The 72,089-nt window shown below is 42.7% G+C and overlaps 1 pseudogene; it reads left to right on the top strand.

Moving 5' to 3' along the window:
* Positions 1-58,940: 58,940 nt before the first annotated feature.
* LOC149250863 (homogentisate 1,2-dioxygenase pseudogene) lies at positions 58,941-59,585 on the top strand (annotated as a pseudogene).
* The last annotated feature ends 12,504 nt before the right edge of the window (positions 59,586-72,089 follow it).

Here is a 72,089-nt window from a genome sequence, read left to right as displayed (position 1 = left end):
AGGTCTAACCCCACCTCTCCTAGTAGTAGCTCTAGTTCTTGGGGCTATGATTCTTTCAGGATTATTCTCCGGAGTTTCGAAACCAGTTGATTCAAGAGTCACCATAAGAGGATCTATCTTGTTGTTAGAGGAATTTTCCTTTTCAAATAATATAAATGCTAATGAGAAGGTAGACTCACTTCCTCTCTGGAAACAGTGCCAAAACTGTTGCCGCAAAATATTATAGGCCTTGGAGAGGAGCACCCTGCAAGGCTAACACTAAACCAAGTGACAACAATGGGATAATGGCCCATTGTAGCAACAATCAAAACCCACTGCTCTTTACAAAATGGGAGGAGTACTGGTATGAGAAAAAGTCACCTAATGGATGTTCAAGGGTCAAAGTACAAGGTGCTTTGAGTAGACCTTCTAAGAGAATGGCATAATTAGGTTCAAGGCTCCACTAGGACACAATTCGCTTTCTTGATAGAGACCTATTTGATGAGGCACAAGACCTAGGGTTTGATTGATGAGTTGGGTGTCGATGTAACTAAAGACTAAGGCCAGGATAAAAGATTTTCCAACAATGTATGCTAGCAAGTCCAAGGCTCGCATAATATTCCTAATGGAAAATAATAGTGACAAACAAAGCATACAATGGTACATGCAATACACAAAACCACACAAAATTAAACATCCAAAAATGCACCAGAAAATTGCACCAGCTAAGCCATTTTATTATAAATCAATAGGGGTACATCTAAGCATGAATTGAGTACACCTGCGCTTTCCCAAGGCAAGCTAAACAAGTCCCAGGTGGAAACGATGAGTGCCCGGATGTTGTAGCTTCAATCCCTCTGAGTTCAACACTGGCCCTAACAAAACTACATTGCTAGCCGAAGTAGAACTGTTGTTTAACCCACTTCCGATGCTCAGAAAAATATGGGAAATTAACCCCAGACTCTTCTTAAATAACCCATCGAAACTCAGGAAGGGTTTGGCCTGGTTCAGACCCCCGAAATGATGAATGTTCCCCTTAGATTTCTCCTTAAATTCCCCTAACAAATCAACTCCCAAATTACCAGTCCAACCTCCACACTAAACAACCTCCACCAAGGACTGTGAAGGGCTTAGTCAAGACACCTCTACCCTACCTAGAAGGAAGAAATTCAGCCTAAAGTATGGCCTCTCAAATGACCCAACAAGACCCCTACAAAAATGTTGCCAATCCACCTTAGTGATGACACCTCAAAGCTTGGAAAGACAGTTGTAATGTCACTCACTTTCGCCAGGAAAGCGTAGCCCTTTTTAGCGCCCTCACTGCTCCAAATAGCCATGAATCAGCCTAGAAAACCACCTCCGGAATAACTCCACCACACAACAATAACTCTCCTAGGATGGCACTCAGAGTCCACCAAAGAAGAGTTGAGATTTCTCCCTGGACACCTCTTATACTAAACAACACTTGCAGACTTGGATCAACAACTCAAGGGTGCTAAGTGAGTGAGTTTGTCTAAGTGTCAAAAAGTCCTCGAATAATGTATGCCTCTCTTATTTATACTTGAGCTCCCTTCTCTTCATGTGTGTCCCATGCATCGACCCACTTGTGCCTTTCTCCAAAAGTGCGAGTTTGTCCAAGGAAGCGTATTTCCTACTTAGGTGGCCACCACAATCCATGTGGTATTCAATTTTACTTATTTCCCCTATGTGGGGCCCAATCCTTAGCCAAAATTGAGAGTGGGGCCCTCCAACCCACTTTTCCAAGGTTAACAATCCAAAATATCAAAATGGAGAAAAATTGTATTTTCACTTAGAAATATTTGCTAAGTGGGGATATCACAGTCCTCCCTACCTAAATGTTGCTTTTCCCAAAGCAACTACAAAGATGGTTGTCAGAGTACTTGCTCACCCTCCCAAGTGGCATCCTCATTAGGCAAATTCGTCTAGCTGACCAAAAATTCTTTGATGACCCTATTCTGTAATCGCCTCTCCTTGGTGTCCAAAATACCCTTAGGCTCCAAGGCTAAGTGTCCCTCATCATCCAAGGGTGGCAACTCTAAATCTGTTGTCACCTACTGTTCCGGTGTCTTTTTTAGATAAGATACATGGAATATGTTATGGACCTTTCTCCCTGGAGGTAGCTCCGACACATACGCTACCTCTCCAGCCCGCCTAGTGACCCAATATGACCCATAAAAATGGGGCTTAATCTTCTCAACCCCCTTTTACTAGAGCGTGGATTTTTTGTACAACTGGAGTCTCAGAAAGACCAAATCTCCAACCTTGAATTGCCTCTCTACTCGACCCCTATCGGTGTACAGTTTCTGTTGGTTTTGAACAGTCTGCAAGTTATCCTTAACCCGGAGAATATCCTGACTCTCATGTATCCAATCCTTGGCCCTAGGGCCCATGCTGTCTCCAAAAAAACACATCAGCAAAAGTTAGTGCATGATAACCTTACAAGGCTAAGAATGGAGGCATACCTATGGACATGTGGTAGGTCATGTTGTAGCAGTACTCGCCCAAGTGCAACCACTGTATCCATGCACATTGCTAGCCCATCACATAGTTATGTAGATAGCCTTCTAGCCACTTTTTCACTATCTCTGTCTATTTATCGGTCTGGGGATGATAACTAGTGCTTGGATTAAGCTCAGTACCCACAAGCCATAATAACTCCTGCCAAATACCTCCATAAATATGATGTCCTGGTCACTGACAATGGTCTTTGGAAGATCATGTAGTCGGGATACCTCTCTGAAGAATAGCTCGGCTACTTGTGAGGCTAAGGAACAAGCGAAAATGGCAAAGTGGGAAAACTTGGTCATTTTTTCGACCAACACATGATGCAATCTTTCCCTGTACTATAGGAAACCTCATGATGAAATCCATCAAAATACTCTACCACTTCCCCTCGGGGATTGGAAGAGGCTGCAATAGCCCAGCAATGTGTGTTTGTTCACCCTTGTTGCTCTGGCATGTGTCACACTCCCGAACATGCCTCGAAACATCATCCTTGAGGCCCTTCCATGAGAAGCACTCCCTTATACTGGTATATGCCTTGGTGAACCCCTGGTGTCCCACCAATGGTGAGTCAAGGGCGACCTGCATAATCTTCTCCCTCAGTTGGGAGTTGGCCACCAAATAGATCCGGCCCTTGTAGTAGATCACTTCGTTCATCACCCTGTATTCATCATCTAGAACTGTGCCATCAAGGGTATCATATGCATGGTGATCCTTGGAGTACTCCACTGGCAACTGTGCCATCTAGTATAGGGCAATGCTCATAAGTGACAGGGTAGCCAACCTCCTAGACAATGCATCTGCCACCATGTTCTGTCGGCCCTTGAAATACTCAATGTCAAATTCATACACCTAGATCTTGCTTACCCATTTTTGTTGCATCTCCTACAACTGTTTCTGCTCTAGGAAAAATTTGAGGCTATTGTGATCGGTCTTCACCTAGAACCTGTTGCCCACCATGTATTGTCTAAACTTGGAAAATGCATGCATGATGGCTAACATCTCTCGAAAGCAATCAGGTGTCCCTCGTGCATCAAGACCGCCCCTATGCCCTCACCAAAGGTATCTCACTCAAGCACAAAACGCAATGTGAAATCGAGAACTGCCAACATAGGACAGCTGCTCATCACCTATTTGAGGTGCTCAAAGGCCTCCTACACCACGTCTGTCCACTCAAACACACCCTGCTTTGTCAGATCAGTGAGGGGTGTTGCAACTTGTGAGAACCCCTTCACGAACTCCTTGTAATAGGTGCAAATAGCCAAGAATATCCACAGCTTCGTCACACTCCTGGGTGTAGGCCAGTTCAAAATGGGCCTCATCTTCTCCTAGTGCACCGACACCCAATGTCCTCCAGTGATATGCCCCAAGTAGAAAATCTCTGTTGGCAAAACTCGCACTTGGAAAACTTCGCGTAGAACTATTATCCCTCCAAAATCTTGAACACCTACTCCAGATGTTGCAGGTGCTCCACCCATGTCCTACTATAGATCAAAATGTCATAAAAAAATACAAGGACATAGTGCCTCAACTACCTAAGGAACACATGGTTCATATAGGACTGGAATGTAGCTGGTGCATTGGTTAGCCCAAAGGGCATCCCCAGAAACTCGAAATGCCCATAGTGGTAACGAAAGGGCGTCTTAGGAATGTCCTGATCACGCACCCTGATCTAGCAGTACGCAGAAAGAAGATCTATCTTAGAGAAGTACTTGGCTCCTCTAAGTTCATCCATCAACTCATCAATCTGGGATATGGGGTACCGATTCTTCAATGTATTCTTGTTCAATGATCGATAGTCAATGTGTTAGTGTCAGTGTCTTCACACTGCCATCAGTGATCAAAATTTACTCTTTGAATCTCATGGTAGGAGTCCCATACTGCTGAGTCATTCCATTAGGTCATGGATTCACTAATGGGAGAGTTTACATCCAGATTTTCTCCTCATACTTTGTACTTGCTGATCCTCTTTCATATTTCAGTCTTGGTTCATGATTTACTCTGCAGTTTATCTTATTAGGTCTTAGGGTTTGGTGTCTTTAGGTTTTAGGGTTTTATCATGGTCAAAGTTGGTTATTTCATGCCAATAATGATTAGCAAGGATATGAGGAAACTAATAATCATCGTTAAAATCATAATTTATCAGTTGAGAAGCTGAATGTAGTTCTCACCTCAAAACTTTTTTTGAGGTGAAAACAGAGTATTATGTTTTTATCTTTCATCATGATGTAATTTTATTGTTTCTATATGTAATATTTGTTCCCAAGCTCCTCCTAAAACTTGTGATGCTACCAAGTACTTGCCACTGCAAAAATCAAGTGATTTTGAGCATCAGTTCATTTGCCAAGCAAAAGGAAACAAGCATGAAAAATAGAGCATTGTAAAAGACAAATAGACATTATAAAAGTGGGTTTTCACAAACAAAAATCAAAAGGTGAAATTATATAAACCCATCTTCCTATTTTTCATCCCATTGTGTCATTATTGAAGAATTGAAGAGCCAAGAAGAGAGCAAAGGTCGATTTTCAAGCGTTTTTGAACAAAAAGAGAAAAAGTGTTGCGTTTTAGGAGTTTTGAAGCGGCGTTGCACTTCTGAGGGGTGGCGCTACGCTTCTAGCCAATTTCCGCAGTGTAAAAATACACAGGTGTTGCACTTTCAGGCCGATGCTGCGCTCTTGTAGGTGGCGTTGCGCTTTGTCCAGCAGAGCCCCAAATCACCACAAAACACCAATTCCACCTCAAATTTGCCAATTTTACCTCTCTTGCAAGTAAGTATATCAAAATCTCATGTGGTGTAGGGTTTTTACATCAAGTTTTTGTGATTTTCACTCTTAAAATCAAAACCCTAATTTCTAAGGCAAAACCCTAGTTTCCCTACAAATTGTCTCATGAATTGAAATCCTCACTCTACTATTGTTTTCTTACTCTGTCCACTTTTTATTTCTCCCTACACTCCACTCACATTCTCCCTAAACCCGACTCCCACATCCATTCTCCCTGAACCATATTCTCACACTCTCCCCAAACCCCCTCATCCATACACTCTGCCCATTCCATCCTCCACATCAATTATCCATAACTAGCCATATATAACCATATTGTTCACAACCAAAGGAAAACAATGGAAAGAGACAATGACTATAAGTATGAAGAAGAGACACTCAGTGACAGCTCCATGGAGAGACATAGACAACAGAGGAAGCCCCATAAAGGAGGAAAAATCATCAGAGAGGAGCCCACTAGCTTGAAAGAATTACAAGCCTGCCCACTTGCAATTTCTTGTTTAAGGCATCAAGCATATTTTGAATTTTGTGAATTGGTGGAGAGAGTTTAGTTTCACCACAAGTTGGCCAGAATTTTTGTGACTCATTTGCATAAAAATGAGGTGACACTTTCCGGAATAACCTTCACAATATCATCAGCTATCATTTCAGAGGCCATTAGAATTCCTAATGTGGGTGAAAACTGGTACAAGGGTCAGGACCTTGGTGAGAGTTACTATGAGCCTTATATCAAGGTTAAATACATAAATCAAATGAAGAGGTTATTCCCCTTTAAGTTTTTGGAAAACAGGTATGTGCCTTTGATGAGGATTATTATCAAGTACTTCACTTGTGAAGGTAGGTTCTCCCAGTTGTATGCCTATCATATTAGACTCCTCATGCATTTCACTAGAGTAAAGATGTTGAATCTCCCTTACTTCATGTTTAGAAACATTGAGAAAATGGCACATATTGTACAGAGGAAATCATACCCTCAGCAGTTGAACAACATATACCATTACTCTTTGATTAAAATCATTATTCTACACCAGCTTAGCCTTCTTAACATTCCATGGGAGACTTTCATTGCTCATGAGATGTTCAAAGGTCCACAGATCCCTTCACCAGTGCATCAAGAATAAGGTGGGCCTTCTAGCCATGGAGAAACAAGGGAAGAGGCCAAGGAAACCAAAACTGTTGAGGTGCCGGTGTATTTAACATATCAGAGAGGCACAAGGAGACTTTTTGCAACCGCTAGGCAAGTGCTTGCTCCACAAGGTGTGGAAGGGGCCTTGCCTTCGTCATTAGTCCACAGGCAAATGTTTGCTCCACAAGGTGTGGAAGGGGCTTTGCCTTTGTCATCGACAAAACAGGTACAGGTTGAGGAGTTGAGCAAAGGCAAGGAAAAAGTGTAGGGGAAAGATCTTGGTGATGAGGAGGAAAGAGATTTTGATCTCATTGAGCATGAGGAGCCACAACGGTACTTTACTCATCATGGAGTAGAAATCATTGACTTGGAAGCTCAGGATGAAGAAATTGTCAAGGACATAATCATTCAAGAGAGGGAATCTCAAATACAAGCTTTGGCGGACAATTTGGAGAGAGCCAAGTTCATCATCAAATATCTAGAACAGGAAAACAAATAATTAAGTGACAAGCAAGTCCTCATGGAGCTGCAAATTATTAAAGCAAACAGGCAAATGGCCAAAGAGGCTCATGTCAAGTTTACTCCTATTGAGCAAGAGATTGAAAATGATAGGGAAACATGGCTTGAGAGGGTCAACATACATCTTGAAGGGCTGATTGAGAAGGCCAACAGGGATAAGAAAATGCTCCACCACATGGCCTACCATTACATGACCCGCAACAAAATCTGTAACATGAGGATCAGGAAGCTTAAAGCTAGGTTGAGGAAGGCTTTAAAGAGCAAAAAGGAGCAAGATAAGTTGAAAATATTAGCTGAAGCCTCACTAGCCCATCAAAGCAGCTGATGGTGGTGTCCCATGCCAAATTTGGGCAAGTTTTGAAGATTTTTTGCATTTTTCAAATTTTGAAATTTTCAACACAAGAAACTGGCCTAGGTGCTGCGCTTTTCCCTAGAGAATCAGATGGACAAAAGGTTTGCATATTTGGATTCAGGAGGATGAGAACATGCACTCTGGAATTTTTCAAAAGTTTTGAGGCAAATCTGGGTCACTAAAAGGTCCAAAAACTACCAAAAAATGACCTTTCTGCCTCATTTTGGACACACATAAGCAATCTTGGGAGATTCAATTTTTGAGGGGCCAATGACCTCCAAATTCAAAAATTCAAGTTTTTCCAAAAACTAGACTTGAAGACCTTTCCAATGAGCTATCTTGGGCTCAATTTGGTTAAGGGGAAGGCCTCCAAAAGTAGGTGGAAAGTGGCGCTATGCTTTTGACCAGTGGCGCTGCGCTTTTGACCAATTTGCCTAGAAAATCAAAATTTTGCCTGTTTTCACTGTGAATTCACTTTCTCTCTCCTCATGGATGATTTTACTGATGTAATTGATGACATGGCATGTAAATGTAATGGTAAAATAGTCTTAGAAGGTAGATTCATTAGTTAGAGGTGGTTTTGAGGCTAATGAATCAGTTTCCATGCTTATAGAGGCAAGTAGTTTGATTGTCTATATTCCTGGTCCATGTTTGGAAATGGTTGTAACAACCCCTATTCTCATGGATTCGACCCCTGATGGTCAGGATGAGTGGTTTTGTTGTCTATATTATGTATTTTCTTTCTCATTTTCAAGGGTTGGATTCACTTGGATGCTTTGAATAATATTGTACATCATTGTAAGCAGTTTGGCAAGGAAATTAATAGGAGTTGCAGCTATTTTTATGGGATACCTGTGGTATGGTGCTTTTGCATAGTTTCTTCTTTTGTTATCAGTTTTCACATGTTTTATGTATGCCACAATCTTTTTCACTGCTTCTAACTAAATGATATCAAGATAGATAGGTAGAATTCATTGTTTACAGTGCTCTGCCCTGGGAAACCATTCAGTATTTTATGTTTTCTACTATTTGAGAAGGATACATGATCTTACATGCCCTCCTCAGTTCCTCACCAGTCTTAGACATCTCACTTCACTCAGTTTCAAGTGTAAAAGTCTATACCTACCTTGCCCCATAGAACACCCTGTATTCTGACCTAATTTCCAAGACCCAAATTGCCTAGCTCCATCTGATCCAGCACAAAAACCAACAAATTCAATCAAAAAACCCTAGAGCTACTATACCTAGCCTAAAATCCCATCTGATCCAGTCATTTTGACTGAGATCCATAAAGGAGAGAGCCCTCTCCCGACCTGGTAGGGCTAGCTACCAAGTTAAGCTTGGTTTGTGGTTATCCTAGAATTGCCTTTCTTCAGCCTGAGGTCAATCTAGGCTCTAACATAGTTGTGACCATATTAGGGAATCGAAAATCTCATTACAGCCTAGTATTACTAAGAAGTTCTGAACTTTTGGATGATAAGTTTAGAATTCTTTAGGCTGAAAATTGGAAAGTTGTAAAGAAATAAGAAAGTCTTGAGAGTCTGAACACACTGGCTTCAAGAAGATACATGAGGTCCAATCCCAATCCCGATCCTCCTCCTGTATTTGAAAATCCTATTCTCATTCCACGGATACTCAGACAAGAAAGTTCACCAAATCCTAGACTTGTTTTTAGATCTCATTCATGCCCTGCTGAGTGGTTGTTCCTTGAAGACATCCCTTTTGACAAGTATTTTGGTCTCTCTCTGTTTAGAACCACATCTGATAGTGAACTACTGGACATAGTGCCAGATCCAGAATTCACCAGAGAACTTGAAATCCAATGAGCCTGTTAGCTCTGCTACAGTTTGCAATATTTGATGGATGTACTTAGGTCAGGCAATGCTAGTTTGGGTTGCAAAGGGTTTGCAGCAGTTTGTTTTAACTCTCCCTTCCATTTTCCTTATGCTCTTTTAACCCCTTACTCCTCCATTTCCTCCCTCCCCTTTATCCCTGTTATTCCCCTTGTAAACATCGCTTAAACCCTTGTTTACCTAGCTCCCGGGCTTCTTTGTGTTCAAAACTTACTAAACCCTGTTACCCTTTATTAAAAGCCCGAAACCCTTTAAAAGCCCTGCATAAACCTTTGAAATGGCTTCTCGGCGTTTAATGTTTATAATTCTAATAAAACCCTCATAAGCCTTTTAAACTTTGTATAAACCTTATATCATTTAATCTCGCGCACATATAATTAAAAAAATACATAACCTGGCAGGCCCGTACCCGTCACATCACTCCAAAACGCATGTTCATTACCTCGACTGTCCGATCGCGCCCGCTTCATCATCCGACGATAGATGCTTCCCCCACTCCGTCAACCTACACATGCGATAACTCCCAAGGAAAGCGGTATCACACTTGTCAAATCAGACACGCGACACTCGCTAACTCATATCGCACCCTCCCTGTACGATTACCGCCATGGCCCATAAGCGGTGCGGGGAATCCGCTTTCCGCCGCCGTACCTGTTTCCCCACGCATGTTAGCCGCCCGTCGACCGTCCAATCACCCTTCCCGTGATCCGACGGCCCTCATTCATTCCGCTTCCCGCCTATTTGTACATCTCCCGCTCGTTAACGTTCACGCAGCTCCCGCTCCCGATAGCCGTCCGATCTCTCCCGCCGTGATCTAACGGCCCACATCTGTCTCCGCCCGATTTTCCTGTTAATCTCCCTTTGATCAAATCTCCGCCATCCATTTCTCTGATCTAACAACTCATGTTCAATCGCGCCTTTGTGCCTTCCATCGCCTCCTGCCAGCAGATCTCAGCTGTCCGTCTGAGCAATCCAACAGCTGGTGTTCGTTCTCAGCTCCTGGTTCATTGTTCATGCATTTTACGTGTTTTGGGTCTGTCATGTGTGTCCAAAGGAGGAAGGAGACCGCGATCTAGCAATATGTGCATTAATTCATTAGCTACCTCATTTAAAGAACAACATAGTCAATGACGAGAAAGTACTGCCTCGAGCAGTTGAATTCATTCAGCAGTTATGGACATTTATTCATGAAACATTCCACCTGTTCAAGGAGTACACCAAAGTACCAGTAAATGTCATTCTATCCATTAAAACATTCATATTGTAGCAGAAGACCCATATCTAACTGTAAATGCGGTTGGTGGTCAATTAAGACACCTCCATGCATAGCCTAGCAGAGTAATTTTGTAAACAAATTCTATATATACCCAGAAAAACGATGTAATCAGGTTGATGAGTGTTATTTTGCTATAAGGTTCAACTTCTCGAGATTGTAACTATTTTGATACCTGCAGCGTCTGGTCTTCATTTTCAGCTAATATAAGCTTCTTTTGCTGTTGATTTCTCACTTTCCACTTCTTCTTCTTCTTGTTCTAGGTTGTGCCTATTTTGCATTTATTCATGTGTTGTTAATGTTTAGCATTAGAGGGGCTGTCATCCCACCTATGTGTTAGGACTTAGCATGTATCATGGAATTTGTTTGCAGGTTTCTGTTGTTTTAATTCCATAGAGCTGTCATCCTATCTGTGTATTAGAAAATAGATTTACAAACCTTTTAACTGGTTGCAACCGGCCATCACAGGGTCCTGTGCATCTGCTGGTGTGGTCAGTGTTCTTCATTATCACCTTATCCTCAAACTGTGAGTAATTGGTGGTCTAAAGCCTTGTAGTTTGGGGGTGTTCACCCATGTCTGGGGTCAAGCACAGTAGAATTGGTTAACTGGCTTGAATATGCAGCATTTCTCCATTCATCCACGAATTTATCCAACATTTTGCTGAGTTTGTAATGTTCCTGAGCATCTCTGATATACAACCTATGAGAGTTTCTTGGGGTGATAACATTAATTGGCTCTGATGTCGGGGAGAGGAGAATCGAAGCTCAGCTTCCCTGGGAGAACGACACAGCTTCAAGCTTTGATGATAGAAAAGGCTTGAACACCGTTTTTTGTTGTAATCATCTATTTGGCGACTCCATTGGAGGAAGACCATCCTTTGGCGACTCCACATTGAAGTTATGGCTCAGTTTGTGAGACATACTAGAAGAAATCCTCAGAAATCACCAGTTGAACCAGTTCCTGAACCTGAGAGGACTGTTAAATAGAAGAAAGCATCACAGAAAGGGGCATCAGGATTAGGTAAGCCCAAGAAATCTTATTTGTCTCTGCATGAGGAGTTTTTAGTTGAAAATACACAATTTGAAGACTTAGAGCCTAATGCCGCTAGTGAACAAAAATCTGCAGAGATTACTACAGCCCCTTGTTTAGTTGGTTCCCCTTTGAATCTTAGTCCAAAGAAAGCTTCTCATTCAGTCCAAAACATCCCTTTGTCTCTGCCATCCATCACATTACTTCCTATCATACAATCTGCTAGTGTTCCTCCACATATTCCAATCATGGCAGGACAGCAAGCACCTACGAAGATAGAGAGAATTGTTGCTACTAGATACGGACCTTTGGTCTTGCCTGTCCCTTTGAATCCTATGCCTGTGGGAGAATATCAAAAATATATGCCTAAATTCACTGGCACAGATGGAGTAACAGCAGAAGAACACCTAGAAGCTTTTTACAGTTATGCTGATAATTTAGATATAAGTGAAAATGATGTGTGGATGAGAGTTTTTGTCCAAAGCCTTGATGGAGAGGCTAGGAAGTGGTTTAGAGAATTACCCCAGAGATCAATAATAGATATTGAAGCATTAGATGATGCATTTTTGAAGAAATGGAGAGATAAAAAAGACTTGTTGTAGTATCATACTGAGTTTGGTAATCTGAAGAGGGAAAATGGTCAATCTTTGCCTGATTTTAATAAAAGATTCAATCAAATGTATAGTAAGATACCAGCTGAGGTAAAGCCTACTCCTACCTCTGCCAAACTCACTTATGCCAATGCTTTTGACTCTAATTTCTGCCTGCTATTGAGAGAAAGGAGATGTGCCACGCTGGCAGACATGCAGGATGCAGCTCTAGAAGTAGAGTCTAATATCATGGCTGCAGAAAAGCTAAAAGGTCAAGCTGACAGAAGGAGGCAAAGAGGTCAAGCTTCTACTTCCTCTACATCATCTTCCGACCCCAAATTTGATAAAATGACTAAAATGATAGAGTCATTGGCTGCTAAGATATCTAAGCTAGAGGTTGAGCAGAATTCAGGAAAAACAAGGCAGCAAAACACATTTGCTCCAAGAAATCCAAATCCTTTCAGAAGAGAAAATGAGTAGTTACAAATTATGCAGAGGGGTGAAGAATCAAAAGAAGATCAGAAAGTTAAAGCTCCTTTCCAAAATGTAGTCATGGAGGAGGAACAATTTGAAGAAGATGAGGATGAAATTCACTGCATGGAAGATAAAGGCAGCGCTGCATTTTTGACATTGGCTAAGTATGAACAATCATTGTTGCAGGAACAAGACAGTCAAGAATGGGATAGAGAAGTTGTCCTACAAGCTGAACAAAAGCAGAGATATAATCTAAGATCCAATGCAAAGAATGTCAAAGAAAATTCTGCCCAAAGAGCTGTTGTCCAAACAGAACCACAGAATATCAAGCAGAGAAGACCAGCAGCTGATCCAGTCATCCTCAAAGCTCCAGTTCAAGAGGTAAAAAGTTTTGATAAGTCATCTTCTTCTTTCAGCTTTGAGTCAGAAGTTCAAAAATTGAAAATATCTGTGCCTCTGGTCGAGTTGGTGAAGAGTGAAGTATTTAGGAAGCCTATCCTTGAGGCCTTTGAGCTAGAAACCAAACAAACCTCCACTGACTCTGTTAATTTGCAAGATGACAAGCCTGCCATTGTGCTCAATCCCATGATTGAACCTGTTGATAATAATTCTCCATCTTTTTATGTCTACTTGACCATTCATGATAAAATCCTCCGCAATTGCCTGTTAGACATAGGGGCCAACCACAATCTAATGCCTAAAGCTGTTATGGAAGAGTTAGGCCTTGATATCACTAGACCCTATCATGATTTATTCTCCTTTGATTCAAGGAAGGTGAAATGCCTAGGATTAATTAAGGGCCTAGCCATTACCTTAACTCAGCTGCCCATGAAGAGTATGATGATGGATATTATGGTAGTAGATGTCCCTCCTAAGTTTGGCATGCTGCTGTCCAGAGGGTGGATTAAGAGACTAGGTGGGACATTACAGAATGATCTATCTTATGCAACTGTCCCAGTTTTTGGAGGAGAGAGCAGGAGATTGTATAGAGAAGCACAGTTGGCATATATCATTAGTGATGAGAAGAATCCTACAAATCATCCCATTTATGCAGTGGACACTGATTTTGGAGCATGTATTCTCCAAATAGAAGAATCTTAGAAGGTCGTAATGCAGATCAGGAAACCAACAATTCAGGCCGAGCAAGAGCAAGAAGGTCAGTGTTGGGAAATGTTCTTTGATGGAGCATGTTCCAGGGAGACTACAGCAGCAGGGGTAGTGCTAGTGTCTCCAGAGAAAGAAAGCATTCAGCTGTCTTTTAAGATGGTTTTTCAAGTCACAAACAACATAGCAGAATATGAAGCACTGCTGTTGGGCCTTAATTCAGCCAAAGACAGAGGAATCAAGAGTATAAAGGTATTTGGCGATGCTGATTTGATTATCGAGCAAGTAAATAAATCATTTCAAGCAAAGCACCCAAGGTTGAAAGCATACAGAGATGAGGTATGGAGAATCAGAGACTCTTTTGATTATTTCTATATTTCATACATTCCTAGAGCCCAGTATCAACTTGTTGATTCCCTTGTTGTCTCTGCTAGTCTATTTATTCCTCCCATGCCTCCCAAACTAGTTTATGAAGTCTAGATGATGTATAGACCATCATTGCCTGATAATTTCCACCATTGGAAAGTTTTTAATGATGATGATGAGATAAATAGGTTTCTTCAGGTCATTGATGAGTTCTCTGAAATGCAAATTGACCAAGATAATGATGCCTTGGAGGAAAGCCACCAGCCCTAGCTCAGAAATAAAATTGGTAAAAACAGCATTGTCCAGCTTCCTAGTAATTATATTCCTAAGGGTCTAATTCCTCTAGAAAGACTGTTTGACCAAAATGATGTCCCTTACAAAGCTGCCCAAAAAGAATACCAATTTGCAGCCTGTAAGCATGATATAGGAAGTCCAGGTCAGCCTAGGTATGTGAATTTGTCCACTCATTTGTCTGCTGATCAAAGTGTTGAGTACTGCAATTTAATGAGGCAATTTGCTGATGTGTTTGCCTGGGAGTATAGTGATCTGAAAACATATGACAAGAACATAATTCAGCATAAAATCCCTCTGGAGAAAGACATTGTTCCTTTCAAATAGAAGCTGAGACCAATAAACCCTATGCTTCTTCTACTGATTGAAAGAGAAATTAAAAAATTTATGGCTGCCATGATCATTCTTCCTCTCAGATATTCAAAGTGGGTGGCCAATTTAGTGGTCGTGAGGAAGAAGAGTGGAGAAATCAGATTGTGTGTTGATTTCAGAAATTTGAACAAATTCTCCAAGAAAGACAACTATCCTTTGCCAAAGATGGAGCACTTGTTGAAAAAGGTCTCAGGAGCTAAAGTGATGTCATTTTGTGATGGATTTTCAGGCTTTAATCAGATTGTTGTGCACCCAGATGATCAAGAAAATACTGCATTTACCACTCCTTGGGGCACTTTTATGTATGCCAAAATGCCATTTGGGTTGATGAATGCTGGAGCCACCTTTCAGAGAGCTATGGATATAGCATTTGTGGGAGACAAGGACAAATTTGTGCTTATCTACCTTGATGATATAACAGTTTACTCCAGCAACCATAAAAATCATTTGCAGCATTTGAAAAAGTGTTCTTGAAGTGCAGGAGGTTTGGAATATCAGTCAATCCCAAAAAATCTCAATTTGCTTTAAAATAAGGCAAGCTGTTAGGACATGTTGTGTCTGCTGCAGGTGTTCAGATTGATCCAAAAAGAGTGAAGGCAATACAGACTTTGTCTGTTCCTAGATCCAAGAAAGATATTCAGTCCTTTCTGGGAAAAATTAATTTTGTAAGGAGGTTTATTCCAAATTTTGCAGAATTGGTAAAGCATGTTACCTCCATGTTGAAGAAAGATGTAGAGGTAAGATGGACTGATACAGCAAGGAAATCATTTGAGTCAATTAAGAAAGCTATTATGGAGGCTCCCACATTAATCAGTCCTGACTGCAGCAAGGAGTTCCATATATTTTCTTTTGCCTCTAAAGACACCATTGAAGTTGTTTTATTGCAGGCAGATGAAGAAGGTTCAAAGCATCCAATGGCATTTTTCAGCAAGAATTTGAGGGATGCTGAACTGAGGTATGATATTATTGAAAAACAGGCATATGCTCTTATTAAGTCCTTGAAGCCCTTTAGAGTTTATATCTTGCATTCAAAAATAATTTCATATGTGCCCTCGGCTGCAATAAAATATGTCTTGACACAACCTGATGTTGATGGAAGAAGGGCAAAATGGATTGCAAAAATGATAGAATATAATATAGAGTTGAAGCCCACCAAGCTGGTAAGAGGTCAGGGTCTTGCCAAATTGTTAGCCGAGGAAAATTGCAGGTCTTTAGATATTGACTTCCTGTGTGCTATTGCAGAAAATGGTCAGACAGATAAAGAAGAGGAAGCAGCTGAACCAGACCGAAAGCAGTCAGTGGCCGAGAATCTAGCTTCATGTAATTGGTATGCTGAAATAATTAATTTCTTGCTGAAGCTAGAAATCCCTTCAGGATTTACTCAAAGTCAAGCTAGAATTTTAAAGCTTAGAGCAGCCAAATATTGTATCATTGAAATTCTACTCTACTGGAGGGATCCATATGGAATATTTTTGAGGTGTCTGGACAAAGAATAGTCAAAAGAAGTGATGCAGCAGTTTCATAACAGCATGTGTGGAGGGCACCATTATTGGAAGACTACAACCCATAAAATTCTCAAAGCTGGGTACTATTGGCCCACTTTATTTTCTGATGTATTTGTTTTTGTTAAATCTTGTGACAGGTGCCAAATATTTGAAGGAAAACAAGAGTTGAAGTCCCTGCCCTTAAAACCAATAATTGCAAAAGGGCCTTTTCAGCAGTGGGGTTTGGATTTTATTGGTGAAATCAATCCACATTCCAGTGGCCAACACAGGTGGATATTGGTAGCCACTGATTATTTCACCAAGTGGATTGAAGCAGTCCCTACCAGGAAGGCTGATCATAATGTGGTCATCAAGTTTTTGATAGAAAATATTTTCAGCAGATTTGGTTGTCTGCATAAACTAATCACAGATAATGCAGCAGTTTTCAAGGCAAAAGAGCTGGTGGAAATGTGTGATTCAATGGGTATTAAACTTGTTCATTCCACCTCATATTATCCTTAAGGAAATGGTCTAGCAGAATCCTCTAATAAAACTCTGATCGGGATAATAAAGAAGCTTTTAGAGGACAATAAAAAGAATTGGGATTCAAAGCTCACATATGCACTGTGGGCTGACAGAGTGACCATTAAAAAATCCACAGGCAATTCTCCTTTCAAGCTGGTGTATGGCACTGAGACTGTATTTCCAATTCAGCTAACTCTCCCTGTGGCAAAATTCCTTCAAGAAGAGTAGGATGAGGAAGAAGACATGGCAAAGAGAATCACTGATCTAGCAGAAATACATCAGATTAGAGAATAGCTGGTTGAAAAAGCTGCAGCACATCAAAGAAAGATCAAGGAAGCCTTTGATAAAAAGGCAAAAACAAATAATTTTCAGATTGGTGACTTGGTTTTGAAATGGGATGCATTAAAGGAGAAGAAAGGCAATCATGGGAAATTTGATGCTTTCTGGACAGGGCCTTTCATCATTTCACGGGTTCAAGGGAACAACACCTTCATACTGAAAAGTATGGGAGGAGAGACAGTTTTTGATGGCCCAATTAATGGGCGGTTTTTGAAAGCTTATGTTGTTTAAGGTCTTTGGCCTTAAAGGTTGTAAATATTTTGTTTTTATCAGTTTTTTGCAGACAAATTAGACTCCATGCCCAATGGAATACTAAGAATTTTGATTAATTTTCTTTCAGCTGGAAAGGCAATGATCTGCAGGTTCTTGAGACCTAGCAGGGAGGATCTCATCCCAAGAAGGAGTTAGTGTTAGCTCTGCTACAGTTTGCAATATTTGATGGATGTACTTAGGTCAGGCAATGCTAGTTTGGGTTGCAAAGGGTTTGCAGTAATTTGTTTTAACTCTCCGTTCCATTTGCCTTATGCTCTTTTAACCCTTACTCCTTCGTTTCCTCCTTCCCCTTTATCCCTGTTATCCCCCTTGTAAACATAGCCTAAACCCTTGTTTACCTAGCTCTTGGGCTTCTTTGTGTTCAAAACTTAATAAACCCCATTACCCCTTATTAAAAGCCTGAAACCCTTTAAAAGCCCCGCATAAAGCTTTGAAATGGCTTCTCGGTGTTTAATGTTTATAATTCTAATAAAACCCTCATAAGCCTTTTAAACTCTGTATAAACCTTATATCGTTTAATCCCGTGCACATATAATTAAAAAAAATACATAACCTAGCGGGTCTGTACCCGTCACATCACTCCAAAATGCATGTTCATTACCTCGACCGTCCGATCGCGCCCGCCTCATCATCCGACCATAGATGCTTCCCCCGCTCCGTCAACCTGCGCATGCGATAACTCCCGGGGAAAGCGGTATCACGCCTGTCAAATCAGACACGCGGCACTCGCTGACTCGTATCGCACCCTCCCTGTATGATTACCGCCATGGCCCATAAGCGGTGCGGGGAATCCGCTTTCCGTCGCCGTACCTGTTTCCCCGTGCGTTATCACCCGCGCATGTTAACCCCCCGTCAACCGTTCAATCGCCCTTCCCATGATTCGATGGCCCTCACTCATTCTGCTTCCCACCTGTTTATACATCTCCCGCTCATTAACGTTCATGCAGCTCTTACTCCCAATAACCGTCTGATCCCTCCCGCCGTGATCTGACGGCCCAAATATGTCTCTGCCCGATTTTCTTATTAAGCTCCCTTTGATCAAATCTCCGTTGTCCATTTCTCTGATCTAACGGTTCATGTTCAATCGCGCCTTTGTGCCTTCCATCGCCTCCTGTCAGCAGATCTCGGTTGTCCGTCTGAGCAATCTAATGGCTGGTGTTCGTTCTCAACTCCTGGTTCATTTTTCATGCATTTTACGTGTTTTGGGTCTGTCCTGTGTGCCCGAAGGAGGAAGGAGACTGCGATCCAGCAATCTATGCATTAATTCATTAGCTACCTCATTTAAAGAAAAACATAGTCAAGGACGAGAAAGTACTGCCTCGAGCAGTTGAATTCATTCAGAAATTATGGACATTTATTCATGAAACATTCCACCTGTTCAAGGAGTACACCAAAGTACCAGTAAATGTCATTCTGTCCATTAAAACATTCATATTGTAGCAGAAGACCCATATTTAACTGTAAATGCAGTTGGTGGTCAATTAAGACACCTCCATGCACAGCCTAGCAAAGTAATTTTGTAAACAAATTCTATATATACCCATAAAAACGATGTAATCAGGTTGATGAGTGTTATTTTGCTGTAAGGTTCAACTTCTGGAGATTGTAACTGCTGTGATACCTGTAGTGTCTGGTCTTTATTTTTAGCTAATACAAGCTTCTTTTGTTGTTGATTGCTCACTTTCCACTTCTTCTTCTTGTTGCAAGCTGTGCCTGTTTTGCATTTATTCATGTGTTGTTAATGTTTAGCATTAGAGGGGTTGTCATCCCACCTTTGTGTTAGGACTTAGCATGTATCATGGAATTTGTTTGCAGGTTTCTATTATTTTAATTCCATAGAGCTATCATCCTGTCTATGTATTAGAAAATAGATTTACAGACCTTTTAACTGCTTGCAGCCGGCCATCACAGGGTCCTGTGCATCTGCTGGTGTGTTCAGTCTTCTTCATTATCACCTTATCCTCAAACTGTGAGTAATTGGTGGTCTAAAGCCTTGTAGTCTGGGGGTGTTCACCCATGTCTGGGGTCAAGCACAGTAAAAGTAGTTATCTGGCTTGAATATGCAGCATTTCTTCATTCATCCACCAATTTATCCAACATTTTGTTGAGTTTGTAATGTTCCTGAGCATCTCCGATATACAACCTAGGAGAGTTTCTTGGGGTGATAACAGAGCCAACTTGTCAAGTAACCAAAAAATTCTGAACTCCCCTCAGTCATCCCTCACCATTGATAGACTCCCTGAACTCTCCGAAACAGCCTCAACATCTTTTACCTCGATATCATTTCCCCACACTTCTGAAAATCATCCCTCATCTTCATTCATACCTTCACTCCCTCATCAACCTATCACTACCCCTCAAACACCCATCACCTCTGTTACATCAATTCCCCTTATTGTCGCAAATCCCCCAGTTACCCCAACACCAGTTTCAAATCCACCTCCAGTCATGGCTGCCAGATATGCACCCCTCATTCTGCCTTAGAATCTGGATGATATACCCATTGATTACCAAAGTAAGATACCTCTTTTCGATGCCACTCAAAGTATTACAGCGTAGCAACATGTTGACAGGATGAATGACTTCTTTGACCTTCATGAGGTAGATGCAGAAAATGTGTCCATGAGATTATTTGTACAAAGTTTTGGAGGCGAGGTTCGAAAATGGTTCAGAGCATTACCAGTGGCCTCTATCAATACTTTACCAGTTCTACATAGACAATTCTTGGACCGGTGGGAGGTAAAGAAGAACCCACTCCAAATTCTATATGAGTATGAAAATATCAAAAGGAATGTGGGTGAAAGTGTGCAAGATTACTGTGTAAGGTTCAATGCAGTTTATAATGCTATTCTGGCTGACATTAAACCACCGATGGGGTTAGCATTGATCAAATTTCCATATGGTTTCGATGTTGATATGGCATATCAATTATGAGAAAGAGATCCTACCACACTTGAAGATATGCAGAAGAACACTGTGAGTGTAGAAGCAAATCTGCTGGCCAAAAGAGCAAGGATGAAAACTGAAAAGAAGGTGACTATAAAGGAAGAAGCATCTTCCTTAGATGTTAAGGCAGATAATTTACTTTGGAAAATTGAGAAGATGTTTGACCGGTTGATAGTTGCAGATAAGCCTGAAACAACAATCAGGAATCCAAACTTCAGAGGACAGCAGCAACCCCAATTCAAGATTAAACAAAGGGAGCAAAAGGCACAAGATCAGTCGTCACAACAGCAGTAGGTCAGAACTCCTTTGCAGCAAAACTATGTGCATGGAATAGAGGATGAAGATGATGATGATCCAGTGGTTGAGGCAAATCATTTCTTTACTGCTGATGGTTTTCCCATCTTTCTGATGGAAGATGAAGAATATTCGGAGGTCCCAGATACCCAAAGGGATGAAGACTACATACTGGCAAATGAGGCAGTTTTGGAGGATGAGTCGGATGATTATCAGCAAGGATATATGAATGCATTGATAGCACAGCAGAAGTAATATTCATTGAGAAGCAGGGATTTACCTACCAGTCCAATTCGAAAGAGAAAGGAAGCGCAACCCAAAAATGACTCCTCAAACATTCAGAGTAAAGGGAAAGAGCCTGCTGATCTGACTTCCAGCAAAGGACCATCCGCAAATAGCATTGCAAACAAGAAGAACAATCAACAAAGAGCAGCAAAAGAAAGAGCCGAAAAGAAGGACCTTCCAGTCAAAGTGGTATATAGAGTTTCAGCTTTTAGTTTAGAAAATGAGATTGCTAAATTAAAAGTTTCAATTCCTTTGACTGAGTTGATTAAGAACAGCAGCTATAAACACCAGGTGTCCAATATTTTGCATACAGATCCTTTATCTGATATGGTCAATGTAGAAGATGATCACCCTGAGCTCATTTTTGGCCCTGCCTTAGAAGGTCAGTCTGAGGATAGTGAAGTTCCTCCATTTTCTATAAGCCGTAGACTACATGAGTATGTCCTCCACAATGCCATGTTTGACTCCGGAGCTTCCCAATTTGATGCCAAAAGCCATTATGGAGAAACTGGGCCTTGACATTACTCGAAAATATCGTGACCAGTTCTCTTTTGACTCTGGTAGGGTCTGTTGTATTGGTCTTATCAAAGACTTGGTGGTATCTTTAGACCAAATCCCGGCCAAGAATGTTTTGATGGATGTGGTTGTTGCTGACATTCCACCACGGTTTGGTATGCTTCTATCCAAATCGTGGGGTGCAAAGCTTAAAGGGACTTTACAACTAGATTTCTCCTATGCTACCATTCTCATGTTTGGCCAATTGAGAAAACTATATAGGGAGAAGAAAATGAAATACATGATTACAAGCAAGGAGAAACCACTTAATCATCCAATTAATGTTGTACATATAGATTTAGAGTCATTTGTACTATATTCAGATAGTGATTTGAATGATGTTGATAGTCACTTAGTTGAAGTAGAAGATGTTTCGGAGATTTTAGAAAATTTTAGAGCAGCCCTTGATCAAGAAAGACAGAAAATTTCAAGTACTTCTGAGTAGTCTACATACCAGCAACAACAAAAAGATAGTGAACAACAAAAAAATGAAGAGATCAATCAAAGTAAGAAAGAGAAGGAAACAGAATTTCAGCATCTAGAAGAAGAGGTGGGTCTTTGGAGCATGGATTTTGATGGAGCCGTGGGTAAGGATGGTGCCGGTGTAGCGATTTGGATTCGCAGTCCTACTTTCCAGCTGAATAAATTTCCTAGTAATGTTAGAATATGTTCATACAAATTGACCTTTGACTGTTCTAACAATGAAGCCGAGTATGAAGCGTTGATTGCAGGTTTGAAAATTTTGAAAAAGTTAAATGCAAAAAGGATATCAGTCTATGGAGATTCGGAGTTGATAATCAAGCAAGTCAAGGGAGAATATCAAGCTAAACACCCGTGGATGAGAGCCTACAGAAATGCAGTTTTAGATATCTTACGAATGTTTCCAGATTATACTTTGACAACAGTACCTCGTGCTCAAAATTTTATTGCAGATTCACTCGCCACTGCTACAAGTAATTTGAAGATTCCAATGAATTCCAACAACAAGTTTGAGATCCATGTCAAACACCGCCCTGTTGTTCCGAACAATTTAAGGTATTGGCAAGTGTTTTCGAACGATAAGGAGATCAACACTTTTTTGTAGAATGAAGGAAACTACAAGGATGCTTCCATAGATGTTGACTATGATACTGATGAATCGGAAATTGAGGTGAATCAAATGGAAATATTGCAGTTGAAAGACAACATTATTCCTAAAGGTCTCATACCTTTATAAGAACTTTTCGATCAAGATGATGTAGCTAGAAAGCCGAGCTTGGTGCCTACAGACAAAGGTGTTGAGGATGTTAATCTTGGAACAGCAGATAAGCCCAAGTTGGTGAAATTGTCCAAAACATTGTCTCCCGAGGTAAAGTCTAAATATGTTAGATTGTTATCTGAATTTTCTGATGTGTTTGCCTAGGATTATTTAGATCTAAAGGTGTATGACAAAGATATAATTCAGCACACTATTCCCATCAAGCCAAATCAGAAGCCGTTCAGACAGAAGCTGAGAAGAATCAATCCCAAGTTGTTTCCTTCCATTGAAAAAGAGGTAAACAGGCTATTCAAAGCTGGTATAATTGTCCCAATCAGATTTTCTGATTGGATTTCGAATCTTGTTCCTATACGCAAGAAGATTGGGGAAATAAGATTGTGTATCAATTTCCAGAATCTCAATAAGGTATCATTGAAGGACAACTACCCACTGCCAAAGATGGATCATATCCTCCAAAGAGTGGTTGGAGCATCGCGTATGTCACTACTTGATGGATATTCAGGGTATAATCAGATCCTAGTGCATGAAGATGACCGAGATAAGATTGCATTTACCACCCCTTGGGGAACTTTTCATTATGCTAAAATGCCATTTGGTTTGAAAAATGTTGGAGCCACATTTCAGCGTGCAATGGACATTGCTTTTGCCAATGAAAAGGATGTATTTCTGGTTGTATATTTAGGTGATTTGACAGTGTTTTCAGGTTCAGATGATGGGAATCTAAACCATTTAAGGATTGTGTTTCAATGATGTAGGAAATTTGGGATATCACTCAATTTGAAGAAAAGTCTGTTCGCCATGGATGAAGGGAAGTTGCTTGGTCATATTATCTCAAAAGAAGGCATCTGCATTGCTCCTTCAAGGGTGGAGGCAATTTAGCAAACAGATTTTCCCCGAAACAAGAAAGAAATAGAAGCTTTTAATGGTAAGATGAATTTCTTACGTAAATTTGTACCCAATCTAGCTGAGCATTTAAGAGAAATTACTAATATGTTAAAGAAGGATAGCGTGGTAAAATGGATGGAGGATGCTATGAAGTCATTTAATCTGGTAAAGTATGCTTTATCTATAGCCCCGGTTTTGATTAGTCCTGATTATACACAAGATTTCATCATATTTTCATTTGCATCCGAGCATACAATTGCAGCGGTTTTAATGCAAAAGACAGATCATCTAGAGAATCCTATTGCATTTTTTAGCAGAACCATTAGAGATGTTGTTTTGTAGTACAATATAATTGAAAAACGGGCTCTTGCTCTTGTCAAAGCTTTGAAGGATTTCAGAGTGTATATTCTGCGCTCACATATCATAGCTTACGTTCCTAATGCAGCAGTCAAGGATGTGCTTATACAAACCGATCAGGAAGGAAGGCGGGGAAAATGGATTGTAGCAATGTTGGAATATGATCTGGAGATCAAGCCTACAAAGCTGATCAAAGGACAAGGCTTGGCGAGGTTAATGGCGCAATCAAATCTACATGCTTTAGATATAAATCTTATCGCAACCATGTCAGAAGATGAAGAAGAAGGCTCTCTGATTCAAGTGTTTGAAATGTTCCTTCAATCACCATGGTATTCAGATATAGTGTATGTACTTCAGCACCTCTCACCACCTTCGGGGATGACAAAAAACAAAGGCAGATCTCTCAAACTTAAAGCTGCTCTGCATTCTAAATAATGCTCTTTATTGGAAAGGTCCGGGAGGAGTATTACTTAATTGTCTTGTAGAAGATGAGGCTCAGCAGGTGATGTATGAATTTCATAAAGGTGATTGTGGTGGTCACTTTTTCTAGAAGACAATGGCAAACAAAGTGTTAAGAGCTGGTTACTATTGGTCGTCTTTATTTGCGTATATTTACAAAACAGTCACGAGTTTTCATGAATGTCACGTCTTTCAAGGGAAAAGAAAATTGTTGCCTCTTCCTCTGAAATCGGTTGAAGTCAATGCACCATTTCAACAGTGGGAACTCAATTTTATCGGGGAAATCCATCCAACATCGTCGGTGTAGCACAAATGGATCCTAACAACAATCGACTAATTTACCAAGTGGATTGAAGCAATTCCGACCAGACAAGCCATAGATACGGTAATCATCCAATTTTTAGAATCAAATATTTTATCTCGTTTCGGTTGTCCTAGTAAAATCATCATAGATAATGCAGCCGCATTCAAATCAAAGAAGATGATCGACTTTTGTAGCAAGTATAAGATTAATTTGGGTCATTCTACAACATATTACCTGCAGGGAAATGGTCTGGTTGAATCATCCAATAAGTCATTGATGAACATCATCAAGAAGATGCTGGAAACAAATAAGAAAGGTTGGCACAGAAAGTTGGTTAATGCCTCGTGGGCTGACAGAGTGAGCCAGAAGAAGTCCATAGGCATGTCTCCATTTGAATTAGTTTATTGCATTGACATAGTTTTTCCAACATCTCTTACAATCCCAGTTATGAAATTACTATAGGAGGCTGGCAATGAGGAGGATGACTTTCAGAGAAGAATCAATTAGATGATTCATTTACAGCAAACGAGGGGGGAATTTTTCCAAAACACTTTCAGATTACAGGAAAAGATCAAAAAGATCTATGACCGGAAAACAAAAACAGATAAACTCCAGCTTGAGGATGTAGTATTGTGATGGGGTGCTAGGAATGAAGATAAAGGCAAGCATGGTAAGTTTGAAAACTTATGGAAAGGACCCTATAAGATTGCTGCATATAGAGGACAAAATTCCTTTTTGCTCAAAGAGATGGATGGTCAAGATTGTCCAGGAGGGCTAATGGTAGGCTCCTGAAGCACTACTATTTATGAGGTGATGTCTGAAATCCTAATATGGTCATTTTATGTACAGTTTTCCCTTTCATTGCAATATTTCTAGGTACACAGTCATTTCAGCTTGGAGCCCGAGGTGAAGGCTATAAAGTTGAATGATTTGTGTGAGTTTGTGTGTTTAATTTAGTTTCTAGTCACAGTTTGAGTCATGAGTCAGTTTCCATTTGCATAGGGTCAGTTTTCAGTTTTTGAAGAGGTTGACTCTGTTGCCCAATGGATAAGGCTACTAAGTCTACAGTGTTCTTGGCACCTCCAAGGAGCTACCATCCCCATTGGAGAGAATGTTAGTGTCAGTGTCTTCACACTGCCATCAGTGATAAAAATTTACTCTTTTGCATCTCATGGTAGGAGTCCCATACTACTAAGTCATTCCATTAGGTCATGGATTCACTAATGGTAGAGTTTACATCTAGATTTTCTCCTCATACTTTGTACTTGTTGATCCTCTTTCATATTTCAGTCCTGGTTCATGATTTACTCTGCAGTTTATCTTATTAGGTCTTAGGGTTTGGTGTCTTTAGGTTTTAGGGTTTTATCATGGTTAAAGTCAGTTATTTCATGCCAATAATGATCAGAAAGGATATGAGGAAACTAATAATCATCGTTAAAGTAATAATTTATCAGTTGAGAAGCTGAATAAAATAGATTATTATGTTTTTTATCTTTCATCATGATGTGATTTTATTGTTTCTATATGTAATATTTGTTCCCAAGCTCCTCCTAAAACTTGTGATGCTGCCAAGTACCTGCCATTGCAAAAATCAAGTGATTTTGAGCATCAGTTCATTTGCCAAGCAAAAGAAAACAGGCATGAAAAACAGAGCATTGTAAAAGACAAATAGACATTATAAAAGTGGGTTTTCACAAACAAAAATCAAAAGGTGAAATTATATAAACCCATCTTCCTATTTTTGATCCCATTATGTCATTATTGAAGAATTGAAGAGCCAAGAAGAGAACAAAGGTCAATTTTCAAGCGTTATTGAACAAAAAGAGCAAAAGCGCTGCATTTTTGGAGTTTTGAAGTGGCGCTGCGCTTCTGAGGGGTGGCACTGCGCTTTGAAGCCGGCGCTGCGCTTCTAGCCAATTTTCACAGTGTAAAAATACATAGGCGCTATGCTTTCAGGCCAGCATTGCGCTCCTGTAGGTGGCACTGCGCTTTCAGGCCAGCGCTGCGCTCCTATAGGTGGCACTGCGCTTTCAGGCCAGCGTTGCGCTCCTATAGGTGGCACTGCGCTTTGTCCAGCAGAGCCCCAAATCACCACAAAACACCAATTCCACCTCAAATTTGCCAAGTTTACCTCTCTTGCAAGTAAGTACATCAAAATATCTTGTGGTGTAGGGTTTTTACATCAAGTTTCTGTGATTTTTCACTCTTAAAATCAAAACCCTAATTTCTAAGGCAAAACCCTAGTTTCCTTACAAATTGTCTCATGAATTGAAATCCTCACTCTACTATTGTTTTCTTACTCTATCCACTTTTTATTTCTTCCTACTCTTCACTCACATTCTCCCTAAACCCCACTCCCACATCCATTCTCCCTAAACCCTATTCTCACACTCTCCCCAAACCCCCTCATCCATACACTCTACCCATTCCATCCTCCACATAAATTATCCATAACTAGCCATATATAACCATATTGTTCACAACCAAAGGAAAACAATGGAAAGAGACAGTGACTATGAGTAGGAAGAAGAGACACTCAGTGACAACTCCATGGAGAGACATAGACAACAGAGGAAGCCCCATAAAGGAGGAAAAATCATCAGAGAGGAGCCCACTAGCTTGAGAGAATTACAAGCCTGCCCACTTCCAGTTTCTTGTTTCAGGCATCAAGCATGTTTTGAATTTTGTGAGATGGTGGAGAAAGTTCTGTTTCACCATGAGTTGGCTAGACTTTTTGTGACGCATTTGCATAACAATGAGGTGACACTTGCCGGAATAACCTTCACAATATCATCAGTTATCATTTTAGAGGCCACTAGAATTCCTAATGTGGGTGAAAAATGGTACAAGGGTCAGGACCTTGATGAGAGTTACTATGAGCCTTATATCAAGGCTAAATACAGAAATCAAATGAAGAGGTTATTCCCCTTTAAGTTTTTGGAAAATAGGTATGTGCCTTTGATGAGGATTATTATCAAGTACTTCACTTGTGAAGGTACGTTCTCCCGGTTGTATGCCTATCATATTAGACTCCTCATGTATTTCACTAGATTAAAGATGCTGAATCTCCCTTACTTCATGTTTAAAAACATTGAGAAAATGGCACATATTGTACAGAGGAAATGATACCCCCAGCAGTTGAACAGCATATACCATTACTCTTTGATTAAAATCATTGTTCTACACCAGCTTAGCCTTCTTAACATTCCATGGGAGACTTTCATTTCTCATGAGATATTCAAAGGTCCACAAATCCCTTCACCAGTGCATCAAGAAATAGGTGGACCTTCTAGCTATGGAGAAACAAGGAAAGAGGCCAAGGAAACCAAAATTGTTGAGGTGCAAGTGTATTTAACGTATCAGAGAGGCACAAGGAGATTTTTTGCAGCTGTTAGGCAATTGCTTGCTCCACAAGGTGTGGAAGGGGCCTTGCCTTTGTCATCAATCCATAAGAAAAGGTTTGCTCCACAAGGTGTGGAAGGGGCTTTGCCTTCGTCATTGACAAAACAGGTGCAGGTTGAGCAGTTGAGCAAAGGCAAGGAAAAAGTGCAGGGGAAAGATCTTGGTGATGAGGAGGAAAGAGATTTTGATCTCATTGAGCATGAGGAGCCACAACAACACTTTACTCATCATGGAGTTAACATCATTGACTTGGAAGCTCAGGATGAAGAAACTGTTAAGGACATCATCATTCAAGAGAGGGAAGCTCAAATTGGAGAGATCCAAGTTCATCATCAAATATCTAGAATAGGAAAACAAACAATTGAGTGACAAGCAAGTCCTCATGGAGCTACAAATGATTAAAGCAAACAGGCAAATGGCCAAAGAGGCTCATGTCAAGTTTACTCCTATTGAGAAAGAGATTGAAAATGATAGGGAAACATGCCCTGAGAGGGTCAACATACATCTTGAAGGGCTGATTGAGATGGCCAACAAGAATAAGAAGATGCTCCGCCACATGGCCTACCATTACATGACCCGCAACAAAATTTGTAACATGAGGACCAAGAACCATAAAGCTAGGTTGAGGAAGGTTTTAAAGAGAAAAAAGGAGCAAGATAAGTTGAAAATATTAGCTAAAGCCTCGCTAGCCCATCAAAGTAGCTTATAGTGGTGTCCCATGCCAAATTTGGGCAAGTTTTGAAGATTTTTTGCATTTTTCAAATTTTGAAATTTTCAACACAGGAAACTAGCCCAGAAGCGCAATGCCACCGGTGTTGTGCTTTTCCCTGGAGCATCAAATGGACAAAAGGTTTGCATATTTGGATTTATGAGGATGAGAACATTCACCCTAGAAATTTTCAGAAGTTTCGAATCAAATCTGGGTCACCAAAAGGTCCAAACACTACCAAAAAATACCTTTCTGCCTCATTTTGGACACACAGAAGCAGTCTTGGGAGATTTACGTTTGGAAGGGGCAAATGACCTCCAAATACAAATATTCAAGTTTTTCTAGAAACTATACTTGAATACCTTTCTAATGAGCTATATTGGGCTCAATTTTGTTAAGGGGAAGGCCTCCAAAAGCAGGTGGAAAGCGGCATTGCGCTTTTGACCAATTTGCCCATAAAATCAAAATTTCGCCTGTTTTCACTGTGACTTCACTTTCTCTCTCCTCATGGATGATTTCACTGATGTAATTGATGACATGGCATGTAGATGTAATGGAAAAATAGTCTTAGAAGGTATATTAATTAGTTAGAGGTGGTTTTGAGGCTAATGAATCAGTTTCCATGCTTATAGAGGCAAGTAGTTTGACTGTTTATATTCCTGGTCCATGTTTGGAAATGGTTGTTGATGAGCCCCAATTTTTGGTAACAATTTGGGCTCATTTGGCCTACTTACCTTGATAAACCCTTCATTTTTATCACTTATGCATCATTTCTTAGTATATTCGTGTTATTTGTAGGAAGAAGGGCAGTCATTATGCCTATGTGGTAATACATGATGATTTCAGGTTTTTTTGGCATTAAATGGAGCAAAGACCACGCAGATGAAGACAAGGAGACAACCAAGGTGGCATTGCAGGTTTATAGGGAGGTTGTCCACAGCCTTGAATGACCTTCCTCATGATCTCCACCCCAACTCCGAGCTCCAACAGCTATCACCACCGAGCTAGAAGGCAGCCAACAGATTCTACAGGAACAACAGTTTACTTTTAGTTGGACAGCCAAGCCCCACTAATTGAGGAGGCCAGCTTGGCCCTCATCATGTATAAATATTGAGGCTGTAGCTGTTGAGGCGGAAAGAATCCAACTCAAAATGACCCTAACCCACTCTAAGGGTGACAGTTCCTTAGCAACAGCTGAAAGCAAAGCTATCTAAAGTTTCTTCTTTATGACATGCAAGAGATAGAAGGGAGAGATCCACTTACCGATGTCTTGCGCAAATGGTCGATCCAATCTCCTTTTTTTACCGCTTGCTCCCAGCTCCAAGTCTTTTCACGGGTGCAGCTACACGAGATCCTGCAAATAAGACAAGAAAAGGAAACTACAAGAAGCATGCATTCATAAATGATTCAAGGATTAGCATAAATCAAAGACGCAAGTAAGACAATTCACCATTGAAACACATGCGAATAGAAGAACCTCAAATGCTTTATTAATATATGGAAGTAAGGTTCAGGCGGTGATACAACCATGAGAGGTCCAATCCAGCATCACCTTCCCGACGGAGAGAAATATCTTCTTCACCTCCCTCAAGCAATCACCCAATACTCTCAACTGCAAACCAACAACGATTCTTTGCACTGAATTCCGCCCCCCCAGATCCCATGGGATGAGATCCTTATATAGAGTTTTGGAGTGAAGATAAGTCAGCTTGATGTGTGACTTGTTGTCCTCTTCAACTCCAGCTGTTCTTCAATTGTTCACTCGGAGTTTCTACCTTCCACTTGGAGTTTTAGAAGCTCTTAACTCATCATTAGGCGAATCTTTTGATCAAGTGTCTTTTTGGAAGCTTCCTGGGCACTGGCACATTGGGAAAAAGATTCCTCCACATGTCAAAGTACGCCCAGCGCAGGTAGCCTTTGTTGCACTTGCGATGCAGCGCAGGTAGCCTTTGTTGCACTTGCTATGCAGCGCAGGTAGCCTTTGGAGCAGCTGCTTTGATCCAAAATTGACCTGTTTTTGAGTGTTTTTCAGTGGAGAACTGATTTGCAGTGCTGTGGTTTGCTGACCTTGTTCCTCTAAGGGTAAGAACAACATGTTTAGGGACTTTGGATCCCTTAGATTATTGACATTTCATGCTCTATGCTGTAAGGCACAAAAATGTCTATAACAGTTGCCCCCTAAAGTATGAGGTCGTTTATCGGGTGAAATGCTTTATTAGGAGGATCCGAAGTTCATTCAAATCGTCGGGAGGTGACCTGTAACAAAATACAATCCAATACATTATCTTTTCATACTTTCTTTTCATGATCTAGCTGATGCGGGCATTTCCCATGCTCAGCTTTATAAATACATTTGTTGTACATAAACAGACGATCGTCTGATGATAGACTGATAATTCTCTGCTTTTAATTATCATCCTTTTAGTAGGATGATCATCTGCTGCACATGTCTATGTTTTTATCTCCTGAATATATATCGCAGCTCGGATGGATGAAACTAGATCCGGGGTCTTCAAACTTGTCCGATCTTCACTCTAGTACAAGTCGATCCATGTGAGAATTTCTTGAAGTCGAACATGGAAAGACATCGCTTGATTACCAGTCAATAATGTAAACTGTTAACAAGCGCAAGAGGAATCACCGATAATGATGATGACCCTCAAGGTACTGCAGCACAATTCACGTGGTGTGAATATAGGATCTGACGTCGAACACCACGCAAAGTCTCCTGGTCGAAGGTCATTAATGTATACCTATCGCCGGGAGTGAGAAACTTGCCATTGAGGCATGCAAGCTTCAAAGTACTGAGGGGGTGTTCCTAGATCAACTTCTTGGATAATGAGCTGATGTCGACAAGAAGTGATCCGGAAAAGGAGGGCCTTAATGAATCCCACATCAGTGACACGGAATGGAGCTAGTGATGATGGTGAAAACGATCTGTGAAATATGATTCAGGGTGGCGGTCATGGAAGGATGAAAGATGATGTATGGTAGTGGATGGGGCCGGGTTGACACTTTCTGAATGACATCTCTTAAACATATAACGACACTAATGTGATGGATCGGTAGCATTACCCCATGTATGGATGGTATGGCGAGACCATGGTGAAGGGACCGGTGAATGATAATAACCCAACCCGATATTTACGGAGGCAAAAAGTGTCATGTTCAAGAGCGACTTGCTACCATTAAGCTTTGAGGTTCTTCCCAATTTTTCCCCAGTCATTTCTGACCAGTACCTCTTTGATTTTGTCAAGCTTGAGGAGGATAACATATGCTTGATCTATAACCTGCCCTTCGGGCAAGCCCATCGCTATGTTTTAACGAGCCTAGCGATAGGGAAACTCGTTCTCGTCTAAAGACGAGTTTGTCGCTATCTAATATTTTTAACGAGCCCAGCGACAAAGACAACTCGGTCCTTTTCATTTTTGGAGAGTATGAAAAGGGCACATAAAGTGGACTCCAGGGGTCCTTTTTTGTCATCTAATCCCTTAAGTCCGAAAAAGTATAAAACAATACAAAAGGGATGAATGTTCGATATCTTTATCGAGCCGAATTAGACAAGCGCTCGATCTTTTTGTGCAATAATCCCTCAGGTCCAAAAAGATTAAAATCTAGAGGAGGGATAGCTCTTCCGGTCCTTTTAACGAGCTGGAAGGCCAAAACTCGACAAACTTTTCATCTTTTACGAGTCAGTGAAAAGAGCTCAAAGAAGACTCGTATTTTGAGGAACGAGTGATAAACAGGGATAGCAGCAGATTCCAGGTACAGGTTGGAATTTTCCAATCATGGCAGTATTACAAGGATGGCTAGGTGGGATCACTCTTCGCAGCTGTTCCTCAAAATAGGTAAACAATCAAGTGGATGTGAATGATCGGCCAAATGAAAAGTGGAGGTGACGGTGCACAAACACGACCAAGGCTTTTATGGCTGATGAATTTACGGTCTCAAATGGTTATTTACCGGTTCATTTTTTCTGGATGAGCTTGAACTCTGGGGAAAGCTTGCTCACATGCTTATGTTTATTTTTTAACGAGCATGAAGTCCGCGTTAAAACTGCTCGGTTTTGCGTTTATTTTTTAACGAGCATGAAATTTTCCAAAACTGCTCGTTCTTTTGCATGCCCCCAGCATCATAATAATGCATGTCAAAGGAGGGTTCCCCCCAAGCTTCATTGCATTCAACTTGGTGGTTGGAATGAAGGTTTACCTTTGAATTTTGAAAAGGGGATTTGTTTCATTTTTTAATGAGGTTGACATAGTAAAAGAACTATCCTCGTGACTCCTTGTTTCATTTTTTTAACGAGGTTGACACGAGATAAGAACCGTCCTCGGGGCCCACTGTATTTACAGTATTTCCATTAGGGCGATGATCCATGCTGACAAAATATTTAGGAATCTTCCGAATCCGTTAGACATAGAAGATTTCATATCGTAGGTTTCCACTGTGGCTACTTCCACCAGATTACTCGCCGGCGGTGGGGCAAAAGTACCCATTAAGGCAGGGTCTTTTAGGAGACCTAGTCCGATATTTTGGAGTGATTGATTACTTTCATGGATCATTGTGCTGCTTCCCGTAACTTGAGAACTGTTGTGGAGAAATGTTTGTTGGTCGACGATTGTAATTTTTCCTTGAAAAGGAAATACAATCCTCCTGAAGTAGGTCGACACAACTGCAGCCATGGCATATATCCAAGGCCTTCCCAGTAGGATGTTGTAATCGAGGTTTCTGTCGATTAATTCAACATCAACTTCTACTGTTTTGCCCCCCAGTTCAACTTGCAAGTTATTTAAAATCCCGTATGGAGTGTATGGTCGTCCATCGAATGCTTTTAACGTCGTTGACGATTTTGACAAGGGTGGTGAGCCTAAATTTTTCCAGCAACTCATCGACATAAGACATGTAGATGCCCCCTCATCAATAATTGTTCGATGAACAGTTTTGTTGAGGGCTTTCACTTGAATAAGGAAAGCTAGTTGAGCTGGTAACTGAGGGTCATATCCTTTATGATCAAAGGCCACAAGATTGGAATCCATTGGGCCAATCCCACCTATTGCTGATAATAAAGTTTGCTCTTGGGAGGGGCAATTTTGTTGTACCTCAGGCGTCGACATAGCGGACGATGATTGAGCCAGGTCCTTTATTATATTGTAATCCTGCGTCATTTTTTCACGAGGATTAAATGTCGATTTGTGTACTACTCCCTTTGGCGACTTTATCATTGGTTTAGGAACGATGGGTCGCACAACCTTGGTCAAAGTTGTTGTTGAACTACTAGGTTGTTCATTAGCCTTGTTATTCGACAGTCGTGGATTCCTGTAATCTTTATTCCTCGTCAAAGCATTATTCTGCTGCTTTGAGGTGGACAACATAAGCACTTGGGATCGGGAAGCATTTTGATTAGCAACCAGATTTTGTCTTGGATTAGGAAACGGATCAGTCAATACTGCTGGGGTTTTTGAACTCTTGAAGAGTTTCTTAACTTCATCTATATGTGGACAATCTTTCGTCCAATGATCCTCATCGCATATATGACACCCTGACGGGGGTTTCCCTTTCCTTTTCTTTTTCTTCTTGCCCCCTGGTAGCTTCAGCTGTTTGCCCTTGTCGGTCGACATGGCATTTACTTCTGAGGCAAGAAGTTCCTCATTTGCATTTTGACTAGAAATTTTGCGTTTGCCAGTCACGCCATTACTGGCGTGAGAGTCAATATTCGATTTAGGAGGGGGAGGAATTGAAAGTTCAGGTCTGGGGGCGTCAGGTATTTTGTCGTAGAGCGTGGCAGACTGAGTATATACTAAGTCCAGATATTGAGCACGAGCAATGACCTGCTCCTCTGTTACGACTCCCCCCTTGGCCACATCTTCCGTTATAGCCGGAAGTAACGACTTTATAAACCATTCAGCTAACAGCTGATCGGGAACGTAAGTTTTCACCATCCTACGACGACGTCGCCACTCATGTATATGATCAGATATGTGAGTGGTCGTTGCCTGTTTGAAGTTGGTAAGGAGTTCTGTTCCCGTTTCATACCTTATCAGTAATTGAAAATGGGTTAAGAAAGTCGTGGCCAAGGAGCTGAAATTGTCGAAAGAGGCTCTTGGCAATTCAATGTACCATTTAGCCGCTGGACCTGTCAATGTCCTCTAGAAGAGGCGAAGTCTTATCGAATCATCGTTTAGAGTGTTCGATGAACACCACAGATGAAAAGTCATGACGTGATTCGACGAGTCTTCACCTGGATTTCCATTGAATTTAGGAATGTCCGATGGAAGTTTATGCGGAATCGCTGGCCACCAAGGGGCATAAGCAATTGGATCATTTGTCAGTCGGTTTAGATCTGGCAATTCTAGAGTTGCTACAAAGGGCAACTGTTGGTTCAGGTTAGGCGAAGCATATCCAGGATAAGATGGTATCGCCTGAGCAATGGGTCTTTGCAGACCAGCATAATGCTGACAACTTTGACAAAGTTGATGGGCATAATCATTATAGCATGGTTTCCCATTACTTACAAAGACTTGTTGCTCAGGTCCTTGATATGATTGCTGGAATGGCGGCTGTTGAGATTGAACCAGCTCTGGTTGTTGGACCATTTGCTGTTGACCAATACTGGATGATTGACCAAGATGAGGAGTCACAATACTTGTTTGAGCCTGAGTCGCTCCAGATAAGGAGGCACTACCCTGAGATTGTGATTGAGCTGCTGAGATAAGAGGTTGTTGTATTACAACAGGTAGCGCTTGTACTTGCGACGCATTCGCCATAGCAGGTGTGGTGGGAATATTCGACACAGGGTGTACTGGTTGCATTGAATGTGCAACTCCTGATCGTTGAGGCAGTATTGGTACCCAACCGCTGGATGTAATTCCAGTTTGACCTGATCCTTGTTGTAAACTCTCATATGGTTGTTCTCTAGGAGGGAACAATGAAAGAGCATACTGCCCTCCACATGGTGGAAATCCAGTACTTAAAGGGTAAATTGGCCTTTGAAGACACATTGGATCAATTTGTTGAGTTTCAACATAAGAAGTACCAGATGATAATCCGGATGAAGAAATAGGAACTAACCATATTGTCGTCCCTGATTGGACTCCGGCTTGTTGTTGACAATTTTCCGGGACAGATGGTATACCAGCGAACATCGTTGGAGTAGCAGCAGGAGGTTCTGCTGCTGCTGTGTCAGACGACACAGTCCTAGATGTCGACGGTTGTTCAGACATATCTAGTCTATCCAAAAGATTTCTTAGCGATTCTACAAGAACTTACGATGCCAAAAGACTGACTTCGAAGATCAACGCACGAATAGGAGGTGATTATGTTCCGTTTAAAATGAATTTTATTATGACGACGCTTTTAGACACAACTTGCTTTTTCACTTTTTAAGAGTCGAGAAAAAGCTAAAGATGACTCTAGTCTCCTTCGATGTATTAACGAGCCCGAAGTGACAAATGCTCGGATGGACTTTTTCAGTTATAGAGTTTGAAAAAGGCAAAAAGAAACTACTCTGGAGTTCTAGGCAGAGGGTGTGCCAAACCTTTCGCGAAACCACAGAATACGTTTTACGGTACGAGTGGTCGGTCTTCGTGAATGCTGTGTTCATTGCATCGCGATCAGTAGGGCGGCCGACACGGCTTCCTATGGATAAAGGCTTTGTTCCTATAGAGGTCCCCCAATATACGCGACGGTACGCGGGGGCACAAGTCCGTATTAGTGCTATCGTCCCTCAGGAGGAATCACCCACCTTCGTAGATATCGACAGTCACTATGTTTAATGACGTCGGTTCACGTCTCTACCTAGACCTCTACTGTGTTTCGTTATGTTTCAAAGCGTTGTTAGATAAATTCATTTCTTTTTAGGTTGATCTTGCTTAGCAGTTTGCCTTTATGGATCACCACGTGATGTATGATACAACTCCTAAATGCAGTCTAAGAATGATAAGAAAGCTTTTTCAATTCTTTCAACTTATGAAAACCTTAACTACTGAAGGAAAAGAAAGACATCATCTTTTCAAACAGATCATAGAGCACACACTGATGCACTTTTCCTAAATCGACATGCAAACTGTCAAAATGCACATGCACAATGCAAGTATTTCTTTTCTTCTCTCTTAATGTTGGTGTATGACAAAAAGAAAGCTGTTGTATAATTTCGAATTCGATTTCAAGCGTAAGCAAACAAGTTTTGTCCAATAATCAAAAGAACACCTTAAGATTCACTCGTTTCAACACAAGAAATACTGAAATTCGAACCATATAAGGAAAGCAAATGCTCAAGCAGCTATGAACAGCAATAAACTAGCTCTTAGACTCACAACGACACTTTCTCATAGGTCTAGATCCAAGAGGTCATAGCAAGACTAGTTTACTTTCGCTATGGGAAACTGTGAATGACAGCAAGAAATACAATAAGAACAATCACGGTTTCTTCATACAACTGAGGAGGAATGAAGGCAAAGAGAAGTGGTTTCAGCTGGGTATACAGGTTGAAAACAGGCTGCAAAAACAATACTGAAAACTGGGCAACAGACAGTGGGGAATCCCAGCTGCACAAGGCAAGACTAGATCAGCGCAGGTGCTGCACTGTCAATCTGCGATGCAGCGTAGGTAGCCCCTTTGGGACCTGTGTTGCAGTGCAGGTAGCCTTTGTTGCAGCTGCACTGATGAGACAACTCTCGTCTCTCTCAGATTCCGGCTCACAGTTTGCTCAAAAATCAACGGTTTTTGGCCAAATCAGAGGCTATCAGTCAAGTATACACTAGAGGATGATTAAAGGAAGATGAACACTATCACAAAGAGCTAAAAAGAGTCCTTGTGGATCAGCTCTTCACATCATAAACATGCCCAGCACTGGGCTAGAGTAGCTGCCCTCTACTTTACATTCGAAGGACTCGAATGCAGTTCGATTCGGTACTCTCTTTGTTCAAGAAATGAATAGCAAGAAACACAAGCTACCAACAAGACACGATCCCCAGTGGAGTCGCCAGTCTGTTGGGGGGGAAAGTATCCAACTCGGAATGACCCTAACCCACTCTAAGGGTGACAGTTCCTTAGCAACAACTGAAAGCAAAGCTATCTAAAGTTTCTTCTTTCTGACATGCAAGAGATAGAAGGGAGAGATCCACTTATCGATGTCTTGCGCAAATGGTCGATCCAATATCCTTTGTTTGCCTCTTGTTCCCAGCTCCAAGTCTTTTCACGGGCCCAACTACACGAGATCCTGCAAATAAGACAAGAAAAGGAAACTACAAGAAGCATGCATTCATAAATGATTCAAGGATTAGCATAAATCAAAGACGCAAGTAAGACAATTCACCATTGAAACACATGCGAATAGAAGAACCTCAAATGCTTTATTAATATATGGAAGTAAGGTTCAGGCGGTGATACAACCATGAGAGGTCCAATCCAGCATCACCTTCCCGACGGAGAGAAATCTCTTCTTCACCTCCCTCAAGCAATCACCCAATACTCTCAACTGCAAACCAACAGCGATTCTTTGCACTGAATTCCGCCCCCCCAGATCCCATGGGATGAGATCCTTATATAGAGTTTTGGAGTGAAGATAAGTCAGCTTGATGTGTGACTTGTTGTCCTCTTCAACTCCAGTTGTTCTTCAGTTCTTCACTCGGAGTTTCTACCTTCCACTTGGAGTTTTAGAAGCTCTTAACTCATCATTAGGCGAATCTTTTGATCAAGTGTCTTTTTGGAAGCTTCCTGGGCACTGGCACATTGAGAAAAAGATTCCTCCACATGTCAAAGTACGCCCAGCGCAGGTAGCCTTTGTTGCACTTGCGATGCAGCGCAGGTAGCCTTTGTTGCACTTGCTATGCAGCGCAGGTAGCCTTTGGAGCAGCTGCTTTGATCCAAAATTGACCTGTTTTTGAGTGTTTTTCAGTGGAGAACTGATTTGCAGTGCTGTGGTTTGCTGACCTTGTTCCTCTAAGGGTAAGAACAACATGTTTAGGGACTTTGGATCCCTTAGATTATTGACATTTCATGCTCTATGCTGTAAGGCACAAAAATGTCTATAACAGTAGCCTTCGAGGAGACTCTTGAACTTTTGTTGTAGATTTCGAATCACGAGTTGTAGCTCTGTTTTTGCTCTTTGTAAGCCAATTTTGGCATGTTGTTAGACTCATGATTATGATCTTTTAATAAAAGGCAGGCAGATTTGGATTCAATTCTGAGTTCTTAGAGGAGCTATAGCTCTCAGGTTAGGGCCCAACCTGAGAGCAATATACCTCCTTTTCTTTGTATTGTTACTTGTCTTTCTTTTATCATTGCATTTCTTTCCTTTACATGCACTTGGAAAACACAGTTTGCTGAGTTGACTGTTTCGGTTTGGTTATGTAGGTTAGTTTCATGAATGCAGTTGTTTCAGTAGTTCAGAATTAGCGTAGGGAGATTGAAGTTACGTTGAGTTCAAGAAAGGTTGAATGCATGCTCACTTTCACCTCTGTTTGGGGACCGGAAGTGTAGACCGTGCCAACTGCCAAAAACATTGTTTTAACATATGCATGCAAGTATTGTTGTAATGTTTTCGGTTGAAGAATTGTCCATACGATTATATCTTGAGTAATGACTCTTTGGTTCAGCATCATGCACGGTTTTCCTTCAGCTTACATTGTTGTTCTTTGATTCCTAATAAAACAGTTAGAATAGGTTGGTGAACTTTCATATTACATGCAAGATAAGGGTGATTTGTTTCATTTACACTGTGCAACACCACTTCATCGTGTTCTTATCCTTCTGAACCGTGCCTAAGCCACCTACTCATCCTCTGTTCAGCTCATTTTCCTTCCAACCCTCCTACTGTCCACGTTGCTCAATCTTTTTGACCTTCCACTACTACTACCCCCCTCTAGACCAGCCAGCTTTACACACACCTTCCCCATCTCATCTCTCTGTCCATAGGCCATCTCAAGCTCCCCTTTCATCTTACCTATCCACCCATACAGCTCCTTCACTCCTCCATCACCCAAAACTCCGACTGCAGAACATCCTGTAGAAGTTAGCAGACTTCCTGTAGAAATCCCGAGCTTCCTATAGGATCCCCTGCAGACATCCTGTAGAAGCCTGCAAACACGGTTGCCAAGCACCTGAACGTTGTGGACTTCTGTGGAATGATGTGAGGGATCCCCTGGAACCTCTCAGAGTCCTCCTGACCTTTCCCAAGCCTTCCTCCCCTTTGAACTACCCCTTCACAGTCAAGACCCAGTAAGAAGCACAATCATAATAACTCCACCCACTTGAGCAAAAATACAAAAACGTGTTCTCTTCAATGGAAGTAGCTTAAATTCATGCATCTCATCTCATTAGAAGTAATGGCATCATTTCTAGAAGTTGCATTCCCACCATTGCATCATAAGGATTAAGCTAGTCAGATTAGGGTTTACTAAGGTTTCCATGTTTGGTTGGCTTTCAGTTCATTCTTGCAAAGTAGGTTAATTTCCTTTGAGATAGCCTTCATTCATCATTTAGAAAGCTTCTTCTGAGAACATATAGAAGTTGGCTTGAGCCCTAGCGGACTTGTGCCAGTTGACCAAGTGACAGCTACGACAAGAGCTAGTACTTGTGCATACAGCACCGTCGCTTCCAAGTTTGTTACGAACTACTGGGTTGATAAAAATTAGAGAAGGAAGCTCCAGGAGTTGTAGCATTATTGCTACAATACTGGAGCCCACCATCTTTTTGGCACCGTTGCCGGGGAAGCGTCAGAGTATTAGTAATTGTTGCTTTTCTTCTATTTTCCTACTCTCGCCTTCTGCCAAGTAGTTTATTTCATTTCCATGCTGCAAAAGTAGCATAGACATTTCCTGCTTTCATAGATTAGCATTTCAATTCCGCAATTCCAATTTTGCAAGCATAGATTAGCATTTCAATTCTGCAAGCGTAGACTAGCATTTCCATTCCTGCAATTCCATTTGAGCAAAGTAGATTAGTCCTTTCTTGCTTTCATTTCAATTCTGCATTTGTATTTCAGCAAGATAGTTAGTTGTAGATCAATCTGTTTCAGTTTTGCAGGTACCAAAGAAAAAACAAAAGCAATCAAAAAGTCTTTCCATTTCATGCCTCGTAGGAATCGAGATAAAACAGGCAAGTTCCTACCCAACACCCCCACCACATCACTGAGTCACCCTTCTCTCTTCTTCGGTGACAGTGATCCAGAAGAACCTATAGGTGAACCTCCTGAGATATACGAAGATCCTATACCAGAAGAAGAATTAGAGACCATCCCATCTGAAGCTATGGCTGACAATAGAGGAGAAGATGAGAGAATAGAAGGTGCCTTCCCCATCCAAGAAACCAATGGAGACATGAAAATGAAAAACATTAGCCCCTCTGCTCTGCCTCACTTCCATGGACTGACTACTGAAGATCCTGATACCTTCCTGTTTGAGTTTTTTGTCCTTTGTAGAACCTATGACTATACTGAAGATGAGCAGAAGCTGAAACTCTTCCCTTCCACTCTTAAGGATGCAACATTACACTGGTTCATGGGCTTACCTGGGAATAGTATCACCACTTGGGCTCAGATGCAGCAAGCTTTCAATACCAAGTACCGGGACTACTGTAGGTCCAAGGAAACCAAGGGAGAAATCTTTCGGATGGCCATGGGAAATGATGAGTCCTTAGAGGATTATGAGGAGAGGTTCCAACTTAGCTATAAGCGGGCCAGGTGCACACTTGACCCTGAATCCCTCAAGTTGGTCCTGCTCCGAGGAGTCCCTGAAGACCTTTTAGATACCCTTCACATGTTAGCTGGGGGAGATATTTACCAACTGCCTTATGAGGACATCAAGACTGTGTTCAGGAACCACTCTAGGGCAGCCCGCAAACAAGGTAGAGGAAACCTTCTCTCAGCTGGTATTCCTTTCTCCAAGCATGAGTTTGCAAATCAATTAGAAGATCTTAAGAGTGAGGTGAGACAGACCATCGCCATGCAACTGGACACATTCAGGATCCAACAGAAGAAGGAAGAAGCTGAGAGGGCCTTGGCTATCTTCTGCCCTAGATGTACAAGGAGACACCCTAAGAATGAATGCCCATTGCATTCGGTCGAAGTGTGCTTCGTTTGTGAGGAGGACCATCCCACAAATCAATGCCCAACCTTGCCCGGACTTAAAGCTATGTACCAAGGGACAGAAGCTCCCACTGAACCTCTCTATTTCCTCAACCAAAGGAGGCCACAAGGACCTAGACCTTACCAGCAGGGGATGCAAGGGGCACCTCAAGCTTATTTCAGCCCCAACCAATCGACTCCTATGCCTTCCTGGGGTCCCCCTGCTCATCCTTCCTGGTCTATGCCTCCTCCATGGTCTTATCCACCTCAGTACCCTACTCAACCCACTACTCATTCATATCATTCACATGCCCAGCCACAGCTTCAGTGGAATGCACTACAGTCGGGGTGGAGGCCCCAGTACAACGCTCCTCCCACCATTTTGCCTCCACCACCAGTTCAACCTCAACCATTACCTCCTGCTCCTCCAAGGCAACCTCAAATGCCTGCTCAACCGAACCCGAACCCCAACAATAGACAAGCCCAGTAGGTATACACTGGGGAAACATCATGCCCTACCTATGATGTGGAGATCCAGGAGATCAATCTTCGATCTGGAAAGACTCTTCCGGATCGCCAAGATCCTCCCCCAAAGGACGAGGAGGAAAAACATGAAAGTGAACCAAAGGTTATTCCACCCTTTCTTGAGAGACTAACAGCCATCACACAACCCAACCCAGAGGAGGATGAGCTGCTGGGAGAGCTCAAGCAGTTGTGTGTGAAAATACCACTTCTCCAAGCCATCAAGGATGTGCCAATATACAACAAACTGGTTAAGGAAAAGTGTTTTAAACACCCAGGCAGGCGAAAGAGAGATGCTTGAACCATCAATGTCTTAGGACAACTGTCCGACCTTACGTTAGGACAAGTCATCTGCCCAAAGTACCTAGATCCTGGGAGTCCTGTAGTAGATGTCCACATCAATGGCACCATCATACCTCACACCTTGATTGATTTGGGGGCTGCCATTAATGTGATGACCAGGGATACCATGATCAAACTCAATCTTCAGGGTTCCTTGAGGAAGACCTCGACAGTCCTGCAACTAGCAGATCGCTCCACCGTGACTCTCGAAGGGATTGTGGAGGATGTCTTGGTCTCTGTCGACTCTTGGGAATACCCTGCAGACTTCTTGGTTCTGCAACCCAAGGCAAAGCTTACTGGATATCCTCTTATTTTGGGAAGGCCTTGGTTAGCCACTGCAGATGCTTGCATAAGTTGCCCTGCAGGAAACATGACCATCAAAAACGGTCCTATGTCCAAGCAGCTAGTCCTATACCCTCCTGCCCAACCCTCCTTAGAGCATGACTTACCACTGTGGTTGGAGGAAGGAGAAGAGGATGAGGTGTACTCAGTACCTTTGTGCACCCTAGATACCACTAGAAGAGACCCCCCAACCGAGGATGACTTGATTGAGACTTTGATCCAGAATCCACCTTCCAGTGCACTATCCTTAGATAAATTGGTGGAGCACGCCCAAGCCAGCACCTTAGTGGACCTTTGTGCCACCAACCCTGTCACTCCCAGAGTCAAGAATGTGGAGTTCGACCCTGAGAGAACGTTAAAGATCAGCTCCTCCCTATCTCCTTCCCAGGAAAAGGAGCTGTGTAGCCTGTCGGCTAGTCACCTAGATGCTTTTGCTTGGAGCTATAAGGAGATGAAAGGAGTCCATCCCTCGGTCTGTACCCATCACATATACATCAAAGAGGGTTGTAAACCGGTAAGGCAACCTCAGAGGAGAATGAATCCAGCCCTTAAGGACATTGTCAAGGAAGAATTGCAAAAATTGTTGGATGCCGGATTCATTTACCCCATCTCAGATAGTGAATGAGTGTCCCCTCTGGTGTTGGTTCCCAAGAAAAATGGGAAGTGGAGAATCTGTGTGGACTACCGAGAACTGAACAAAGCTACCAAGAAAGACCATTTCCCTCTACCTTTCATAGATCAAGTGTTGGATGGACTGGCAGGAAAGAAGTTCTTCTCTTTCCTGGATGGGTTTAGCAGGTAAAACCAAATCCAAATCAGCCCGAAAGACCAAGATAAGACCACCTTCACTTGTCCTTCGGGTACCTTTGCCTACCGAGTTCTTCCCTTTGGGCTATGCAATGCTCCTGCTACCTTCTAGAGAGCTGTCTTGAGCATCTTCTCGGAGTTGGTCCATGATGCGGTGGAAATCTATATGGATGACTTCACTCCTTATGGGTCCAACTTCCAGGAAGCATTGTCCAATCTGGGAAAGGTCCTGACCAAATGCATTGAGATGAACCTATCCCTTAGTCCTGAAAAATGTGAATTCCTGATGACTGAAGGGACCGTGCTGGGCCATACCATTTCTTGCCAAAGGTTACAAGTGGATCCTAACAAAATTGCTCTCATCAAGAAGGTTTCACCTCCCCAAAAGGTAAGGGATGTCCGGAGTTTCTTAGGGTTAGCAGGGTATTACCAGAGATTCATTAAAGACTTCAGCAAGCTAGCCTTGCCATTGTTTGGTCTGTTGGCAAAAGATGTGGAGTTTACATGGACTGACGATTGTCAGAGGGCTTTGAATGAATTAAAGGACAAGTTGGTGTCAGCCCCAATCTTGAGAGTTCCAAACTGGGCCCTACCTTTCCACATCCACACTGATGCCTCAAACAAAGCCATAGGGGCAGCTTTAGGACAAGTTGAACAAAAACTTCCATATGCCATTTACTTTGTTAGCAAAAACTTGTCCAAAGCCGAACTGAATTACACTGTAACCGAGAAAGAATTCTTGGTTGTGGTCCATGCACTGAACAAGTTCCGACATTATATCACTAGCTATCAAACCTTTGTACATACGGATCATGCTGCAATTAGATATTTAATGAATAAACCAGATGTGAATGCTCGTATTATTAGATGGTTACTTTTGTTGCAGCAGTTTGATTTGACCATTGTTGACAAACCAGGTAAAGAAAATGTTGTTGTTGACTTTTTATCTAGATTGGATTTGTCTGCAGATGAGGATGGAACAGTGGATGACCAGATGCCCGATGAACATCTGTTTTCTATCTCAGTACTCTCTCCATGGTTTGCTGATATAACAAACTACCTTGTTTCAACACAGTTCCCTCCGCACCTATCTTCAAGAGAGAAGAGCAGAATCATCAGAAAAAGTGCCTCATTTACTTGGATCGGGGGCAATCTGTTCAAGCTTGGCCCTGATCAGATCTTAAGGCATTGTGTAAGGGAGGAGGAAGTCTTTGATATCCTCCTCACCTGTCATGATGGGCCTTATGGAGGACATTTTGCAGCAAAGAGGACTGCCTTCAAAATCCTGCAGGCAGGCTACTATTGGCCCACACTTCATCAAGATGCTAGAATATATATCAGCCAATGTGACCGATGCCAAAGAATGGGGAAACCAACTCCAAGGGATGAGATGCCTCTCAAACCTCAAGTGACTCTTGAGCCATTTGAGAAGTGGGGTATGGATTTTGTGGGTCCAATCAACCCTCCTTCGAGGCAAAGGTCTTACATCATTGTGTGCACTGACTACCTGACAAAGTGGGCAGAGACTAAAGCAATCAAGGCAGCAACAGAAGACAAGGTGGCCGAGTTCTTAAGAGAAAACATCTTCTACAAATTTGGCTACCCAAGAGAGCTGGTCACCGATCAAGGGAGCCAGTTCACATCCAACTTGATTGAAGACCTGCTAGCTCACCACAAAATCAAGCATAGGACTTCCACCCTCTATCATCCACAGGCAAATGGGCAAGTGGAAGTCACCAACAGCGCATTGGAAGGGATTTTGACTAAGGTGGTGAGAAGCAGTAGGAAAGATTGGGCAGATCACCTGGTTGAGGCCACATGGGCTTACAACACCACCTGGAAGACCACCACCGGCTTCACACCTTATGAGATGGTCTATGGGAAGAAAGCTTTGTTGTCCATTGAGTTTGAATACAACACTTTGAGGATGGAAGCTCAGCTAGATCTAGATCTCAGCCATGCACAACAAGAAAGGTTATTGCAGCTGAATGGACTGGACGAGAACCGGATGTAGGCCCTCCTTCACTCAGAAGTGGTTCAACTTCAGAGAAAGGTGTGGCATGACCAACACCTCCATGACAAGCAATTCTAGCTGGGAGATTGGGCCTTGTTGTATGACTCCAGGTACAAAGATTTCAAGGGGAAGCTGAGAACCAGATGGCTAGGACCATATGCGGTGGAAAAATGCCATGACAATGGATCTGTTCTTATTCGAACCATTGATGAGGAAGCCATCCCCATGCTTGTCAATGGGCATCGATTGAAGATCTACAAGAAACCTCTCTCAAGACAAGAGTTCATCAAAACTATGGAGAAATCAGTGTTGGTCATAGAGAAGGGTTCTGCCTCTGCTTTGGGCATACCCTGAAAGATCTAAAAATAATAATAATAATAATAATAAATAATAAAGATCCTTGGGTGAAAACCTTTCAGAGGCTCCCAAGGCAGGTGGTAGGGGTGAAAACCTCATTGAGGTGCCCCTATTGTCTTTCAAAAAAAAAAAGATTTGAAAAAGATCCTTGAGTGAAAACCTCTCTAAGGCGCTTAAGGCAGATGGCAAGGGTGAAAACCTCATTGAGGCGCCCCTGCTATTTTTCAAAAAAAAAAAAAAAAGAGGAAAAAAGAAAAGAGAAAAGAGAAAAGAAGACAATAAGCAAAAAGATAGGGACAGCAAGTTTATAATGTGAAAATGCATGCAGGTTGCAGGTGTTCTATGAAGGAGAGGAGGTCTTTTAATGCAAAGCCAAAGATCCTTATCATGCTGCCAGGAGACCTTACCAGCAGCTCCTCCAAGAATGCTCACTTTCTCCAAGGTATGTGCACAATTTCATCATGGCTTGAGTCTTCTACAGGAAGATGCAGACTTTCTACAGGAAGGTGCATACTTTCTACAGGAAACACAAACTTTCTACAGGAAGTTCTGTATTTCTACAGGAAACTTCCTGTAGAAGTTTGGGACGGCCCATAATTCATTTTATGAGGAGATCTAACGACCAAGGGTCGGTTTGGACGCATGCAAGCTACTGTTGGCACCCTTATACACTGCTGTCACCTCTTTCTACCATCCCTGTCGACATGCAATGAAGTTACCTGCACCATCAAAGCAGATTATTGAGTTATCAAGAGAAAAGCAATTTTTGAGATGGAAAAACGCTGAGATGTCATACCATATCCATCCCAGCCATCCATGAGCTCTGTGAGCGTGATCGTGGGGCCATTTCCTTTGTCGTGCAGCATGCACCCGAGGAGGAAAAAACTATTACAGGACATCCTGTAGGAGTCCCGTAACAGTTAAGCCCGCTAGAGTGCACACCATTCACAGCGCTTGCCATATACAATGAAAACACGGGCGCATGCAGCCGAAGCATCAAATCCATCGTCAGCGGCCTGTGAATATGAACCTCCGGGCCTGTGCAAATCCTCCAGCAGCAAATAAATTCACTCATCATCGTCCAAGAACCGAAAAATCGTGTTGTGGCCGCACAGGTAAGTGTCTCGACCCTTTCTTCCGTCGAATTGCATGAATTTTACTTTGAAAATGTTTGCAAGTGTGAAGTGAATGGGTTGAGCGGTTGTATGGCCATTCGAATGGCCACATCGATCAGTTAATGGTCTAGTCGTATGTTTGGGTGGCGGTCGTGGCAAAAGAAACGGGCAGTACACACATGAGAGCAATCCCATCGAAAAAGACGAGTTTAACAGAAGAGACGACGGCGGATATGCGGGGAATGATGCGGCAGTAAGGGAACTCGCAGGCAAATGATGGGATGACGTCGTCCAACGGTCCGGCAGGGACAACTCACCCCCGTGCCACGAATTCCGCCGATTCAAATCTAATCGGCTAGATTGCCACCCCATGCATTTATCATTCACCGTTTGAGACTCGAGTGATCATCTGGATCCCTCTGCAGCTCGATACTCCGAGTCTTTGGCCATCAGAACGCCTATGAAGCAACACCAAGAGCGCAGACCCACTGCAGTATCCCCCGGAAATCGCGCGCTGCTCCTACAGGAAAGCTGTTTCTACAAGAAGTCGGGTTCCTCACGTCAAAAGGTGGCGGATTAAAAAGGTAAGCCTGAACTCCCCATGCAATTGGTTTTTGAGGGTGGCAGAATCGTCGTCTACAGTCTGGTCGTAGAAAATTGTTGCAATTGTTGTCTGTCATGCATGAACTGTCATCCTATAGGATGTCAGTGTAATTAGCTGTGTTAAAGGTTCTTAGGGGATAAGCTTTGTGAATTATGTGCATGACAGAGGCGTAATCCTACGCTCTGTCCCAGTAGACCAAATTTCTTCCGCATTTGCCACCTCCAGCTAACGCAGCAGTTTTTCGCCATGTCGGGTGGGTTCATCAGAAGGGAACCCACTGATTCAACGAAGTTAAGAGAAAATCCTGAGGTGGTGGAGCTCTTCACACGAGCACAATGGATATCCTTCTGTGACAAATTGCAGGGCTATGACGACGAAGTGGCAGAAGAGTTTTTGCAAGCTCTGAGGCCGAAATCTAAAACGTTGTCCACCGTTAACTTCAGCGGTTTAAGCCTAAAACTCACCCCACAATTCATCAGCCGAGTTACGGAGCTCCAAATGGGATTACCATGGGATAAAGAAGAAAGGAAATTGGGCCAACAAGCTAAGAAAGAATTCTTTCCACCAGAGGAGGAATTCTCAGAAGACAAAAATGGGGTTCGTAGAACCAGTTTACTGCCACCGTGGAATGAAGTTAGCCTGCAAATTATGAAGTACATCACCTGCGAAGGTCGTTTTAGCATTGTATACGGGTATCATTTTTAGTTACTCACTGAATTACGGCACTAGATGGATCTACCTGTAGAAAACAAACTCAGTCTCCCTTACTTTCTACTACAGTCTCTGATTGAGTGTGCAACCAAGTTGAAAGAAGGCACACCAGACTAGGTAGCCCACCATGGACTGATCAAACTCCTCGTGGAGGATGCGCTCCACACATACAAGGTTCCTCTCTCATGGGAAACCTTCAGAAATTTGACAAAGGACGGGGACATAAAGATGCTAACCGAAGAGCTCGGTTCATCTAGCAGTGAGGAGAAAGAGTCAGTGCCCGCAGTGAAGAAAGAAAAGGCCAAAAGACCCCGACCACAGAGGAAAAGAAAAAGCAAGAGAAGAAACAAGAGAAAAAGGGTGACAAGGAGAAAGATGACACACCCATCTTGACAGCAAGAGAGAAAAGGTTGCAAGGCAGAGTGGACAAGTCTGAGAAGGTCCACATCAGCAAAAGTGCCTCGACAGCGACCGCAACCAAGTTAAAAAGCAAACCTCATGCAGCAAAGCAAACCAAGGCGGTGACACCTATTTCTACAGGAAAGCCGAAACCGGCTTCTACAGGAAGCCCGAAATTAACTGAAAAAGGGTCTTCTATAGGAAGCCCGAAATTGACTAAAACAGGGTCTTCTACAGGAAGCCCCGAAAAAGTGAAACCCAAGGAGAAGAAAGCTGACATTCGTGAAAAGGAGGCAGCGGCTGTGCTGGCCGCCCTCAGCACACCTCCTAAGCCAAAGGAGAAGAGAAAGAGGGAGACCCCTCTATATTTTAAAGCTCGAAGAAGTGTGAGAATAAAGACGGGCAAGCCACAGCCTCCGTCCAGCACCCCGATCATCATTGAAGATGCCCCCACTTCGCCCAAGGAAAGGTCCCCCTCGAGGATATCAGTCACCTATGAGAGGGGAAGCCCGAAGAAAACTACGTGGCAAGGAAAGTTAGACCAATTGACTGAAAAATCTTGGCTACAGGATGCTAAAAATGCTCTACAGGAAACCTTAGCCAGGTTTAAAGAAACTAAGAGAATGGAAGGAGAAGCACCCTTATCACCACCAAGGGAGGGTGAAGTAGAGCCACCAAAGGAAGTGGAGAAAGAGCATGTACCAGAGCCCAGCCCTCAGCCAAGTCTGAGTTCCTATTACAACTTTTTAGAGGCTGGCAAGATTATACCTCAGAAATTTTCTGTGCCACTGTTTTTTGCATTAGAGGAAGAAAGAGTTCGTACACACACGTGGATGAAAATAGCCAAGTCAAAGGGTGTGGCAGACATAGGTCCCTTACAGGAGTAGCTCAAGGAGGCCATAAGTGAATTGTCCATGGCCAAACACATGGCAAATTGCCAACGCGTGTTCCTACAGGAAGAAAACCAGAAGCTGAGATTGCAGCTACAGGAGCTGAGGGTAGGGACAGGTACATCCTCCAAGGACACCACAGAGGAATAGCAAGGCAAAAAGGAACTAAACACCAGTCTTGGGGAGCCAACCACACTTCTACAGGAAGCAGAACAGTAAGCACAAATTGAGGTGCAAGCTCTCAGAGAACAACTGCAGCAGAAAGAGGCACAATTGGCCTGCATGGCCAGCTGGGCCATGGATGCTATCCAATGCAGACAGCCAACCAAATCCTATGGCTTGTACTTGAAAGACCAATGGCTGCAATTCCAAATCAATACCTTGGTGCAAAGAGGTATCTCTCAGCTCCAAGACCCGCAACAATTCACTGAAGTTTGCAGTACTAGCTCATCAGAGGATAGGGCTAAATTAGCGGAGTTCTACCTCCATAATCTGGCCCTGCCTAATGTAGTTTCATGGGATCCCAATACGGCCTTGGCAGATATGCAATTATTGGCATTTGCCTCATGGCTGAACCATGAGGACAAAAGAGCAGCAGAAGCCAAAGAAATCATGAACCGAGAGCTGAACGAGCCATTGCTCATCAGACCAGAACCGGGGGATCCAGTTGCACTAATCTCGGCACACCAACATTTGTCCACTGACCCTCAAGCTTCATTAAGATATATGGATCAACAGGCCCAAGCCATATCTCATTTTGAGGACATGGAGAGACTGTTAGGAGACAACGTTGTCCAAGCATGCACACGCAGATGGAATACATTGGCACACAGTCTGAAAATCCAAGAGTACCATACCCCAACTCGGATGAGGGAAGCTCTAGTACGGGTAGCCCTCTATAAGAAATCCATGCAAAACCTCCAGGCCAGCTGGATTGGCCTTAAACTCAGCCCACCACTGCTGCTAGGATTGATGGAAGGCAGCACAGAGACAGATGATAATGAACAGTGGGAAGAGGTAAACAGAAGGGCTGGGTTTCATATCAGCAAGGAGGACACTACTACAGAGGCTTGGGATGTAAGGGTAGCAGTAAAGGCAATGAAGGATGAAGAGTTGGACTAGTTTCTCAAGGATGAGAAAATATTTTAGCTGGGGGGTGATGATGAGCCCCAATTTTTGGTAACAATTTGGGCTCATTTGGCCTACTTACCTTGCTCAACCCTTCATTTTTTATCACTTATGCATCATTTCTTAGTATATTCGTGTTATTTGTAGGAAGAAGGGCAGTCATTATGCCTATGTGGCTAATACATGATGATTTCAGGTTTTTTTGGCATTAAATGGAGCAAAGACCACGCAGATGAAGACAAGGAGACAGCCAAGGTGGCATTGTGGGTTTATAGGGAGGTTGTCCACAGCCTTGAATGACCTTCCTCGTGATCTCCACCCCAACTCCGAGCTCCAACAGCTATCACCACCGAGCTAGAAGGCAGCCAACGGATTCTACAGGAACAGCAGTTTACTTTTAGTTGGACAGCCAAGCCCCACTAATTGAGGAGGCCAGCTTGGCCCTCATCATGTATAAATATTGAGGCTGTAGCCTTCGAAGAGACTCTTGAACTTTTGTTGTAGATTTCAAATCACGAGTTGTGGCTCTGTTTTTGCTCTTTGTAAGCCAATTTTGGCATGTTGTTAGACTCATGATTATGATCTTTTAATAAAAGGCAGGCAGATTTGGATTCAATTCTGAGTTCTTAGAGGAGCTATAGCTCTCAGGTTAGGGCCCAACCTGAGAGCAATAGACCTCCTTTTCTTTGTATTGTTACTTGTCTTTCTTTTATCATTGCATTTCTTTCCTTTACATGCACTTGGAAAACACAGTTTACTGAGTTGACTGTTTCGGTTTGGTTATGTAGGTTAGTTTCATGAATGCAGTTGTTTCAGTAGTTCAGAATTAGCGTAGGGAGATTGAAGTTACGTTGAGTTCAAGAAAGGTTGAATGCATGCTCACTTTCACCTCTGTTTGGGGACCGGAAGTGTAGACCGTGCCAACTGCCAAAAACACTGTTTTAACATATGCATGCAAGTATTGATGTAATGTTATCGGTTGAAGAATTGTCCATACGATTATATCTTGAGTAATGACTTTTTGGTTCAGCATCATGCACGGTTTTCCTTCAGCTTACATTGTTGTTCTTTGATTCCTAATAAAACAGTTAGAATAGGTTGGTGAACTTTCGTATTACATGCAAGATAAGGGTGATTTGTTTCATTTACACTGCGCAGCACCACTTCATCGTGTTCTTATCCTTCTGAACCGTGCCTAAGCCACCTACTCATCCTCTGTTCAACTCATTTGCCTTCCAACCCTCCTACTGTCCACGTTGCTCAATCTTTTTGACCTTCCACTACTACTACCCCCCTCTAGACCAGCCAGCTTTACACACACCTTCCCCATCTCATCTCTCTGTCCATAGGCCATCTCAAGCTCCCCTTTCATCTTACCTATCCACCCATACAGCTCCTTCACTCCTCTATCACCCAAAACTCCGACTGCAGAACATCCTGTAGAAGTTAGCAGACTTCATGTAGAAATCCCGAGCTTCCTGTAGGATCCCCTGCAGACATCCTGTAGAAGCCTGCAAACATAGTTGCCAAGCACCTGAACGTTGTGGACTTCTGTGGAATGATGTGAGGGATCCCTTGGAACCTCTCAGAGTCCTCCTAACCTTTCCCAAGCCTTCCTCCCCTTTGAACTACCCCTACACAGTCAAGACCCAGTAAGAAGCACAATCATAATAACTCCACCCACTTGAGCAAAAATACAAAAACGTGTTCTCTTCAATGGAAGTAGCTTAAATTCATGCATCTCATCTCATTAGAAGTAATGGCATCATTTCTAGAAGTTTCATTCCCACCATTGCATCATAAGGATTAAGCTAGTCAGATTAGGGTTTACTAGGGTTTCCATGTTTGGTTGGCTTTCAGTTCATTCTTGCAAAGTAGGTTAATTTCCTTTGAGACAGCCTTCGTTCATCATTTAGAAAGATTCTTCGGAGAACATATAGAAGTTGGCTTGAGCCCTAGCGGACTTGTGCCAGCTGACCAAGTGACAGCTGCGACAAGAGCTAGTACTTGTGCATACAGCACCGTCGCTTCGAAGTTTGTTACGAACTACCGGGTTGATAAAAATTAGAGAAGGAAGCTCCAGGAGTTGTAGCATTATTGCTACAATATTGGAGCCCACCAGTTGTAACAGCCCCTCTTCTCATGGATTCGACCCCTGATGGTCAGGGTGAGTGGTTTTTTTGTCTATATTATGTATTTTCTTTCTAATTTGCAAGGGTTGGATTCACTTGGATGCTCTGAACAATATTGTAATTTGTACATCATTGTAAGCAGTTTGGCAAGGAAATTAATAGGAGTTGGAACTATTTTTATGGGATACCTGTGGTATGGTGCTTTTGCATAGTTTCTTCTTTTGTTATCGGTTTTCACATGTTTTATGTATGCCACAATCTTTTTCACTGCTTCTAACTAAATGATATCAAGATAGATAAGTAGAATTCTTTGTTTATAGTGCTCTGCCCTAGGAAACCATTCAATATTTTATGTTTTCTATTGTTTGAGAAGGATACATGATCTTTACATGCCCTCCTCAGCTCCTCACCAGTCTTAGACATCTCACCTCACTCAATTTCAAGTGTAAAAGTCTATACCTACCTTGCCCCATAGAACACCCTGTATTCTAACCTAATTTCCCAACCCAAATTGCCTAGCTCCATCTGATCCAGCACAAAAACCAACAAATTCAATAAAAAAACTCTAGAGCTACTATACCTAACCTAAAATCCCATCTGATCCAGTCATTTTGGCTGAGATCCATAAAGGAGAGAGCCCTCTCTCGACCTGGTAGGGCTAGCTACCAGGTTAAGCTTGGTTTGTGGTTATCCTAGAATTTCCTTTCTTCAGCTTGAGGTCAATCTAGGCTCTAACACAATGCACATCCGCAATGTGCCATCCTTCTTCTTCACCAGAATAACTAATGAAGCAAAGGGGCTAGAACTGGGCTTGATGTGCCCCAATGCCAACAACTTTGGATGGCTCGTTGAATCTCATCTCAGTAGGCCTTGGGATATTTGTAAGGGGCTGTGATGACTACCTGTACCCCTGGCTCTAGCTTAATGGCGTGCTCAAACCCTCTGTCAGGTGGTTGTCCTGGTGGGATGTACCCAAACACTGCAGGGCACCTATCTAGATGGACTGAATATTTGGATGGGGTGGTTGGGGCTGGCCCCCAACCTCCTATTGATTTGGGGTAGCATCGGCTATGATCTAGCCATGAAAATTGGTGAAGAGGCTAAAGAACTTGAGATCTCCAAGACCCAGAAATGGTTTGGGCAGATTCTAACTGGTTTGGGAGATATTAAAATAATTAATATTTTTAATTGAGTTCATAAGTCTAAACTTAGGAAAAATAAAATATTAATGGGTATTAATATAAAACTGGGTCAGAATGGTCCAAAAGTCATGGATCAAGCCAAATCTACTCTTAGCCATTGATTAGAGATTTAATCTCGGTCGTTGATGGACCAACAAGAAAAATATAAGAAGAGGCTTGAGGGTCAGTTGGAGAACACACCGAGAGAGATCAAGAACTCAATTTTCTGGGGTAGGGTTTGCTGAGGAAATTGATTGAGTGATCGGAGTTGCAGCAGAGGGGCAGTGAATACATAGAAGAGAGGAAAATTTAGTACCACGAGGATCAGCGTATAAGCCAGGAGAGGTTGACACAGAGCCAACGAGAGGCCACGCAGAGGCTCCAGAGGATGACATAGAGCCTAGAGAGGCTGACGCTGGACCAAAGAGGTTGATGCAGAGAAGAGAGGCAACATTGGGAGAATTTCGTGGGATAGACTGGAGCTGGAGAATCCGTATAGGGTGACGCATTCCCTATAAGAGTGATGCAGAGCAGCAAAAGTTGTATTGTTGTTGTGGGATCGTTCATCCAGTGATTTAGCCGGAATATCTGTCTCTGACTAAGAGGTACTACCACCGAGGGAATTCTCTGTTGGGTGAGCCATTTCTAGCACCCAGGTTGTATTTTGAAAACTGCATAATAATAAAACCCTCTGAATAGTTGCACTAGTTTTCCCGCATTGGGTTTTTTCGGAGACATTAGTCCAAAAACAACAGTGTCACTTGTGTGCTTATTTTCCTTCAGTTGATGATCTGTATGTGTTGATATTGTACTTGTATTTATTTTCATTATTTACATGGTAAATAACTTGTTAATTAACAGAACAAGTAGAAAGAAATAAATCAGAAATTACATGAAGGGTTTCTAATAATTAGACTTAGAAATGCCAACATGATATTAGAGCGTGGTTGCAGATCACAAGATAATTGAAGGCATTAGCCGAGCAGAGCAGTAACAACATAAACAACTGTCCCGAGTGATAGAAGTTGTTCTTAGCATAAAGAAGCAAGGAAAGGGTGACATAGATTGTCTGCGTCATTAGTTCGAGCCAAGAGGAGGAACAACGCAGAGGCAAAGAGGAGCAGATCTGACCTACAAAGTGCCCAGTCATCTTTCTCAGTCAGGAAGTATTGACGTTGTGGCTAGGAGGTGTAGATTTTGGTAGTGCCAGGATTGTGCAAAGCCTAGAGGCTCAGAACTTCAAATTGTTGGGGCATAGGAGGCTGTGGGTAATTTGCGAAGCGAAGCTGGTGGGGTACAGTGGTCAGAACAGTACCTAACAGGGCAAGACCAAGGAGGAAGGAGTTGTTGCCGAGGATTTCTAGCCAAAGAATTCGAATCAGTGGTGCAGTTGCACAAACGGTCGGAGTGGGGCATCTCGACATTAGCAGAGGGATTTCCAGAAGGGAAATTGAGACTCAGAGGGAGTCAAACTGAGAAATCCCAGATGGGAAGTTGAGAGACTCAGTGGGAGTCGATCACAGGACTTCCAGGAGGGAAGTAGAGAGACTCAGAAGAGTCGAAAGAGGACTAGTGAAATGGTAGTGAATGGGCTGAGATATCAAGATAGACTAAATGGAGCTTCCAACTTCATAGTCTGGAAGGCCAAGGTCTTGTCCATTCTAGACAGGTATCGCATCAAGCACTTCACCTTGAAAATGATAGCAATCCTCGTTGACCCATCTGAAAATGAGAAGTACGAGGAGGCAATGGCCAGGTTTAAGTGCATCATCCTTGACGGGGTCAAGGATCATGTGGTACCACATATTGCTACGAAGAATACGGAAAATGAAATGTGGAAGGCCCTGAAGAAGTTGTATCAGCATACTTCCATGCAAAGGAAGATGTTACTTGAAAATCAATTGTGGTCATACTAGATGTAGAGGGGAGAGCAGATAGATATCTTCCTCGGGCAATTGATGGAGATCCGGGACCAGCTGACTTCCATAGGGGCCACACAGGATGAGGAGATGTTGATGAGGACCGCATTGAACGTAGTCTCAAAGGATTGGAAGGTGTTTTTCCAGAGCTTACTGGGCAGGTCGAGCCTTCCAGATTGGGAGGAACTGTGGGCGACTCTTCGTCAAGAAGAGATAAGACGACTGACCAAGGTAGGGAGTAGCGGTAAAGGGGTCAGAATCAAGAAGGAGGAAGAGGAGGATGCAACTCTAACATCTATGGGAAAGCAGGAGAAATGGAAAAAGAACCTGTCCAAGGTCAAGTGCTTCCATTGTGGGGAACAAGGTCACTATGCGAACCAGTGTCCGAGGAAGAAGAGCAAGGGAGAAGCTTCTGAGACCAAGGCAGTGCCAGGAAGGGTGGAGAAAGAAGTCGAGACAGATGATGATTGTGCCATGAGTGCTCATGTGCCACTTGAGAGAAAGTGGGAAGACATAGAGATGTAGTCAGAAAGACTACAGGCGATGAGGGGAAAAATCCTTGAGGTACCCAACCTCTTGGATTATACCTTGCTATGGGAGCCCCAAAGAGGAGTAGCAAGATTGTCGGAGGCAACAGTGCGATATGCATGGAGTTGTTGTAGAAACGTAGAGGTTAGTAGAGGGAGCACTTGTCAACAACAGAGGGAGCTTCAGCATCGGGATTGTTTCTAGCCTGATGGAGATGTCAGAGTTGGGAGGATCAATTACTTACTTCTCAGTAACTAAGTTGCAGTGCAACAGTTAGCAGTGGTAGTGCCATGGGCAGCACAATGTAGCATGATGAGAAGGGATGCAGTGCAGATACAGCAGTGGCAGTGGCAGGGCCATGGGCAGCAGCACGGATGCAAAGGGAGTTGCCATACAACTGCAGCAGTGGCAGTGGCAGGGCCATGGGAAGCAGTGCAGAGGATGTTGGGCGGGGAGGCCTAGCATCAGCACAGGGACTGATGCTGGATGACCAGGGTGATACTCAATGAGGAGTATTACTAGAGCACAGTCCTCGCTAAGAGGGGGTGTTGATTTGGGGTAGCATCGGATGTGCTCTAGCCATGAAAATTGGTGGAGAGGCTAAAACACATGAGATCTCCAAGACCCAAAAATGGTTTGGGAAGATCCTAACCGATTTGGGAGATATTAAAATAATTAATATTTTTAATGGAGTTCCTAAGCCTAAACTTGGGGAAAATAAAATATTAATGGGTATTAATATAAAGTTGGGTTAGAATGGTCCAAAAGTCATTTATCAAGCCAAATTTAATATCGGTTGTTGATGGACCTGTTAGACTCTGTCTTGTATGTCAGTATGTGATTGATTCTTCTTCAAAACCCTGTTTTGAAGAAGAAATCATTAAATGTGTTATTTTTTAGAATATGTAATTTTTCATGATGTTCCAAAACTCTACAGTTCTTCAAATGACAGTGTTTTTGATGTGGATGATGAGACAATCCCTGCAAAAGTTTGAAATGGATTTACATTCTCCGCAGCTGATGAACAAGGACTAGACCATGCATGATTATAGAAAGAAGCCAAATTGTTGGCTAGCAAGAGCAAGAGCCCAACAAGCCCGCATTTCTAGCTTCACTCAACAATCTGTTTCAAATCTATTTATGTTTTGATAATATAACAGTTTGAAGTAAACAAACATGCTGGTGCAGGTTCAGCAGCTGGACAAAATCAGTTCTCTGTCTTTATCGTATAAGGCAGCCATAGATGAAAATTTTATGGCAAACTTTTGGTGGTGTTGGGACCGGTTGAAGGATAATTGAACAGAGGATGTGCTTATGCCTAATTATTTCCGCCTCCCTACTCTAGTAGCATTCAAGATATTTACATCAGAGAAAGTGGAAATGGTTGAAATGACACTTATTGTTAAGGCTGATGTGTAGGGTACTGTTTCAAACTGTAACAGATACATTAAAAAGCCTGAATAGTTCTCAGGTGCTTGTTAATATTGTTCATACAGGAGTTGGGGCAATCTCTCAAGCTGATATTGATTTAGCCCAAGCATGTGAGGCTGTCATTGTGAGTTTCAATATACGCAACATGTCAAATTCTGTAGATGCAACAGCTTGTCAAGCAAGATAAATATAAGGCTCCACCATGTAATCTATCATCTGCTAGAAGATATAGGAAACTTGATTGTGAGCATGGCACCCGGCATATGTGAAACTCAAATTGTTGGTGATTAAATGTTTTTAAGCTCAAAGGAAGGAGGTTTTGCAAAACTCTATAGTGCTAAAGGGAACGGGTTCAAAACAAGAAATAGAGGCCGAGTTCTCTTGGTGTGATACGGATAAAATTGAATGTGTGATGGCACTGCTCTCTTAGCTAAAAGGCAAATTTCTTCACTGTTGACAAGGGCCATGTTGACTGTAATAAATGGAGGGTTTATGGCTTAATAAGGAGCAAGAGTTTCATCTTCGAGGAATGGTTTGTATTTATTGTGGTGGACTGTGCGACTACCATCACTTGAAGGATGGATTGGAATTGTGGGAGCCGTATTCCTTTGATTGGTTGAGGCAACTGGCCTCTATTATGTTTTCTGGGTCAGAACTGAGCGCTCTTCTTCCTTGATGACCGTGTGAGCTTTTCTTGTAGCAAAAATTTAAATTTCAGAGGACACATTCATTTGGTTGGTTGTACATGTGTATTCTCAATCGAGTGGATCCATGTGACTTTAATGTAGCTGTAACAAAGGCAGGGGAGGTTGAATCATGTCCCTATGGAGAAAACGATGACTATGGCCGGCTGCTCAAAAGTTGGCTATACCGTATCAAGCCATCAGTAACACATGAACCTTTTCATCCTCGGGTTCCATCACATGATTATCTGATAAGTGAGTTCAATCAGTCATCAAGCTCAGCAACACCAACACAATTGCGTTGGAATCCTTTCAACATTCCAGATACGAAAACAAATTTCATTGATGGACTGTTCACTATATGTGGAGCTGGTAGTTCATTCCTTCGGCATGGCTTTGCAGTGCACATGTATGTCGCAAATGCATCTATGGAAGGCTGTGCATTTTCTAATGCTGATGAGGACTTTTTGATAGTTCCACAACAAGGAAGATTATGGATAACGACAGAGTTAGGAAGATTGCAGGTTTCTCTCGGTGAAATAGTTGTGTTGCAACAAGGTTTCTGGTATTCCATTGATTTACCAGATGGTCCTTCTCGAGGGTACGTTGTAGAGGTTTTCAGTGGCCATTTCCAGCTTCCCGATCTTGGTCCAATCGGTGCAAATGGCCTGGCCTCACCGCCTGACTTTCTAACACCTAAAGCATGAACTTGAAGACCAAGAAAACTTGCTCCTCCTTCAGGTTCATCTTTGAATATGGCTTTAGAGGCAAGTCCGCTGATAATATGCAGTCGGTTCTAATCACATGTCATGGTGTTGACCTTCGAGGATGTACTCAGTCACCTTCCAGAATCGAGGGGGACGTTTCTGATTGTGCTTCCCCAGACTTAGTGCTCAAGGCAAGGCAACAAATGGTTGAGCATATTGACATATGGCTTTCACAATGCCAAGATCCAGATCACGGTGGGATCTTTTGGAGATTTTGTGGGATCGCGGGCGATTGTTGGGATGCAACCATGTAAACCGCTCTCAGTATAGTTGTCACCATAAGCTGAATCAGCGGAATGTTAGCTTAAAGGTTGTTTTATTAAAATGGCAAATGCAACGTGGCAAAACAAACTTAAGTCAAGGCTATCTATCACAGCCAAAGAATGCGATTTGGTTTAAGATTTCAATCCTGATCCTATGGAGATCTGCGCTCCAGTTTTATCTCTTAATTGGCCAATAATCAAAAGATTTAGAGGAACAATGTTCCATGTTTAGAATAGATGAAACGCCCTTTCATAATTTTTATGTAATTTCAGATGAAACAGCGCGGAGGTTTTTGGGGTCAATTTGTTTTCCCCTTAGCAGCATTTTAGTTATTGTATTAAAAATTCATTTGAGCATGTAGAGGGGAGAGTTCTGAGTGCTGGAGAATAGAGAGCTTACCATGTACAGTTTTTGACAGAGATTTTTAATGAAATTTCACAGCTCTGACTTCTGAGATTCCTGTGGTATGATAATTTAGCATAAGTTTTTCTTGTGTTTCATATGTGATCTGTTATGTTCCATTTCACTTCATGATCATTTCTAATTGAACAAATGAAGTGTTAAAGTAAGAATTCATGCCTGCCATGCTCTGCTTTTAAGTTTGTTCAATATTTAATGTTTTCTACTGTTTAAGGAGGATTCAAAGTTATTGTTTGCCCTCCTTAGCTCCTCACCAGTCTTGCCATCCCATTTAAATCTAGATTTGGTGTTAAATTTCTTGCCTACCTTGCCTCAGTAGATAATCTGTGTTTTTCATTATATTTCTCTGTTCAAGCTGTGATTTTGCCCATGCAGCCCGGAACAACCCCGTCATTTAATTAAAAACCCCTTTTGATCAGTTTACTAGCCTAATATTAGTGTTACCTTATTGGTCATCTCATCTATTGAAGATTTTACCGAGATAGACCGGAGAGATCCTTCTCCTGCCTCGTAGGGCTAGCTACGAGGCTAAATGGTTTGATGTTGCCTTGAGGTTTACCTTTCTCAGCCTAAGGTGAAATTTCAAGCACTAACAGGACCAATGAGAAAACTATAAGAAGAGGTTTGAGGGTCAGTTGGAGAACACATCGAGAGAGATCAAGAACTAGATTTTCTGGGGCAGGGTTTGCTAAGGAAATTGAGTGAGTGATCCGAGTTGCAGCTGAGGAGCAGTGAATACATAGCAGAGAGGCATATTCATTACCAGGAGGATCAGCACAGAAGCCAGGAGAGGTTGACACAGAGGTAGCCAGAGGCCACACAGAGGTAGCCAGAGGCCACGCAAAGGTAGCCAGAAGCTGTGCAGAGCCAGAGAGGGCTAGTGCTGGGAGACACAGGGGCTCCAGAGGCTACTGCAGAGCCTAGAGAGGTTGATGCTGGGCCATAGAGGCTGACGCTGGACCAGAGAGGATAACGTGGAGACTAGAGGCAATGCTGGGAGAATTTCATGGGATAAACTGGAGCTGGAGAAGCTGGACAGGGTGATGCAAACCCTATCAGAGTAACGCAGAGCAGCAGAAGCTGTATTGTTGCTGTGGGATCGTTCATCCGGTGATTTAGCCGAAATATCTGTCTCCGACTAAGAGGTACTACTACCGAGGGCATTCTCTGTTGGGTGAGCCATTTCTGGCACCCAGGTTGTATTCTGAAAATTGCACAATAATAAAACCCTCTAAATAGTTGCATCGTTTTCCCGCATTGTGTTTTTCCGAGGACATTAGTCCAAAAACAATGGTATCACTTGTGTGCTTGTTTTCCTTCAGTTCATGATCTGTAGGTGTTGATATTGTACTTGTATTTATTTTTAGTATTTACATGGTAAATAACTTGTTAAGTAAATGAACAAGTAGGAAGAAATGAATCAGATAATACAGGAAGAATTTCTAACGAGTTAAAGTTAGAAACCCCAACACCTCCAAAATTCTAAACTCTACCGCCCATTCAATGTCCCCATGCCTCAAGTTGGCCTCTATTCTTTGAGCTGAGACTTTCGGCGATGGGTATGAGTACATGCCCCTCAAGACAACCAACTTCCCATCTGACCCTTTGAACTCCATCTCCAGTTTTTGCAAATCAATAGTCACTCACCCAAGAGAGTACAACCACTTGACACCCATCACGACGTTGGTGTCTAACAAATCCACCATGAAAAAGCGGTCGGTCATTAAATAATTCCCCATGGTTACTATCAAACAGGGGACATATCAGGTGCACTACATGGTCCTATCCCTCAGAACAAGGAAAGAAAACCCCTCAAACTCCTCCATAGTGATGCCCCTCTTTTGTACCATTTGCGCATTAATGAAGTTGTGGGTAGCCCCACTGTCCACCAAAACTTAGACACGCTACCCCTACATTGTGCCTCTGATCCCCGGGGTCAAAAAATTGGGAACCCCACGCAATGAAGCAAGCACTCCCCCAAAAGGTGTGAAAGGTGCTCCCCCAGGTGGTGGTGGTGGTCCCCTTGCCACATGTGGCTTGTTGTCATCCCCATCCACCTCCTGCTCTACGTCATCCTCCTAGTCATTGTGAGAGAAGACCTCAATGTAATGGGCCTTGCCCATGGTGCATTTGTGGCCTGGTGCCCAAGCCTCCTGGCAGGTGAAGCATAGCTTCTTCCATCGGAGGTCTCTCCTAGCCTCACAATCCAACTGTCCATGCCCTTGATTAGCTGTCGATGGTGGGGCCCTGGTGTCATGACCCATGGAAGGAAAAGGAGCTCATGTTGGAATTGGTGCCCTAGTCTTGGGAATTGTGTCCTGCATATCTCGGGCACAAGTCATTGCCTCCTACAATGTGGTTGGTCTACGAGATATCACCAAATCATGTAAGGGCTCAAGAAACCCCTCCACAACAGTGTAAAACCTCTTAGCATTCGACAAATCCGACACAATCACAGACACCCTCGAAAACTCTAATATGTAATGCTCGAGGTTGCCGATCTGTTTGATCTGCGTAAGCTCCCTAAAGTGTGCCTCTGGGTCCCTTCTTTCAGAATGCTCAACAATGTGAAAATTCCTAGATCTAACAATCTCTGGAATCCTACTACAACCAGCTGAATCTAATTCACCTAGATCGTAAATTACATTACAAACTTATTTCAGATTTCTTCATGAAATATTGAAGTAAATTACTGAAGCAACCTACACCAAATTAAATATGATTCTGAAACATAGAAACTAAGAAATGAAATACAAACACATAGGACCGTTATTTTTGGACAAATGTCCCTGGAAAAACCCAATGCGGAAAAATTGGTGAGTAGCTCTGAGGGTTTTATTATTATGCAGGAGAAAATCTGTGTACAATTCTAGGATGCTCAACTAGCAATCCAATACAGAGAGAATACTAGACAAAAGAATGGTGAAATTCCCTCACCATGTCACTGGGAGAATCAGTGACTGATCTTGTTGAACTGGAGCCTCTGCGTCGCTCTCTACATTGCCTCTACATAGAACTGTGTCACTCCCGGCAGTTTTTGCATCACCCCTACTGGGTATTACATTGCTTCTCTTCCGAATCCTCTGTTAACTAAGAAAATTGATCTTATGACTCCTGGACTCACACCCCAGTGCCTGGAAACTGAACTCAACTTTCCTTAGCAGGAAATTCAACTTCCCTGAAGGACTATGTCAGCATTGCGTGGGCCAGTGTTAGCCTCTCTCTGGATGTCTTTCTGTCCTCCCTTTGCCTCATACTCTCCAGAAATTCTTTCTTTCGGATTCTCACTGCCCCTCTACTGCAAAATACCTCCTCGATCAAACTTCCTCCTAAGAACTTCTCACTTCAGAAATTCAATCTCTTGATCTCTCGGTGTGTTTTCCAAATGACCCTCAAGCCCCTTCTTATATCATCCTGTTGGGCAACCAACAGCCTAGATTAACTCCTAATCAAAGGCTCAGATTGTTTTGACTTTATCTTCGTCTTTTTCTAGAAGCTACACCCACAATTAGATTAATACCCATTAATATTTTAATTTTTCTAAGTTTAGACTTAGGAACCCCATTAAAAATATTAATTAGTTTTAATAAAATAGTCTATGGGTGGAATTTCCCAAAGCAGTTTCTGGGTTATTTGGAATGCATGTGCCCAAGCCTCCATGCAAAATTTGAGGATTAGAGCACATCTGATGCAACCCCAAATCAACACTCCCTCTTAGCGAGGAATGTGGTCTAGCAATATACTGTTGCCGCATACTACTCTGACTCTGAAGCATCGTCCTCTACGTCGCTGATACCTGACATTCTATCCACCAACTACTGCACTGCTGCTGCAATTGTACTGCTGCCTTTGACATTGCCACTGCCAATGCTACATTTTTACTACAGCTCCGTCTAAAATGTTGCATCTACTATGCTGCTAGCATTGCCACTGCTAAAAATGCATCTGTAGTGCAACTCAGTTGCTAAGAGAAGCAACTGAAAACACCTGAAACTGGATAAGTATCCTGTGGATACACCTCGGTGCTAAAAGCCTAACTGTTGCTAGACCAACATTGTCTTCTGAAGCCACTACGCTGTCGCTGAAGCTTTGCACTGTGCCTCCACGCACTGCTGCCTCTTTGCTCTGCATTGCTCAAGTTCTGGCGCTACTAACTACTGCATTTGTCAAATCAACACTCCATGGCACAAACTTAAAACTCCTCCATACCAGTGCTATTGATCACGGGCCACCCTAGCAAGGTGATGATCCAAGAGGTGGGCTCCTTAAGGATCCTGCCCGCCTGTAGCTCTATGGAACTACAATTATAAATCAGCCCACCTCCCTCCTGGAGGTATCTTGGCTATCATGGCGAACACCTCCTCTTGTTCGATATTTGTGGCTTCAACCTTGGGACCGTGCTTCTCATCCTTGTCCTTTTTCTTCAAAGGACACTAGGATGCATAGTGGCCCATCTCGCCACATCTGAAACACTTTACCTTGGAGACGTCCTTCTTTCGTCTCTGTTGCCCCTACTGACCCTTTGATGTGAGGGCTACATTCTCCTCCTACTCCTTGGGCTTCAACCCACTGTTATTGTTGCTTCCATCAAATTTGACCTTGACCAGGTCTCTCCTCAATTCTTCTTGTTTTAGAGTTGCCCACATCTCATCCCAATTAGGCAATGCTACTTTGCCCAGGATACTCTGGACAAAGACTTGCCATTCATCTAAGACAAAATTTAGGGCCAGTCTTACTAACTCCAAATCCTGAGGTGTATGCCTCACAGCCGACAACTCATCACGGGTCTCCTTCAGCTTCGTGAGGAATGGATCCACATGTTCTCCCTTATGCATCTGCATAGATCTCAACTTCTGTTCCAAGTACATCTTCCGCTACTCAGAAGATCCTTGATACAACGTGGCCAAAGCATCCCACATCTTATTAGCAGTCCCTTTTCTATCAATGTGACACACTACATGATCCTTGACTCCATCCAGGATCATCCTCTTGGCCTTCGCCATCTCAGCTCTATACTTCTTCAGGGGACCTGCAACCGCAAGAACAACTACCACACTATCAACATACATCTTGAGGGCATGCTCATCTAGAAGGAAATACATTCTAACCTTCCAAATGATGTAGTTGGAAGCTTCCTCCAACTTGTCCTGATCCCTCAAGCCACTAGTTGCCATATCTTTCGAAAATTGTCGAACAATCCCTCTTTCTCCTTACTGTGTAAATTATAGGCTGGCTTACTCACTCCTTGATGGAGCTGGTAAGTCTGCTCCTCCTCTGCTGCCCAGCAAATGAGGAATATTGATTTCCTTTACATTAAACCATAGAGGAAGTATTCCCTCACTATGCGATTTGCTTCCCTCTTCCAACAACTTTTTGCCTAGCACTTAGCTTGCAGAAAACTACTTCCCTCTAGCTCTGCGTTGATGCTCTGTGTTGTTCCCTCTACCTTGGAAAATTCTCGATTCGGCAGTCTTACCTCTCTATCGACTCACTCAGAGAGAGACAACCTCAATTTTAAAAAATATAGCCCTCCGGCTAGAACTGCGCAATCCCTCTAGGGATTCGAACTGCTGCTTGCTAGAGCAAGTTGGCCCTTGCGTCAGTGCTAGATCTTCTCTTCCTATTTCATATCAACACCTCTGATACCATGTGAAAATTCCTATATCTAACAATATTTGGAATCCTAATGCAACCAATTGAATCTACTTCACCTAGATCGTAAATTACATTACAAACTTATTTCAGATTTCTTCTTGAAATATTGAAGTAAATTACTGAAGCAACCTACACCAAATTAAATATGATTCTGAAACACAGAAACTGAGTAAGGAAATACAAACACATAGGACATCGTTATTTTTGGACAAATGTCCCTAGAAAAACCCAATGCGGGAAAACCGGTGTAGCAACTCTAAGGGTTTTATTATTATGCAAGAGAAAATCTAAGTACAATTCTAGAATACTCAACTAGCAATCTGATACAGAGAGAATACTGGACAAAAGAATAGTGAAATGACCTCACCCTTTCACTAGTTGAATCAGTGACTAATCTTGCTGAACTGGAGCCTCTGCGTCACCCTCTCCGTGGCCTCTGCGCAGAACTACGTCACTCCCGGTAGTTTCTACATCACCCCTACTGGGTATTACGCTGCCCCTCTTCTGGATCCTCTGTTGGCTAAGAAAATCGATCTTATGCCTCCCGGACTCAGACCTCAATTCCCGACAACTGAAACTCAACTTTCCTTATCAAGAAACTCGACTTCCCCTCAAGGACTACGTTGCTCCCCTGGAATCCTCAACAAGTTTGCCGCTCTTTGCTAGCCGCTCCAAGATAATTCATACTTCTCTCCTATGCCCATGAAGCAGTAGAAAATCCCCATGAAATGCTTATGATAATGCTGAATTGACTCACAAAGGATATCAACTTCCATCCTTGGGCTGGCACTCGAAGTCCACCAAAGCGAGGGGTGAGAAACTCGCTTGATAATCTCAGGTGCAGACTTAGCTCAACAAGTCAACCGTGCTAGGTGAGAGTAATTGTCAAAGTGTCAAAAGGTGCAAAATGATGTGAGCCTCCTCTATTTATCCTTGGCTGCCTCTTCCCCATGTGGGACCAATCATCAAGTTCATTTCTCCCATAAAGAGCTCAAGTTGCCTAGTAGAGCGTATTTTCCTCTTGAGTGGCCCCCGCATTCCACTAGGGGCTCGATTTGCCTCTTTTCCCTTGTGTGAGTGTCTTCCTTAGCCAAAACTAGAAGTCAGACCCTCCAACCCACTTCTCCTTAGTTGGCAACCAAAATTATCAAAATTCATCAGAATTTATATTCTCAGTTAGCAATAATGGCTAAGTGGGAATATCACAATCCTCCTCATCTCTAAGAAACTGCAAAGATGGGTGCTAGAGTACCTGTTCACCCTCCCAAGTGGCATCCTCTTCAGGCAAATTTCTCCATCTGATAAAAAATTCTTTGATGATCCTGTTCCAGAACCGCCTCTCCATAGTGTCCAAAACGGCCTCAGCATCCAAAACCAAATGCCCCTCATCATCCAAGGGCCGTAATTCTATCGATGTTGCCACCTGTTGACCAAGGGCCTTTTTTAGGCAAGACACATGGAATACATTATGGACCCTACTCCCTGGAGGTAGCTCCAACTCATACGCTACCTCTCCAACTCACCTGGTGATCCGATATTTCCCATAAAAATAGCACTTAAGCTTCTCGGTTCACTTCTTCTTGAGCATGGACTGCTTGTATGACTGGAGTCTCAGGAAAATTAAATCTTGAATCTCGAACTGCCTCTCTACTCGGCCCGTGTCAGCGTACAACTTTTGTTTCTTTTGCAGAGTGTGTAAGTTATCCTTGAGAGCTCGAAGGATATCCAGACTCTCCTATATCCAATCCTTGGCCCTAGGGGCCCTTTTTTCTCCAAAAACCATTTCAGCAAAAGTCAATGCATTATAATCGTACAAGGCTTAGAATGGACACATTCCTATGGACATGCGGTACATTGTGTTGTAGCAGTACTAGCCAAAATATAACCACCATATCCATGCATGTTGCTGGCCCATCACATAATTGCGTAAATATCCCTCCATCCATTTCTTCACAATCTTGGTTTGCCCATTGGTTTGGGGGGTTTAGCTAGTGCTCAGAGTAAGCTCAGTACCCACCAGCTGAAATAACCCCTGCCAAAACCCTCCCATAAATCTATATCCCAGTCACAAACAATGGTCTTGGGAAGGCCATGAAGTCAAAACACTTCTCCAAAGAATAGCTCGACTATCTATGGGGCTGAGGATCGAGTTGAAAGGCAAAGAAGTGGGCAAACTTTGTCAATCTGTCGAACACCATGTAGATGTAATATTTTCCCTATACTATAGGTAGCCTCGTGATGAAGTCCATCATGTTGATTTTGGGTAGCATCAGATGTGCTCTAGCCTTGAAATTTGGTGGAGAGGCTAAGGCACATGAGATCTCCAATACCCAGAAATCGTTTGGATAAATTCCACTTAGATGAGGAGTTATTAAAATAATTAATATTTTTATTGGGTTCCTAAGTCTAAACTTGGGAAAATAAAAATCTTAATGGGTATTAATATAGATAAGGGTGAGAAGCTTCTAAGGGACGAGGATCAAGTTTGTTTTAATCTTAGCCGTTGATTAGAGATTTCATATTGATCGTTGATTCATCAAAAGGAAAAGTATAAGAGAAGACTTGAGGATCATTTGGAGGCACACCGACAGATACTCAGTATCTCAAGGAAAATCGATTCTCAAAGAGAAGGAGATCAATTTCAGAGGGAGAGTTGTAGGGTGGAGGAAGAGGAGGGCATCAACCGCAGTTAGTGACTAAGGAGGAGGTGATGCAGGGACATTCAGAGACAACGCAGAGGGAGAGGCAGTCCAGGGGAGACACAAACCTCACGCAGGCTGACACAAAGTGACGCAGAGACACTCAGAGCCATGCTGAGCCACACATAGTGACGCAGAAGTGGGAGAAGGGTCTCCAACGTGTCAAAAAGTTTTAAGGGGAAAGTCTCAGGTGTTTTCTCTCAGTTTATTTGTAAAATCATTCCTTGTAAAAGCGATTGTTGTTGAAGATTAATAAAACCCTCATCTGTTGCACCGATTTTCCCAAATTGGGTTTTTCTGGGGACAATTGTCCAAAAACCACTGTGTTGATGTGATTGGTGTATTTTCTCTATGTGTCATGTCCCTTCTCTAATGAATTAGTCACAGGAAGCAACAACACAATTTTGGCAGCATTTTTGGTTTAGGAGGAGGACCCCACATGCTGAAACTTAGGAACTATAGGCTATTCGATTTATTTCTGGTAGCTAGTAGAATGTGGGGGCCACCACATGCATAATTCGAACTTGGCCAAGGAATACGTTGGAGGGAATTAGAGCTAGTGGATGGAGGGGCCCACATGAGGCTAAGGGGGCCCAAGGAGTTATACATGGAGATCAGCTCTCATTTGGGATTCATTCTGATTATTTGACAAACAAACTCACTTTGTACGCTCTACTGTTTAGCGAGTCTATCGAATGTTTAGCCACTAATCTCTCACGCGGAGAGATACAACCTCTTCTTTGGGGGACCATTCGTGCCCGCCCTAGGGAGGTTGTTACACAGGAGTTTCCAGGGAATCTAATACAGTCACACACTTCAAACATCAGTGCAGGGAGGGACTGTGTATTCCTGGGCATCCAAAGAACACGAACGAGGGTTTAGAAATCAAGAAGGGGGATTCACAGCTTGCTGGGAGAGCCGGGAATAGATCAACAAAGGGATTCACAGCTTGCTTGGAGAGCTGAGAGTTGTGAGGCACCATAGACAAGGCAATTTTGCTAGAGTAGCAGCTAGCTAGACCAGTGCAATAGTAAATCAAAGTTCTGGACAGATCTGTTGCGTAGAGGTCACTGTAGCAGCAAACGCGTGGCGCTGGGAGAGCAGTCATCTGGGGAGCAAGGAGTTAGTCAATACAGATTAAGCCAACGTTCTACGGGTACTTTCAGAGGGATTTGCAGGTTGTTTCCTTCAAGGCAAATTTGGCTATAGCAGCTGGGGAGAGGCTCCAAGGAGGCCGAAAATCCCAAGTCAAAATTAGAGAAATTTCCTTTTGGGTTTTTTTGGGTTTTTTCCAAGAAATCTAAGGCTGAAAGGATATAATTTTCTGGGCAGGTTTTGGGCACATTCCAGCAGGTCGAACTCAGCAGATCAGCAGTTTTGTTGGGAAAACGCAGTACATGTGGTGTAGCAACTGAACGACCACCATCTCAGCTATTCCATCACCTGGGTTTAGTCCAGCTTGTCCTCGAGACAAGCCCAGGTGCACCACTACATTTATATTGTACACATTGCTCTTAGATTTTACAATACATGGCTCAACAATTCTAGATTTTCACTGTTTTGTGGGTGTTTAATGCATGCTTTTAATTTTATGATAATGCACTGTTTATTTGTTTAGAATATCATTTAAATCCCTACTTGGGAACATTATAGTGGTATCAGAGCCTAATTCTTGGCTCAGCTATGGGGTTGGTTTCCTATGAGAGGAGAAGATCGGGAGAACATCACTTACCAGAGGCAGAGGTTCAGGAGCAGGGAAAGAGAGCTAGAAATTACACCAGACACGGAGGAAAAAGGGAAAACAATGGCTGAAGAGGAGGAAATGACAAAGCCCAAGAGCAGGGAGGAAATGGCTTTTGATAGCCTCTTGAGGGCCTTGAGTGACTTGGCCAAGGGGCAGAAAGACATGCTGAAGGAGATCAAATCACAGAACTGAGATAGAGCCACACCTAGAGGGATTTTGTGTGAAGAAACTTCAGGGTCTTCTCATCCCTTCGATCACCCCTCACCAGCAATGCAACACCCTTCAGTGAGTGTGGCCACTAGGGCTACACTACCCTCTTTCGTGCCAATAGCATAAATCGAAAACGAAAGAGAGGTAGATACTCCCCAAATGGGGGACTACTTCAGAGAGTGGCAAGCGATGGACGAAGATTTCAAAGAAGCCCTCTCCTTCAAAGATTACTACAAGCTTACGCAGAGTGAGAGGAACAAGGGGTACGGAGGACAGGGGACCCAAAACTATGAGCTGCACAGAACCATAGGGAAGATGTACTTCACTACATTTGATGGCACTGCCAAGTGCACAACCAGGGCTTGGGTTGAAAAGATAGACACATACTTTCAACTCAACTGGATGACGGAATAGGAGGCTATTGAGATGGCAACGCTGCACTTCGAGGGGGAAGCCCATGACTGGTGGTTTCATAGCCTAACCACTTTGGGGCATGCCCAAATAGTTTCATATGAGGACTTCACCAGGAGGGTGGTGGAGCGATTTGATCAGAGGGATCCGGAAGCATACTTCAGGGAGCCGACACAACTGCGTTAGACAGGCAACCCGAAGCAGTATTTTTCTGATTTTCTACGTGTGTCAGTGATGATCCCGGATCTAGCCGAGGCCAGGAGGGTATACACCTTCATTGAGGATTTGCTTGAGCCTCTGCATGGACTGGTGAAGTCACGCAGACCCTCTACGTTGCAGGAGGTGGTGGTGTGCACCAGAGATTTGCAAGGGGCCATCCCCAAGACCAAAGCGCCATTCCCTGCATGGATCCCTTTCCCACAGAAGGGGCATGAGACTAAACCCTTGCCACTGAGGACCACATAGGGGAGGGGGCAGCTAGATGAGGAGACACGGAAGGACCTCTGAAGGAGGAAGCTATGCTTAACATGTAGAGAGCCCTGGGCACCATGACATAGGTGCATAGCAGGTAGAGCACATTACATTGAGGTCTTTTCTAACATTGACCAAGAGGACGAGGTGGAGCAGGATTGTGGCAGGACAGATGGAGAGAGTTCGGGGGACAGAGGGCCAACACCACCACCACCTCCACAGGGAGGGGCATCTCTTGCCTCGTCAGGGGGAGTCCTTGCTTCTATATATGGGATTCCTAAGTTTTTGACACTTCGGATCAGAGGTACGGTACAGGGATAGAGGGTGTCGGTACTAGTGGACAGTGGGGCTACCCACAACTTCATAGATGCACAGCTGGTCCAAAGGAGGGGCCTCACCACGACAAAGTTTGAGTGATTCTTCGTCCTAGTGCCAGGTGACCGTACCATCTAGTGTACTAGATACATGCCCTCCTTAACAGTAGTTATGGGAAACTACTCGTTGACGAACCACTTCTTTGTGGTCGATGTGCCAGACACCAACATGGTGATGGGTGTCCAGTGGTTGTAT

Source organism: Pinus tabuliformis, chromosome 7 (genome assembly GCF_031772625.1).
Source record: "Pinus tabuliformis cultivar Carrire ecotype Pingquan chromosome 7, CPIR1, whole genome shotgun sequence".
NCBI classification, from domain to species: domain Eukaryota; kingdom Viridiplantae; phylum Streptophyta; class Pinopsida; order Pinales; family Pinaceae; genus Pinus; species Pinus tabuliformis.
This window is presented reverse-complemented; position numbering and strand designations above follow the sequence as displayed.